The 70618-nt window shown below is 40.5% G+C and overlaps 6 protein-coding genes across 10 annotated transcripts in view; 4 read left to right on the forward strand and 2 right to left on the reverse strand.

Moving 5' to 3' along the window:
• Positions 1-971, reverse strand: part of cdhr2 (cadherin related family member 2) — an 11588-nt gene extending 10617 nt beyond the window's left edge. Inside the window, exons 1-3 of the mRNA XM_062524239.1 lie at positions 851-971; positions 285-397; positions 1-193 (exon numbers count right to left, since the gene is read on the reverse strand). The exon at positions 1-193 is cut by the window's left edge and continues 29 nt beyond it. Coding sequence (XP_062380223.1) covers positions 1-193; positions 285-397; positions 851-971 — 427 coding nt within the window. The remainder of the gene's footprint in view (positions 194-284; positions 398-850) is intronic.
• An 8228-nt stretch (positions 972-9199) lies between these two features.
• Positions 9200-18448, forward strand: rnf44 (ring finger protein 44). Of its 4 annotated transcripts, XM_062524932.1 has the most exons (12): positions 9200-9216; positions 9435-9533; positions 13961-14159; positions 14318-14552; positions 14686-14853; positions 15646-15819; positions 16101-16262; positions 16385-16500; positions 16748-16835; positions 16973-17094; positions 17197-17296; positions 17403-18448. In XM_062524932.1, the coding sequence occupies exons 3-12, from the start codon at positions 14053-14055 to the stop codon at positions 17463-17465; spliced, it is 1335 nt and encodes a 444-aa protein (XP_062380916.1). In that variant the 5' UTR covers positions 9200-9216; positions 9435-9533; positions 13961-14052; the 3' UTR covers positions 17466-18448. The 4 variants fall into 4 exon arrangements, with proteins under 4 accessions (XP_062380916.1, XP_062380915.1, XP_062380918.1 ...); XM_062524931.1 differs by lacking the exon at positions 9200-9216 and having other exon boundaries at positions 9418-9533; XM_062524934.1 differs by lacking the exon at positions 9200-9216 and having other exon boundaries at positions 9418-9533; positions 14686-14805.
• Positions 18449-24683: 6235 nt separating this feature from the next.
• Positions 24684-31383, reverse strand: faf2 (Fas associated factor family member 2). Its single transcript, XM_062524870.1, has 11 exons — positions 31260-31383; positions 29989-30057; positions 29750-29884; positions 29539-29615; positions 29181-29319; positions 28824-28909; positions 28630-28721; positions 27013-27190; positions 26250-26421; positions 25562-25705; positions 24684-25447 (listed from the first exon to the last, which is right to left on the reverse strand). Exons 1-11 carry the CDS (start codon positions 31320-31322, stop codon positions 25265-25267), a joined length of 1338 nt encoding a protein of 445 aa, XP_062380854.1. The 5' UTR covers positions 31323-31383; the 3' UTR covers positions 24684-25264.
• A 3742-nt stretch (positions 31384-35125) lies between these two features.
• On the forward strand, positions 35126-40515 carry LOC134068557 (uncharacterized). The gene is made up of 7 exons (XM_062524240.1): positions 35126-35242; positions 35780-35821; positions 36798-37091; positions 37262-37588; positions 37728-38015; positions 39961-40073; positions 40474-40515. Exons 1-7 carry the CDS (start codon positions 35173-35175, stop codon positions 40513-40515), a joined length of 1176 nt encoding a protein of 391 aa, XP_062380224.1. The 5' UTR covers positions 35126-35172.
• Positions 40516-42677: 2162 nt separating this feature from the next.
• Positions 42678-49731, forward strand: LOC134068919 (uncharacterized). The gene is made up of 12 exons (XM_062524733.1): positions 42678-42773; positions 42874-42909; positions 43019-43312; positions 43449-43751; positions 44767-44868; positions 44971-44995; positions 45673-45722; positions 45803-45845; positions 47587-47645; positions 48071-48105; positions 49038-49065; positions 49391-49731. The coding sequence occupies exons 1-12, from the start codon at positions 42698-42700 to the stop codon at positions 49474-49476; spliced, it is 1137 nt and encodes a 378-aa protein (XP_062380717.1). The 5' UTR covers positions 42678-42697; the 3' UTR covers positions 49477-49731.
• A 1394-nt stretch (positions 49732-51125) lies between these two features.
• On the forward strand, positions 51126-53622 carry LOC134069269 (uncharacterized). 2 transcript variants are annotated; one of them, XM_062525181.1, is made up of 5 exons: positions 51126-51225; positions 51693-52031; positions 52498-52536; positions 52979-53047; positions 53213-53622. In XM_062525181.1, exons 1-5 carry the CDS (start codon positions 51177-51179, stop codon positions 53368-53370), a joined length of 654 nt encoding a protein of 217 aa, XP_062381165.1. In that variant the 5' UTR covers positions 51126-51176; the 3' UTR covers positions 53371-53622. The 2 variants fall into 2 exon arrangements, with proteins under 2 accessions (XP_062381165.1, XP_062381166.1); XM_062525182.1 differs by lacking the exon at positions 52979-53047.
• Positions 53623-70618: the final 16996 nt, after the last annotated feature.

Consider the following 70618-nt stretch of genomic DNA (forward strand, 5'->3'; position numbering starts at 1 on the left):
AGCCCAACACAGGGAGTCCAACAGCTGAATTTTCATCGATATTCCCAGTGAACACAGTCTGACTCGCACAGTCATCGTCTGAGGCGCAGGTGTAGAACTTTGGCATTTCGTCATTTATATCCTCGATAGTGATCTGAAGTGTATTACTTGCAGCTGCATTCATGCCGTTCACATCTTGTTCGGTCTCCTTTGCCTAAAGTAAGAATAATTTCCAATGACTCACATGCATGGTGGTGAATGGAAAACCCATATTTGGCAAAACAGAAGAAACCTGGGGGAGATACCTCTATTTCCAGAGTGACAACTCCATCCAAATACTGCTCCCGATCTAACTCAGCAACGACAGTTATGATCCCAGAACTGGCACCGATATCGAAGAGGCCACCTACAGAGAAACCTGAGAAAGGAGGATATGGTTGAAGAACACACATCAAGAGAGAGGACCTCGACTATTCTTGTGGGTACCACCCCTCCAAGGGATGGGCAGTTAATGGGAAATGTACAGAAAACATCATATCTGACAAAAAAAAAAAAAATTGCTTTGACAAATTTGGTTTTTCAAGCCGTGGTTGGTTGTGATGACATTCCCAAGTTCTGATGTTATTTTAAAAGATGATTATTTTCGCAAATATATCAAAGTGATATTTTTGTCAAATACACACACACACACAAAAAAACAAGTTGCATTTATTACCACTAAAGTTAAGCTTGTGAAATAAGACAATTACAAAAATCTATGTTAGGTCACATTACTCAGCACTATACAGCAAGAGAACAGCTATCCCTTCAACAATACGCCGTTTTACAGGGCATGCCTGACAATGCAATGATTGAGTGACAGGTCACTCACTTTTAATGCTGTATTCTATTGGTGAGCCGACGCCTGTGTCGGGATCTCTGGCTAGCACGGTATACACCGTTGTTCCCTGGTTGGGAAGAGAAGCAGGGAGCACAGCACCATTTTCATGCATATCTCATTCATTTATTAATTCATACTCATACACATAGTCATTTATTTGTTTACTTTACTTGATTGTTCTGATTAACTTGAGTTTAATGCTTTGGCACATTCATTATCATCATTTTCATAATAAACACAGAATATTCAATCACTCACAAGAGAAGATTTTTCTGGCACAGTGGCTACATCGGGAAGATTTAAGAACACAGGGGCCAAATTTGGGACATCCTCCACGGTAATAAAGACAAAGGTTGAACTACTCTGAACGACGTGGTCACTTCCAAGAGGCCCGCCACCATCCTTGCAAATGAAAACATGAGCCACATATTAATGAGATATACAGTATTAGGCTTGAGACATTGTATGAATCTACCAGACAAAATCAAGCCACATACTGTACAGTATGTCACGGCATGAGAATGATTTTACATTATTTGTTGCATTTGTGTGTACGGAGCATTCCTGGTAGACATCCCAAAACTGAAAATGAGACAGGGCATGGTAATAGATCAAGATCATCTTCACATTTACCTCTGCTAAGACCGTTAGCTGATAAAAAGAGCTTTTATCTGTGAAGCTGAGCTCTCCCTTCAGGTTGATAATACCAGTCGTGCGCTGGATGTCAAAGAGACTTTTTCCATCAGGTGGTGAGGACTTTGGAAAAAATAAATAATTTTCTGTTATTTATTAGGCCTATTATAATGCACTTAGTAATTGTTACCAGTTTTTCTTCATACATATTGCTTACCTCAGTAAGAGAATAGCTCACAGCTGCAGCAGTTCCTGAATCAGAATCGCGTGCTGATACTTGAAAAATAGAACTGCCAGTGGGCAGTGTCTGTAGGTGGATGTAGCAAGGAAGATTTTAGAAAAGAAATCTTATCCAAAAGAAAATGTTATCTGAATGGATTTGAAGAGTTTGATTCTAAAACGGTATACAGTATATCCATTTTTAAACATTAAAAAGTCATGTTATTTAATTGTGTATTCCAGGAAATATCTATCAAATTGCAGTTGTGTTGTTTTGTTTTAGTAAAGATAAATCAAATAACAATATTCAAAAACATTTGTACTGAAATTATTTTTAAAACCAATTGTAAAAAAATATATTTGTGAAAATTCATTAAAATAGTGGATAAAGCGTTTTGGAACCAAACTTTTTTCATCCAATTTTCCATTTCCCTAAAAATGGATCAATAAAAATGGGCATGTAAAAGTAAAGTGATATAAGGGCCATCTTTATGATGTTGCAGCTTTCCGTCCCTAAACCAAGGCCACAATGAAAAAAATATGATACTGAACAAATTTAAACCTCATGCTCATTAAGCATAAACAATGTTGTGGCGATCATTCTGACACATTTGCCGTACTAATTCAGGATTCAATATTTGCTGAATATCATCTGACCTGATTGAATAAAGGCAGACAGACAGACAAACAGACAGATAAATAGGGCGACTTTGCCATTTAAGCACATTAATCAGGCTTAATAAATAGGAAAAATAACTAAATCACTATACCTCTTTAATTTTGGGGGTATATGGTAATCCTAGGAATATTGGAAAGTTATCATTGGCATCTTCTAGTATAATGCGAACATCCAATGTCACCTGAAAGTATATAAGTGCATTAAAAAGGTAAAGGAAATATCATACTGACTGGAAAATAATAATAAAAAATGATGCTAAGAGAAGACTTACTGCAGTGTTAACTGTATCTTTAACTGTTATATCAACCGACAGTACTTCTTTTGCCTACCGGGGAAACAGAAACAAAAGACACATCAATATCCAGAATTGTTTTTGTAAAGTGTATAACATCAGTGATGTTGCTATATAAAGGTTATTCAAACTAACTTCTCTGTCCAGCGGAGAATGAACTGTTACAACCCCTGTCACTGGGTCAACACGGAACAGGTAAGAATCACCACCAGGTGACAGGCCGTATGTCAGCGCATCCCCGTCAGGGTCCCTTGCAATGATTTGAAATGCTACAGCACCTGTTCAGAGATATTAGTTTTAACTCATGGACCACGTTGTATACCACTATGGACAACAGAACATACTGAAATGGCTGCAGTTAGGAACACATACCCTGAGGAATGTCCTCACGAATGCGAATGACTGCAGGAGTGTCAATTTCTGGCATGAAATTACTGTGGACTGTAGAAACACATGAAAAACATTAATTAAAAACTAGCTTGCTGGGACAAACATCTTTCTCTATCATGTCAAATTTCTGAAGATCAAGACACTAAGCTTGATTTGTTACAACCTAATAAATTCAAGCAATTCTGTAATAATAATAATAATGATAATAATAAAATTATTTGAAAGAACAACTCACCTTTGGCAGTCAAAGTCACTAGTAGGAGAAAGGATATGATTGTCACCTGACCCATTTCTGCCTGTAGTGCTGTGGACACACAACAAAACTACAACTAAAGTACACTTTTACACATATTCATTTTTTTTTTCACTTTAGTGAATCAGTTAGTTATAACATTTTAATTAGCCTAATTCACACCATGAACTGGTAAACCCCTGCAAATATTTCCGTTAAGACTTTGCTATCGTGACAAAAAGCCAAAAAAATGTCCTTTTCCTCAGGTTCCATTAATAAACAGCTGACTATAGTTTCAAATATGTTTTCAGTATTCACATCAAGCACATAAAAGCGTCAGCTAATAAAAGCACCAGCTAAACAACTAAATGTAGAATGTGAAGATAATGACAGCACAAAACCAACCAGAGAAGAGGCAGCTTTTTTCCCCTGAGAAAATAAGTGTGACTATAGAGACGTACCTGACTGCACACTCGATGCCGTTGGAACAGATGCCTTCTGTTGAATGAGAAGCTATAGGCAGAGGTAGACCTTTGCCTGGTACAGCCCTATTGATTACAGTCTCCCGGCTGTAAACGTCAAACATTAACACGATGGGAGTGCCTTGATTGAGCCTCTTCACTTTCTCATATGCGCGGAAAAGGAGCTTAACAGTGGCATGGGATCTGCTCCTAAAGCGGCGTGGCACACGGACAAGAGACTGGTCCTCTTAACGGCGCTTGTCAACTGTGGTCAGCAGCACAGTCTACACCCACCACCCACAGTAGTTGGAATATCCTGTATCGTTATTGACTAACAGTGTGTTTAAAGCATCTTGCTCCTGCAGAACTAAGTAAATGGCTGCAAAACACAAGCACATGCAAAAGCGTACACACTGACAAACAATAAAGAATTTCACCACTCTCTCTCTCTCTCTCTCTCTCCCTCTCTCTCTATTGACTGAAAAGATGAAGAGTGCTAGGCATGCTCCATTGCACCCCGTGTTGGTGCGTCCCAGGCCTCCCACTGGAGGTGGCCTCGCAGCAGGATGCCAGGGCTGTCACAGGCAGCTTACCAGAAGCAAAAGCTGAACTCCTCCCAGGACTTAATGAGCGCAGCTCTCAGTTGGCCTGACTGTCACCTCACTGAGGTGAAGGAAATGAGGCGGAGGGGCATCTCAGGCCAGACACAAATTACAACAACAACAACAACAACAACAACAACAGCAGCAGCAGCATACACAGTTTCTGTAACACCAAAATAAAACATCTACTTTCAAGTGGAATAAAGTACAAGAACCATCACAAGAACAAGACCCTAGCACCCACACAAATTAGTGAGACCACAACACAGAGAGCCAGTTAAGGCCCCTCCCACCTCTCTGGAGTCCGTTAATGAGCTCGTCATGTTGAGCCCCCGTTCCCCTCCCCCATTTGTTGCTTCCAATTACTGTGAGCCAGACAAAGGATTATCCTTTTCAGTGTAATTTAAGGCTTTGCCAAATTTGTTTGCCACCAACCAAAAACAATGCTCGGGGGGGGGGGGGGGGGGGGGGGGGTCTATTCTCCACTCGCGGCATATTAAGTCGTATTGATAGAACTAGCATCAATGCATGTTGTTAATGAAGTAGCATTATTTTTACTTTAATTAAATCTCAATAGGATGGGTAAGCTGATCTTTAAGAGGTTGACTTAAGCTCTGGAATGAAGGTGAGAATCTAGTCACACAGAAAAACACAACTTTTATGTAAAAAAAAACAAACTTTGTTTAACATCTACCCCAGAGTTTAAGAGGGTTCACCCTTCTCTAGCATAGCTTAGTGGATGCCAGCTATAGCTTAGCTGTGCATGTGGAATGTCAAAAAATTTTAAACCTCACTCCCCGATGCCTCAAGAGTGCTGCCGGCATGAAAGCTATACCTGGGCTTTTCGCTCGATGGTCAGCACGCTTGAATCCCTATCCGAGGTGCTGCTGCTCGCGAGTCAGGGCGTGTGCAAGGCTGAAATGCGCTTGTTCAACACAACGTTGGTTACATGGTGCCGTGACCCGGATCGGGAGTGAGGTTTACGGGGGTGACTGTAATGGATGTCAGCTAGCTTAGCTGTGTGTGTGGAACGTTGGTAAACCTCACTCCCTGACACTTCAAGAGTGCTGCTTAAATGAAAGCTAGCCTTCTGGGCTTTTAGCTCGATTGTCGGCTCGACTCCCGATCCGAGGTGCTTCCGTGTTGCCGTGTTACTGCAACGGCAACACGGGATACTGCAAAATATCGTTCCGATACCAAATATAGGGCCAGCATTGTCGATACCAGTACCAATTCCGATATTTGTCACCAAAAGCAGCTATATTTTATGCAGGGAAGAGCAGTGTGTCATGATTTATGACATGAATGAAACATCAATATGCCAAATGTTTATATATTTCCATCTCCATTAATGATTTTGTGATTTCCACTGTTAATAATCTACCAACATTTCAACAACGAAACATTGCAAAGCGGACAGGCAAGAAGTGAAAGGATTGGTGTTTGCATGATTGTAGACTAGTCCTTGGTGAAACAGGAGCAACATATTTTGAATGTAGACGAAATTGGAAGTGAACTGAGATTAAAGTATCTATCCCCGTCACGCTGGTATCGATCCGATACCAATACCAATGTTGGTATCGAGACTATCGATATTTGGATCAATATGCCCACCCCTAGTTCACGGGTTTGTGCAGGGCTGAACCACGCAGGATCAACACAACACAATTCACTAGAAGTGGGTTATTCTGGTTAGCCTATGGCAAGCGTATATATATATATATATATATATATATATATATATAGTGGGGAGAACATGTATTTGATACCATGCTAAAGTTGCCTAAAAAGAGGAATATAAAATCACCATTTGGCAATTGATCTTAATGTCTTAATTCAAAGAATGATTCAAAATCAAACCGCTAAGGACACCAATTTTCTTTGTGATTGAAGAATGTATCATAAATAAATAAATGTTCTTCCTTAAATGCTAGGGGGAAGGAAGTATTTGACTCCTATGTTAAATTCCCATAGGAGCAGGAGGATTTTTTTAGATGTTTTTATTTTTAAAGGTCAGTTATTGAATGGATCCAGGATATTATGGATCCTGATAAAGTTCCCTTGGCCTTTGGAATAAGAATAGCCCCACATCATCACATAATATAGACAATACTGTATATCTATGGCTAAAAAGAAGCAAATGCCTAACTCGAGCAGCCGGCTCACTTGCAGTGAATTATGCTATAGGGCGTATGAATCCTCTTATCTGACTCTGGGATACATGGAAAATAATCTGATTTCCCACAGTTGCATGTTCCTTAAACCAGTCATATTCTCTTTAGTTTTTGAGAGATGATGTGTATGGCTCATGTATAGAAGTTCCAGAAAGTAAACAGCTAGTAGTAACACTTTACTTGACGGGTTTGTTCATAACACATTCATAACAGCTGTCATGAACTGCACATGAAGCATTCATGACTGTTTCATGAGACATGACTCAACATTCATACCAACCCTTTCATGAATGTGGAAGACAAAATGGCAAAAACTTGTCAAAGTAAAAGTCCAACAATCGCAAAGCAGCATTGCTGTCTTTTTTGTTTTAGCCAATCTGATCACATCTTATACAAAGGGGAAGTCCAGTTTCCAGGAGAATTTAGTTATGTTATGTTTGTTTGTCTGTCTGTCTGATAGTAACCTCTGAAGAATAATTGTCTACACCAATGACTGTATAAATATATAAAATAGAAATGTCCAACCATTCAGAGGTCCACAGATGGTCAGTAGTTCACTTCCCAATATGATGAATACTTCACAACTCGTAAAGTGACATTTGAAGTAGACTTCATAAAATATTCATGAGATGTTTACAAACGCTGGAGAGGATTCATAATACCCTGTATCTGGATTACTAGATTGTTGGACTTTTATTTTGACAAGTTTTCGTCGTTTTGTCTTCCACATTCATGAAAGTTTTGGTATGAATGTTGAGTCATGTTTCATGAATCAGTCATGACTCATGAATGCTTCATGTGCAGTTCGTGACAGCTGTTATGAATGTGTTATGAATGAACCCGTCAAGTAAAGTGTTACCGTTAACTATAATATATAATATATGATATGTCAGAATCATCATTAAGAGCACTACGACATTACAATGCATTACTGCAACATGCCATGTCATAATGGAAGTCATAATAGAATCAATGTAACGTAACGGCTATCATACCATCTTATCATATTCGACTTTGGTTTATGAGTTACTTTTTATAATGGATACACCTTCTAAAAGGTCAAGCTGGATGGCCCTTCCAGTAACAGAAAATTATGTGATACTCTGCAATAAACATCGATTATACCTGATGGCACACAACATAACATATGAATAAACAAAAATAAAATAAAAACATTTAGCCTACCAATATACCATGAAGCATCCACAACTATAGATCATTAAACACATTTTTAAAGGAGATGTGGAGATGACTTGTCTATAAAAGTAATGAAACAAATGCAAATTGATATCATTGCATCCTTATTTTTATTGAACTGCTCACGGTGCAAAGGTTGATAATTTACACATCAACACGTTGGTCCCACATTGGGCACAGCCCTCTGATCTCTGTCCCAAACAAGTAGGCTATTGACTTGACAGAAGAAGACTATGGAAACTACTACACCCAGAGTAGGCTAGGCTATACTGGAGATGTTCTATATGCTGACTGATTATAGGCTACAGTCCAGATATCTAACAAGATCCATTGCATATTTCGGATATCTTTAAAATAAACTAGGCCTTAGGCCTACCTGGATGATCTGAAGAGATTCTGTAAGGAATGGTCTTAAATCCCACATTTTCCTTCTCCAACTTTATGAGATGTTATCAGATATGACTATCCTACCAGCTGTTTTATTGACAAAGGGATAATGTATCATTATGATGGATAGATAGATAGATAGATAGATAGATAGATAGATAGATACTTGATTGATCACCAAGGGGAAATTCAAGATTTATGTAGGCCTATTTGTGTAGGCCTAAGTGTATCATAGGGTTCAGAGTAAATCTCTTTCTTCCCTTCAAAGTGGAAATATGCCTCATATTCCTCATAAGATAGCCTATAGGCCTATTGGTAGGCTAAAAGATTATTTTTAATTCCTCTTTTTTTGTTGTTGTTGTTTTTATCGGGGGTGCCAACTGGGCACTGGGAGTGAAGACTTTCAAAATGCCTCTCAAAAATGTTTCAATATCAGCTTGCAAATAGGTGACTTTTCCCCAAAAGAACAAACCAAAACGAAATACTGTAGCACTAATTGTGTCAAATAGAACAAATAGGCTAGGCTAAGCCATATAATTTATATCCCATACATTTGTAAAACAGATCCTCGACATATGGTCTGTCTTTCGATTGATTTTCTTGTCTGACAGAAACAACTTTCCCAGGGAAATAGAAGTCATCAAGTCATCATGTCATTGTGTTAAATGTTAGCTATCAGACAATGATGGATAGTTCGTGAATAGAATTAACATTGCAAATGACCAAAGCTATGGCTAAAACCGTCTTAAAATAAATAAATAAATAAATAACGCCACCGGGTGGATCATAGGCTGGGTGGATGAATGGATGAACCTACGCTCTCCCTAAGTGTAGGCTAAACGAGGAGAAAAGCGGTCGATTGAAGAAGAAAAAATCCCGAGCATTTCTCTGTCAAATAATGGGGGAAATTTGAAGCGCATGGCGGTTTGAAATACATTTTTTCTCTCCAAGGTTTTTCTGACTACTGACCTGTCCACTTTCCAGTGATCTTGATAACCGACACATGACATTGAGGAAATCAATGGGTACCTTGTAATAACGGTATTACGGTAAAACTACATGTAATGGAGAGCGCCCTGCTTAACGTTTTGGTAAGGGGTATATTACAAAACTATTCAAACTCTGGAACAATATGAGTTGGACTTGTCTATTGTCAATGTTTAATGTAAACTTTCTATTACGGCCAATAGCTTTCTGTGGCACTATATTGTCCATAAAAGATCAAAATCACTCAGTTTTTCGATTATGCGACGATGTTTGTACCTTTTTCTGCAATAGTGGTGAAATCCACGGAATGTTCCATTTACAGGAACAGCTAAAGATAATGCTGCACCGAATATATGAAAGAGATGTGAAGGATTACAAGGAGTATTAACAGTGATTCAAATGCTTGCAAATTAACAATCAGGTAATTATTTGGACATTATTGACGTTATGAACGCTGTTCCTTTCTCAGAGCAGTTTTGGACTGCACACTTGATTTCTCGTTTTCCATGGTTGGCGTTTGCTTCTCTGTTTGTCTTTTCCCCCTAGCCTTGAGCCCCTCCTTGTTTTGCTGCTTGCTAACTAGCTATGTTGTAATGTTTACATTCAGCTTAGTGTATGGGAAACTCGCTCTTCTCTGACACTGCATATAGTTCCCCATTAGTTTATGTTAATGTCCCGTGCAGACAGACGGCCTATATGTAGGTAGGCCTAGAATTAACCACAATTTACAAACATTTTTTCTCTTCCGTCTCACCAGTGGCAGAGTATGCAACAATATTTTCTCTGCAGTGTGGCAACTGAAAAGGCCTCATTTATGATATGTAAAACCACCCAGGATTAATAGAATACTTTGCCATGCAAATAATAAAAGAAGCAGATCTATTGGGACTGAAAAAATATAATTTGCAGTCATATTTACACTTGGGTGACGGGCCTGATATGATATTCACAGGCCTAGCAGCTCTACTCAATATTACCTGTCTTCATTAACTATTTTTTAAAACCGCAGATAGGGCCCAACATGTCGTTGAGCTTGGGGCTTTCTTGAAATTGCAATAGTTTGAGTGATATTTTGTACCAAACTATATATCATCTCTTTGGCAGCTCTTCGTTTTGCTGCAAGTCTTACGTAACAGGCTAGGCTATGTCACATCTTCTCTAATGAGATGAGTTAACAGCCAAATCAGCGAGGGCATGGAATATGCGCATGTTCGGGAAATGCATCGTCTGTTCCCGGTTGTTCGCGTTGTAGCATTTAATAGAATACTTAAACTGAATGCAATATGTTAACCTTCCGTTTCTATCCTCATGCATTTCCCGTAAGTTTCTAAAATAGCGCTGAAAATGTCTCCTCGGTCAGAAAGAAGTCCAGCGTCTAGGCAAGTCTACTCAAATACAATTATTCAGAGTCGGTTATAGTTTAGTCTTTGCGTTAGCCTGTTGACCCGTCTGGTCGTTTGCTTTTGCGATTGTGAAAATGGGTTGGCCTATTATTGTTCTGAGGTGCTTTTTGTTGTGTTCCAATGAGATATGTTATATCTGTGAGAATGTAACCTATTTACCAGTTTCGATGTTAGGCCTGCCGTATGTGGAACGTGTTAACTGGAAATGGGCTTAGACCACCAGGATTCTACAGCCTGCCAGGTTCGGTGAGCCGAACCCATATGAGACTACACCACCTGAGTTAGTGCTGTTTTCCACATCGCGCATGTTCCAAGAGTCAGGCCTACACCTGGCTTTTTAGACCTGCAGACTGTTGTCTTGTCTTGAGCATAGCCCGTGCCAATGTTCAACATTGTCATGAACTTTTACATCATCACTTCAAGATGATTTTAGTCATCACACTGTAGGCTATAGAAAGGCCTAACTGCACCCAACTAATACGCTTGCTGATGGCCTAGCCAACATGCGTTCACATGAGAATAAGTAATCTCGTTCCATCTCAATTTTTGTTACACAAACATTGTGGGCGGTAACGGTTAGCTATGCCATGTTGTTGAAAGTGCAAACAAGCTGCATCGCAATTGAGCTCACATAAAGGAGCTGGCTCAAAGATAATGAAAGTATTATTGTCATGTTTATTTGTTTAATGAACACACCGTTTTTACAGCCACCCATGTGTGTTCACTCCTGATACAGGCTGATGTTATTGTCTATCCAAAGTATGGTGCCTGTTACCAAACTGATCAAATCAATATTGTTTGCGCCTCCAAGTGGTCTATGACGGAATCTTGTGTGAAATAGTTGTTTTGTAGGCTATTTAATTCGTGACGAACATTGAAAATAGCCTATATAATCAGTTAACGCTATGCGTGCATTATAGCCTACTTCTGACTGCACAATATTGCTATTAGATTATGTCAAGGAATGTAACCAACAAAATGTTAAGTAGGAGATACAGTAGCCTAGAATTCCAAAATCGGATACAATCTATCCAATGCTGTTTTTATGGCTACATGTCGAATCCGTTTGATTGGTCCTTCGAGGCACTTGCGTAGCGAGTTCAGAGACGAAGGCGTGGTGTTGTCGTAGTCAGTGTTGCCAGAGTCCGCTTATTATAAGCGACTTGGGCTTGTTTTTCGGTGAAGTCGCGGGTTGCGGTTTTGGGGGCGTGTATTTTACGTGGTCGCTTCTTTTGGGCTTGCTTCGTGTTTGTTGTTTCTGCGTAGAATCCAGGCAAAGTCTACACGTACACAAAGGGCATTTTAAACCTATGCTTCTGCGTCGACTCTACGCGGTAACTACAGGCTCCTCTAATATGACCGCCCTAGAAATTTAACGTCAGATGTTCGGGGAGGGGATGCTACTTGGGTCGCTTCTTTAGGGCTTGTTTCAAGGACCTGCTGCTTGTTTTTGCTCACGTGACCTGGCAACACTGGTCGTAGTCTACTCATCTATTCCCAACAAGACATGAAATGAAACACGCGCCAAGGAATGTTGTGAATTAAATATTTCTTAGAATGTTAAAGCAAACGGAGCAGTTACTTCGTTTAGCAAGAAACGTATCTAAAATATTAATTTGGTGCGATATGGATGGCTGTGCGATAAAGACATTTCGCAAACCATAGCAAGCAAGCCATTGTTTGTGTCTGTTGGACTTCTCCACATCAAGATCAACAAGCAACAGCTATCGTTCACATTTAGGCTTCCAATGAACTCATATCAACTCCACGATTGAAGAAACACCGGAGTATCGACTAACATTAGGTATTATTTAACTAGCAACTTAACTTGCTAATGGCAACGAGTACACAGACGACTAGCGGCTACCAAACGGCTAACACTCTAGCTAAGGTTAGTTAGCTTAGCGTTAACTAGCTGGCGTTATCATCAACATTATACCATTGCACGGTGCACTGTTTACGGTTTGCATTGATTACCGTTAGCTAAAGCTGCCTTGCCAGCTATTTTGCCACTTCTGTCGCATAACGTTAACATGCGTGCATGTGCAGTCATGTAAATTAACGTTAACGTTTGCCAGTGCTGGCCTAAGAAAGTGCATGTAACAAGACCGTTAGCGTCAGTGAATTGTAATGTCGCTAACGTTACAGTAAGTTTATCGGTACCAAGTGACTGGGGTAAATCCTTCAACGTCTGTATCCCTCATGATACCATTTAATAACTCGAGGGAATGTATGCATTTCCTGCTTGCTTAGCAAGATAGAGATTAGTGTTTGTAGTTCTAGCTTGGTAAACGTCGGCTAGCTAGCTGCTAACGCTGACGTTAAATGTAGGTTTAATTTTAACATTTACGTTATGGCCATATAATACATGCAATGCATGTTTGTCATGTGTCATCATATGTTTCTATCCACGGTCTGGATAGAAAGGAATTGTTATCTTAGCCAGTGAGCTAAAGTTGTTTGCACTTCAAACGTTACAAGTTAACGTTAGCGATATGGGTGTAAGAGATGACCTTAGAGTTTCTTCAACTATTTTTTGTTGTTGATTGCCGAATACTAACGCTTGCTTACTGCAGTTACATAGACCACATCTTTACATAACTTGGGAAGCTTTGTATGCTAAGTTGTTCGATGTTGATAGCCAATATTAGCCAGATGGCTAAGTCTTTGTTGAAGCTCACACCAACATTAGCTAGGAGAAGCTATCAGGCTAACTTAGCCGACCAGATTACAGCAGCTTAGCCAAGTAGCTTTATGTAATGTTATCTTTATATACATATTAGTCGTTTGATGGACGAAGCATTAATATTCGTCTGGTTTTCTAGAAGTATTGAAATTTGAGTGATGAATTGCAGCTAGATTGGTTATTGGACTCCATTTCATGTCGACTCTTTGTTATTGCTTTGTTTCTCCCTCTGAGCACATGGCTTTCCTTGCTTTGTTGTTAAAGTTGCAGTACTCCCACTCTGCACTGCACAGTCCTTTGTGTTTTGTCAGGGTAACCGGATAAAATGTTTTCAGTTCTCGTTGTTGAACCAAATATGCCGACAAATCGTGTGGCGAGATTTTTTAAAACTGTTTATTATCCGTGTGATTAGGTGTGCCCGTTTGGTTAATTTGCATAGCTGTGTAGGGAATTTGGGAAATACGGTGACTTAACAATGGCATACTTGTCTGGTCAAGTGTCCACTGGTTTGATGATATACATTTCTGGTGAAAACCTTTAAACTGAAAGTAATTACAGTGTAATTACAATTCTTAATGAAATAAAATGGACATTTCATTCATCCATTTCATCAAAGTTTTTTATTCAAACAAACAAACAAACAAACACCTTTTAATTACAGTACATTATGTGTATTTGAAGGGTTGTGACAAACATTGTGTTAATTTTGAGAAAGCAATTCAATTGAAGATTGTGTCAACTGTCTCTTGTTTTTATCAGAGTGAAGACAATCCAAAGCAGCACGACACAAGTGCCTCCAGCACTGAAGGTCCCCCTCTTCCTGAGTGTGACTCGTCCCCACGACGTCACAAATGCGACCATGGGAAATAGCAGTGAATAGGCGGCCACCACCTGCCCCCTTAAATCAAAGGAGGTTCCTTGGGGAGCCCTGCAACACCCCTGTTCATCTCAGGAGAAGGTGAGTAAGAGCTTTTGTGGAAGCCCACTGAAGACTTTAGCACAGAGTGCTTCGGACCTTAGAGCCCTTTCAGTCTGATGTAAATCACCTACTCCTAAGGATTTCTGGAATGGCTCTGTTCATGGCCACTAAGTCATGTATGATTTGTCCTGATGTAGCCCTCCATTACGACGACAGTGGGGTCAACGAGATCGGCCTGTACTGCACGGCTCCCTACACCAAGATGAGAACTTCCACCACTCGCTCTTCTCGCAGCAGCCGCCGCAGCAGCAGCAGCAGATTCCTTTAGATGAGTCTAGACAGTACAGCCATACCAGCGCACCGCCACGTATGCTCCACCCTGCCACGCACCCTCCTCAGCAGAGTCCCATCATGGTGGATCTTCACGAGCAGGTAGGAGGCTCTGTGGGAGCCACAGAACTAGGACAAGTCCTTGTGGCACGGCCTCCTCTGCGCAGGGGGTCAAGGTCATGTTCATTGCGTTCATTTTGTTGAAATGGTATTTTCTGTATCTCTCCTCTTCAAGATGCACCAAGGATCAGTCCCAATATCTTACACAGTTACCACGGTGACGACCCACGGTTTTCCTATCCACACCGGGCAACCTATCCCAGGGTGCAACACTCAGCAGCTCCCAGCATGCTCGGTAATGTTCAGCGGACAGCTCTCTCTGCTCTGCTGCCTTCCTCCTCCTGTGAGTTTGAAAAGGAAGAGCTGGATTGTCAGCGAAGTTTGTGTAGTGTACACCTTATGATCCCATACCACTCCAGCTTTATTCTGTGTCAGTGTTTTTGTTGTAGACAACCATCAAGCCTTCCCTTCTCTGTTGTGTTTTCTTTTGTAATGCAGATCAGATGTCATTTTGCACTCACCCAGCTTCAATTAAAGCCATTAAACTGCTTCTGTTCAGGTTCCTCCCATTAAGAGTATGTAGACACTTGTTAGCTGAGTAGCTCAGACATTTAGTCAACATTCACTTGTAGCATCTAATTGAAATGGTCCAGGTTGTGTATGCACTGAGAATTAGACGCTTAGGAGAGACTGACGGAAGAGTAGTATGTCAAAATGGTACACAAGTCGTGTTGTCTGCTTGAGCCATTGCATTTGTGCTGTCAACATATCCACTCCCTGTGTCATGTTTGTGTTAGTACATGATCAAACTGTTGACGGTGTGTGGAATGTAATTTATGTGCTCATTCAAGTAAGCATTTAAATTATCTGTAACTTTCACTTGTAAGGCGTATGGGTGAGATACCACCTTAATATTTTCTAGGGAGGAAACTGTTTAGAATGTTGTGGTCTAGTTGGTTCCAGACTAAATTGATACAAAACTGTGTAAAATGTCAAAATATGCTGACAGGACCCCAGTAGACCATTCTTGCACCACTTCAGGAAAAGTAATAGATATCTCAAGCTAAATAATGCTCTACAATTGTATCACTTATCTTCATTGTTTGTATTCCTGTGTGTTTTATGTCTTCCACAGCTAATCCAAGCATGTACAATGCAGCATTTGCCAGTGTCTTACCAAGCCTTCCCGCCACTCATCTCCAGTGAGCATTTTATACTGCATCCCTCTCCACCTGTGCCCCCACACCAGCCACCACACCTTGCTCCTCTGAGCCAGTTTGTTCCCTTGCAGCCTCAGCATCCGCGCATGGTGAGTGCCTCTTTGACTAGCCCTTTTTTGGGGGGAGTTGGAGGGCGGTCATAACTTTGGTTGAAGTTTTACATTGAAGTCAAGGATTTGTTTTGATTGAAAGATATCCTACTAAATGATCCCAGTGATTGACCAATGAGCCATGTTTGTCTATTCGGCAGTCTGATTGTATGATGCTTGTTTTATATGATGGTTGGGATATCACATAGTAGTAATAGTGAGTCTAAACCCTTCTCGAGGTCCGTTTTTAGCTATGAGCTAAAGTGTGTCTTCTTGCATAGCCTCTGCAGAGGGTAGAAAATGAAGTTGACCTAAGAGGGGACCAGCACCCATTGGGGACCTTCTCCTATCCTCCTGCACATCATCCACCAGCAATGCCTCCCTCAATGCCCCTGCAGTACCTTCCTCAAGAGCCGCTTCACCAGGAACTGCCCTTTGGAGTGGTAAGTAACCCAGACCCCTCTCCTGTTCCCAGACTGGATTATTGTAGTCGGACTGTTATTGGTTATTGTGGCATCTAATGTATTCTGGTTACATTGTGTGTCTCTGCTTTTGTTTGCTGTAGCCATATCCCCATGTCCTGCCAAGGCGTGTCAATGGACAGAGATACAGGTTACAGCAGCCTTTGCCCCCGCCACCTCCACCACCCCCCTACTACCCTGGATTCTTACCTTATTTCCTGTAAGTGCCATCCTATCTGTTCAGTTCACAATAACTTTTCATGGACCTCATTTTGGGTGTATTTTGTCCAGATGTTTAGCCAGTGTTGGTTTTTGTGTGTCCTTAAGCTTTTTGGCAATGCTTAATTCGTAATGCGCCATTTAACATGAAGGATTCAAAGATGGGCAGTTTATGAAAAGGTCAGAAAGTTCCTGTTGCTAGCCTCATGGGATTGGAAAGGTGGTTGAGGTGGATGTGTGTGTTGCAGCTCAATGCTTCCAGTGCCTCCAACTGCAGTGGGCCCAGCCATAAGTCTGGACTTGGATGTGGATGATGTAGAGATGGAGAACTATGAGGTAATGGTTTGGTTGATTTTTAAGAAGATTTTAAATCCTTATGTCCAACTTTTTTGTTTTGTTTTTAGGCATAGAAGATGATTCCTATGTTTTTGAGGTGGCCACATTGTAAAAATTGTACTTTGAATTCTTCTCAGGCATTGCTCAATTTGGCCGAGAGACTTGGCGAGGCCAAACCGCGAGGACTCACTAAAGCCGACATAGAACAGCTTCCGTCCTACCGGTTCAATCCTGAGAACCACCAATCTGAACAAACTCTGTAAGCACTGCTCTATGATGCATGATGTTCTGCGTCCTGCTTGTTGATGACCAACATTAACATAAGTATGTTTATATTACCCCCCCCCCCCCCCCCCAACAGGTGTGTTGTATGCTTTAGCGATTTTGAGTCAAGGCAGCTACTCCGAGTACTACCCTGTAACCACGAGTTTCATGCTAAGTGTGTGGACAAATGGTTAAAGGTAAGTTCCTCTGCTCTTTTGTCCATGTTGTCTTTGTTAGTCTCTCACGCATGGCCTGTCATTACTTTAGGGTGTTTGTAAATGCGTTCGTCCCTGTATGTTGCAGACCAATCGCACGTGTCCAATCTGTCGAGCCGATGCCTCTGAGGCTCACCGGGACGTCGATTGAGCCAGCTCCAAGTCCTGCATTGGAGAAACAGCACAAAAAAAAACACAGGACGAAGAAGAACAAAAAAAATCCAACAAAATGACAAAACACAACTGGAGTCTGTGACTGGGGATGACCTGCCACCTAACCTGTGCTCTCCAGCCAAACCGATACCAACATCCCTCCCCCTCCCCCACCTCAACCAATAAGCAATCTTGGATTTTGTATGGAACGTGTTTGACCTCTGCTGTGCATCGTCGTGTGAGTTTCATCAACGCTACTGCCTACTATAGCCACCAATAGTTATGGAATTTTTAATCTCTCCTTTCCCAGTTCCCTTTTTGCTTTTCTGCCCTCGTATTTTGCAGATTCCAAAGATTTAACATGTATGTGATGAGTTGCCATTTTTCTTATTTTCTTTTTTCTTTTTTTTTTTGTTAATGGAATGTTCTCTAGCTATTCTGGCTTTTTCTTCACATAAGGCGCTACTATAAGGTCAGCAGCGAGAGGCAGTTATAAGACTGGGATGAGGGGATGGTTGGATATGCAGATAGTGCAATCAGCCGAGCAGGGAAGGCTTAAACAGTTGGTTGGTTGAAGTCAATGGGCCATTCCACTGGTTCAAAAGAAACCGTTTGACCGCCATAGATGCATGTTTGTGTAGGTGATGGGCAAAGTGACTTGTTAAATAATGTACGTTTTTTGCAATAATGTATCGACAATTTCAATATCGCTATCCAATTTTTAGTTTTAAAACTTTATTTTCACCTGCGAATGCTATTGTGAAAGTATGACTTGCAGTGGTTAAACGTTCAGAATCTTTTAACGCCTGATGTACAAGGAGAAAAAAAAAAGAAGAAAAAAAAAAGATCCAATGCGAAATATGACTGCAAACGATGGACATGCACCTGGTTGGAAACCCTGACCCCTTCCCAACATTTTCCACTTGCTCACATGGACCTGAAAAGGGTTTAGGAGCTTCCCCTTATGCAGGGGGAGGCATTTGGGGGTGGGTGGGGAGGGTGGCGCGAGGTTGCGGGACAATGACATGGAGTGTTTTAACCATCGCTGCTCTGGCATCGGGCACACCCCGTCTGGCACAGACTCACGGCGTGAGGGGTGGGCGGGGGAGGGAGGGGGGGGGCTGCCAGCCTCTTGCCATTGCTCATCTGGCCTCACTGCACAAGCCACCACACCATGTCCCCACGCCCTCCACGTTCAGCCCACTCCCTCCACGGTCACAAAGCGCATGGTGCAACGCGGTGCGCCCTTCTCCCAAAACACCCACAAGCTGTCACTTCAGAAAAAAAAAGAAAGCAAAAGAAAAGAGAGGGGCCCTAGACAGCCCGGAGAGAATGCCTGGAAGAGGATTTTTGCATGGACTCCTTTTTAGACTAGCAATATTTTAATCGAGAAATTTCCAACACATGCTAACAATTAGACACCAGTAAAACAAAGAGGAAGAAGTAATCAAACTAAAAAAAAAGAGAGAAAAAAAGACAAATGCTATCTTAAAGCAGAGGGGCCCTCGAGTCTTGGATGGCATATATCTTGTCATTTGATTGCACCTCTGCATTTGTGGTAGAGCTGGGGAGTGAGAGAGAAAAAAAAAAAAGAAAAGAAGCGTTAAAGTAACATCTGACATTCAAAGCTGACACTGGAGAGGTCGACGCCCTTTTGCAGAAAGCAATATGTGCAGTGAGTGTTTGAATGGGACATTTTCTTCCTGTTTGCGGAAGACCAGGCTTTTTCCTTGTTTTGAGCCAAATATTCAATATACTCAAGATTTCAGCTCTGCCTTCTTACGACCTTGACAAGCACAAACCTATTACTAATCTTAAAAAAAAATATATATATATACTTTGTCAGTTCCACTTGTTTTAAGAGTATACAGTTTTTAAATGGTGTTATTTATTGGTTTTAACTTAGATAACATTTGAAGGACAAGGTCAGAGTACTAACATGGTATGTGTATGTGTGTGTTATATTTTGGCGACGCTGTCGGGTCTCAGGCCATGTTAATGGTGTAAAGTGATGTAAAAGGTAAAAAAAAAAAAAAGCATTGTATGCATAGCTTCAGTGTGAAAGGTTTAAAAGTTATCGTCTTGTTTTGAAGACAAAAGAATGTTTTAAAATACCCTGTTAATGTAATTGACACTTCTCCTGCGTGCCAGTTGACTGTCGGTAGTTTCCATGATCAGGAAGGGATTTAAACGGCATCCTTCAAGTTGGGTCTTACAAGTAATGCACTGTAATGTGTTCAATTCACTCTACTTAAACTTCCAAAATGGTATCCGGTTGTTGGGGATATGAAATGGGAGGGGGTGGGGGTGGGGGTGGGGGTGGGGTGTTCTTTCCGAAATTGGTCTGTGGTTACAGAACTAATATTCCTACCCGTGAAAAGCACTGAGTAGCAGATAGAGCCCATATGATGGGGGACATGAGTTGTGTGTTTCCTTTTTTCTTTATTTTTTTTTTTGCGGGGGGTGGGGGGTGGGGCGAGACAAGGACCTTGCCATGTTTTAAAACGTTTCTGGCAAATGTGTGCCAGCTAAAGAAAACAATATTAAAAAGAAGCCATTGTAATGAGTTTAACCCAGTTTTGATTACTTAATCTGATCTATATATATATCTATCTATATAAATATATATATATACACACACACACACACACATATGTTCACTGGCATATATTTTAAGTTTAAAAGAGAAATCACTCAGGGCCTCTCGGTAACTAAGAATAAGGAAAACAGTCACGTTAAAATGGGAATGATGCCATGGGGATGTATTTGAATTTTGTTGGTTGTTTTCCTCAGGCCATATGTATTTTTAATGTAATCAACAACTAATACTTAATTTTTGCTGGTAGTAGTGGATATTACACCATATAAAGACAGGCATGCTAGAGAAAAAAGAAAAGGAGATATAATGTAGAGAGAAAAGAGGCATTGTGTCACTTGCAACCAATCATCAGTGTATGTTACTCCAAACCTGTTATACATTTCCTTTCCATGTTCTTGTACTTGAACGACACATACATAGCGGTTGTTGCTCCCATTTTTGTGCCACTGTGCACACTATCCTACCTAAACCACTTCCAAGAAATATTCTAAAGGTGTTTGCATGATTTAAGAAAATTACAAAAAAAAAACCTAGAACAAGTGTGTATTTTCAGTGGAAGATATCTAGAAATGGGGCGGGGACGTATTTAATTGTGCACCATATGCATGCATGTCTGACCAGGTCCCCATCGGTTTTTGCTAGCTCTAGTTGGCTTTGGGTTAATCGGGGTTGGGGACTATCTGCTCAGCTAATTACTGCCATGCATTGTACTGCACACATTTGTAATAGAACTGAATGACTACAAGATTTTATTGCGCTAATTCTTTGTTACCAAAAAAAAAAAAAAAAGCATAAAAGAGAAAAAAAAGATTTTAAAAAAGAGAAGAAAAACAAGAACAACAATGGGAGGGGGAAAATAGAAATGGAGCTCTTCAGATTCTGGGGGATAGAGCTGGTTTGAACACATTGTTTCTTCTGTACCACATTTATGCTTACGTTTGTTGCCTCAGTGACTGAAATACACGCCTGAAAACTAGATAATCGAAAGCCATATAGTGACAAGGTGCTAGATGTTCTATTTTAGGTATGTTGCTACTTTCACTTAAGGGAATGCAATAGTCTACCATGAAGCTCATGTACTCCAAGCAGCATGCTGTGTCAACCCCACCCTTAAAAATGGTCAGCAATGGTCACCAGAGGGGTCAAAAAATGGTGGGGGGTTCCTGTTACCTTAATGTTATTTTTTTTTCCTTGTTCTTTTTTTGTTTTGTTTTCTTGTGTTCTTAGTATTGTCTTTTATTTTGCACCTCTGTTGTCAGTGCAACCTATGTAAAGGTGTCCTTATTAGAAGAAGAAGAAAAATAATCAACAACTTTTACTGCCCAGGTGATCAGATCAAGTACATCTGCCTTAAAATGATCAAGTTATGTATTGTCTGGGTGTCAGGCTTCCACCAAACTTGTTTGAGAGCAACTACTATTGCTACTACTGCTACTATTAAAAGAAAAATAGCAAAAAAAGGTCTGTTGCCCTTACCTATTGTAATGTTCAAACCCTATTGTTACACTTTAAGAAATACAATTCAACAAACTTGACCACTACAGTTTAAGGGATCTCCTTTGTTTTTGCTGTTTATGCTAAACATTGTCTTTGTTTTTAATGTCCCACTCCTTTTGGCTTTGTTTTCTTCACAAATCCCAAATTCCCTTAAGTCCTCACCAAAATCATTTAACGATATACAAAATATCAAAAGGGTTTAAAAAAAAAAAAAAAAAAAAAAAAATAGAATCTTGTAGTCTTTCTGTGATCCAATTAATAAATAATCTCACAGCTTTTGTGGTGCAAAATTGTGTTCCAATAAGCAGCTGACATATTATTTAGGATTTGTGATTTATTGATTGCTCAGTAGATGCCACTGATTGTTTACCAATGATTTTGCTGTGGTGGGATAGTGGATTGTTTACTGTTCTTATACTCCCCCTGGCCTCTAGGGGTCCTCGCCTGAACTCCAGACTACCCACCCGCCAACCAGGCCAGGGGCATGTGTTCTGTGTTAGGAAGATATTTTGCTTTGGTACTTGCACATTTACAGTTACCTCATTTTTGCCATGTTTGTATTTGGAAGAAAAAAAAATAAAAAAGCTAATATATATATTATATATAGGAAAATGGTTCTTAATGCTATAATTTTTTCATTCCATTGGAATCATATTGTTTGTAGCATTTAACATATAACTAGTTATAGTGTATTATATATACATCTGTATACTGATTGAAATTTTTAAGATTTGTACTTTTTTTAAATGAAAGTTGCTAGTTCTGCTTTACCGAGTAGTGCAATCATATTTTTTTTAATTGTTGTGGCTGATTTGAGAGGGTTGTTCACTAATAAATGTATGATGTATACCAGTACAACAATGATTACTCCTGTCTTTCTAGACCATTACTCAATAGAAATGCATTTTTATATTTTGTGGGTTTTTTTTGCTTGTTTGTTTTTCTTGTATGTGTGTGTGTGCATGTGTGTATGTGTGTGTGTGTGCGTGCGCGCGCGTTTTTCCTTTTTTCCATGAGCTGTTGGGGTGTCAGACCAACCTTGCTCAGCTCTTCATCCTTTGGACAGCATTTACTCAGTATCACGGTTCAACTTGTGCATCACTGTGAGCTATACAACTCTTAACGCGGAAATACAATCAGGATAGTTGAAATGTTGAGCAGCGAGATTTGACCACTGGAGCTTGGCTGTATTACCTTACACTGTGTTAACACCTAGTGCACGGCTCAGTAACGAGGTGCATTAAAGCCTATGTAGTATTTTAGACTGACTGGTCTTGCTTCATTTCCTGTGGTTCAGTCGTTTCTTTGTGATGCCTTTGCCCGTCTGCTTTTATGCCACCTTGAGTGCATCCTTTTGCGCCTTGCAAGACAAAGTAATAGTGATCGTTAACAAATGTGAGTATCCAATACCAGCTTTTTTGTTTTTGTTTTTGTTTTCTTACACGCTCAATAGGTATCAGTGACGTGGTGAATGAGTTGCTGTGAATTTTAGAATCGTTCCTTTCCTGTCAATATACTATTGGGAAATTTATGGATTCCACATAATTGAAGTGTTGACTACTGTGTGGCAGTCGCAAATAAATTACACATTGTAAAAAAGAAAAAGTGAAATCTCTGAATATTTTCTCTGATATTTGTAAGATTTTTGAGGGCCCGAAAGTGATACACATTGCTATATAGAAATAAGCAGACTTCAGCGCCATCTACTGGGTAAGGCCTGAAAAAGAGTTTCTGCTGACTATCCTGGTTGTGCAGTTGAAGTTCTTTAGCATCCCTGCCTGTCTTAACAGGATGCCACAGGGTGCCTCTCATGCAGGGTTTATACGTCCTCCCCCGCTCCTCGGGCCTCGATCCTCACTGATCTACATAAAGAAAGATAGAGGAAGGGATAGACTATCCCATTGTTGCCGCCCCATCATTCTTTATGTAGATCAGTGAGGATCGAGGCCCGAGGAGCAAGGGAGGACATATAAACGCTGCATGAGAGGCACCTAAAGTATCGTAGCAATGAGCACACCAAATCTCCCAAGTCAAAGCAAAGGATGTGCCATGACACAAACCGTCTAAAAAAATTAAGGACATTCATTTGACTTGAACATCTACCAGGTGCCTCTTCTACATCATAAAATCAAGACTGCACTAAGAACTGGTCTCATAGCTGACTTTCAACCAAGCATGATTTGCTTTTGATGTTAAACAGGCTTGGTGGTTGTTGGCTGCTGCAGGAAATCCCCTAGCGATTACACAATAAATTTCTCTCCTGTGTAAATCTGAAAATCTCAAATAAAGTTCAGTAATTTAGTAAACAACCCAGTTGGTATCAGTGTGGTATACCCTCAACTCAAAGATTTCAAAGGAAAAACAAAATTGTTACCTGTAGAAAGCAGCCAAACTAGACAAGAAGCTCTGTTAATCAGTCCTGTGTTGACCATCAGGCAGTTAACATACTTAACTAAGGAGTAAAAATCCCATTTTTATGAATCCCAAGGGATAGAGTGTAGTTCAACCCAAGGTTCAATAGTTTAAAAAAGGATGTAGGATATTTTAGGTGGACATCAATTTGATGTATAATTCTGGACAGTGAAAACCTTCTCCAACATTAACTTTTAATTTCAGGTTTTTATGAATGTCATGCTGTGGCATAGCATCATGAAGTCAAAGATGTGGCATTGAACTGCACTGAGAAATGCCTTCATTATTCAGTTTTTTTCCCCAGTTCCATAACTTCATTAAATGATGTGAAATAAATAATACATCCGCATTCTGCAGCTCTAAAACAAAATCGTGGACTATGTGCCCAGCCTTGAGTGGCAAATTGTCATTCATATTACTTAAAGTAATTTCTGGGTCTTAGGGAAAGGATTGGTAATGATGCAGAGTAATATCACACCTCATACTGAACTGTTAAGCATTAAGGAAGGATAAAACTAACCCTAAAATAAATATTTTAACCCATCATTTAGCATTATAGTTACATTTTATTCTTTTTCCCCCCCCACATACCTACAAAAATATTAAAACCGGCATGGCTTCAAGGTTAGCTGTGTGTCCAGCGGCAGGATGAAATGTAAACGTTACCGAAAGCTTGGACAGCAATATTATCAAACTCAAACCACCACAACATTTTAAAATGTTTAATTTATATAGTTGGAAAATTACATCTTTACATGACCGGCCCATTCAGATGGTAGAAGGGCAAAATAGGCATCTATGAATTACCACAGGCACACTATGGGCACACTTGTACTATACTATATAGACAGGGTCACATGTAAAAGCTGTGTCCCTAGTTTTTGATCTCAGTCAGTTAAGAAGTGCAAGTAGCCCATTAGTTTTCAACCCCTCAAACTGCTTTTGGTCGTTTCGTACATTATATGGTCAACTTTGCATTTAAAAAAAAAAAAAAAAGTTAAAGTATAGTGAATTTCAGGCGTGTTCTTAAATATCTTGGTATTGTATTTACAGGGCAGTTCACATTGCTCTCCTTCAACAAAAACCAAATCAGTCTGGGTGGGGTACCGGGAGGAGGGACAGTGGGCCAGGGGCTTAAATTATTTTCCAGAGGTTAATTTTAGTGATCCCTTGTGCACAATGGTCATTCGACAAAATAAAATACAAAAGAAAAAAAAAAAACCAACAAAACAAAAAAAAAAAAACAACAAAAAAAGCTTTTTTCACGAGCCAGAGAGATAAGCTAGATGTCAATCTTCCGTGAGATCTTGCACAAATAGGACTTCTGACCGACTGAGGCCGGCCTCCTTGAGCGTGGGGGGGTTGGGCTGCTCCTCCGTGGGTAGGCAGGGAAGGACTCGGCGGGGGAAGTTTGTAACTATTTGGAATTTCTCCGGGCTCTCTTTCAAAGAAAACAGGAAGTCGTGTATTACCTAATGACAAAGTGGAGAGAAACAAACAAACAAAAAATATATGATTCATCTGATTATACTGAAAGTAGAAAAAAAAAAATGTGGATTTCGAGTGGCTTCATTAATAGTGGTTACCGTTAGTGACTGGCTGAAGAGGAACCGCCTCTCTACCCGTGTGTCGTTGGGGAGTTTGAACACTATTTTAACACTGTCAGGGTCATCCAGGGCAGGCTCTGGGGGGAGACATTCAGACTTGCGCTCCTTCTCCTCCTGGAGTGTCTACAGAAGGCAAGCAGGCAACATCTTAAGTGTTAAGGGGTTCGTTAACACACACATGCTCATGCACACACGCACGCACGCACGGTCAAAATCATCAACACAGTAAACTACACGGGTCAGAAAAGTTTTGACTTCTGAAGGATGTCCATGAAATAAAAACAAGATGTTATTGGCCTCCAGAAATGACTCCTGCTAGATAATCCTACTACTATAACTGAAGAATCTATGCTTTGCCAACATTCACTTGTCAACCTAAAATATCATCCTAGTGTTTTTAGATTTACTCAATTACTTTCAAAAAATGTGTCCTGAAAAAAAAGGATATCTGACATATACAGAGCAAAGTAATCTTTTCAAGAGAATACGGAGCAAAATCATCTTTTCAGTAATAAAATAAAATCCCTTAATTGCTGAGGACCCGCAGGCCTTTTATTGTTTTTTTAAGATAGTAATAAAACGAAGAGCAGTATAACCTCCCATTATACCGGAACACGTCTTGATAAATCAAAACAAAATGAAGTGTTGTGTGGTTGGCCTCCCTCACCCGTCTCCTCCTCTCCTCTGCCAGCACGCACTGGCGAACCTTCTCCTCCTCCTGCCTCTTCTGCTCCTGCTCCTCCCTCTTCTTGCGGTCCTTCTCCTGGTCGGCTCGCAGCGAAGCCAGGTACGCCTCGTCCTGCTGTTGCCTTAGCACCTGCGTCTGGTTCCTCTCTTCCCTGAAAACACACACACACACACACAGTGAACCACATTCCTGTGCTTAACACATGGCAGGCAACATGCACAGACATCTTCCATTAGAAAAACATCAGCCCTTATCTGAAATCTGAAACCACACTCTGGGGTCATGTGATGCTAAAACATTCCTCGCCAAGTGGTCAGTGCAAGACGAGCGACCGTGTGCTACAAAAAAACCGTACTGAGATTACAGCAGCAAAAGTCATTCATTGTGCCTTTCGGAATTCAGCTACATGGTTGAGTGCAGAACTAGCCCTTTTCACGTGATGTCAGACGAAGCGTTGCTGGGTATCCTCCGGCATGTCCAGCTGCCAAATACTACAGAAGAAGAAGAAGTATTCATGGGTTTCATCAGGTCCCTTTCCACAGGTGTATTAATCAAGCACCATGCAGTCTGCATTGATAATCAAGGTGCTTGATTGTATACACCTGTGGAAAGGGACCTGATGAAACCCATGAATACTACTTCTTCCTCTTCTGTAGTATTTGGCAACTGGACATGCCGGAGGATACCCAGCAACGCTTCGTCTGACATCACGTGAAAAGGGCTAATTGACGGCCGCGTTCACCTCTCCAGGCGTTCGGACATCAGGTAGGTCTGGTTGGCCTCCATGATGAAGTTGAGCTGGTTGATGAGGTCCTCTGGTTGGATGAGGCCCTCGAGCCGGCCCACCACGGTCATCTTCCTGTCCTTGAGCATAATCATGGCCAGGAAGGGGTAGGTGTTCTCCCGCAAGGCCTGGGACACTGATGAGCGCAGACAGACACAGGAAGAGAGGTTTAGGCAGGGGATCGCACTAGCCAGCGGCGAGCGGCAGGTTTCCTATTGTTCTCTATGGTTCGGCAGCGGAGCGGTGACAACGCTGGCGTTTACACGCTAGCGTTGAGCAAACTGGGAGTTGAACTTAGTTCAACTTTGAAGCGCAACGCTCGGCTCATCACAATCAGTTTTTAGAATGTTTAGGTATTTTAACCAATCAGATCCGTCTAAGAACGTAGCAACAAAGATTGAACTTAGGAACGAGATAGAATGCTTAGATTTATTATTATGGTCTGAGCGTTGCGTTACGCTTGCCGCTGCCACTGGCTAATGTGATCCCCGCCTTACTCTTAATCATCTACACTGGGTGCCTCTCAACCTCTCTCCTCAATGCTCGGTCCTCCAGGCTCGTTCCCACTGATCTACAACTAACACTGGATAGACTATCCTATTGTTGCCGGCCGCCCCATCATTCTTTATCTAGATCAGTGGAAACGAGGATCGAGGAAGGGAGGATGTATAAAAAGACGAATGAGAGGCACCCACTGATCCACACCATCACAGTTATTCCGTTTTGAAGTTAATTTCCTTAAAGCATGCTACTGCAGGTGAAGTAGGTAGTTTCCGTTAATTAAGAACGGAATTGTGTGTAGGTTTATCACAATGACAACTATGATAATGATAAAACACTTTTGCACTTTACAAAATTGCACACTTAGTTTCAACCCCTTTGACATACTGTTGACATGTTCAATATTTCCATACTGGCAACACATATATGGCATCCCACCATATCAATCTACACAGGGGACACAGGAATGAATCTCAATTAGCAGTGAGGGGTTACCCTACAGTCACACTAGCTACAAGAGACAGCGACCACTCCACCAACTTGCCAACATTTTCGACTTTACTTTCAAACAAGGAACATCACGCTGCCTTCACTCCGATTGGCAGTCGCTTTGTCACTTAGCTCAACATTTGCATAAAATAGACTTCTTGTCTATTTTGGCCCCGCCTTGCTCGCGGCAACGGCAAGCTTGTCGCTTGTCGCTGGCATACGTCCACTCCCGTTGAAAATGAATGGCATCCTGCTGCTTTGTCGCTGTCTCTTGTAGATACAAGGGTTAGGTGCCTTGCTCAAGGGCACTTCAGCCATGGATGTGCTCAACCACTCCCCCCCGCCCACATTTTCCCTACTGGTTGGGGATCGATCCGGCAACCCTTTGGTTACCAGCCCGAAGCCCTAACCAGTAGGCCACGGCTGCCCAAATGACACAAATTCCCAAGGGTGTTTAGAGTCAAATTAATCATCTCAATGCAAAGCAGCAAAAGATAAATGCACAGACCTAAAAAACACATACATATATTATCTCCTAATCCGGCTTACTCTGGCTTTTGAGTAATATTGAAGTTACATAGTCACCTCTGTAGCCCTCCGGCTTGTTGGTGGAACACGCCCAAAAAAGCATCCTCGTATTAATGAATGTCAGGACCTCTTCTGTGCATAACGTGGAGCTGTATGGAGAAGGAGGTAGAATTAACTGAAGTACATACATAAGCCTTCAACAACACCTAACACAACGCAGCCAAAATCTACGAGTACGGTGGAAGACCTACCGACAAAACTCATCTGTGTCCTGGTGGTCTTCTCCATGTAAGTATACTAGCAAGTAACGTAGCTCCCGTTTCGCATCATTCAGTGCCTGAAGAGGGCAGACCATGAGAGAAACAAACTCTTAGCTGGATCAAACTTCTGCAACAGTGTGTGCACACATGACATTGTTACAGCAAAGTAGAGAATAAATATCAATTGATTTGAGACTTGACCGGAAAAGGAAATTGACACGTATTTCAGACATAAAGGAAATTGACATGTTCTAAACATTGCCTATTTGCAAAGGCATATCATTACACGATCCGCACCGCTGCCAACGACTAAAACCACAAATGAATACAAAATCAAGCACAATTTACCTGGCTGTATGTTCCTTGATAAAAGACAGGATGCGATCGGCCATACTTCTCTTCAAAACTATGAATAAATGCGACCACATCTCCTACTGGGTCTGTCACTCTTCCTCTGGGGTCCGGCCTGATAAAGCGCAGGGCGAACCTGGGAGAAATCACATTAGATTAGAAATCGCACCAGACTGAAGGGTCCTTAAGGCAATCCCATTTTATTCATAGTTATGTGGTTAAATTAAAAGAAATGCGGCATACTAGGATTGTCCATCTTTTATTTTTGGAAAAGGGTCATGATAAAGGATTAGAAATACTCCATAAATAGACAGTACATTAAGGTGAACATCATGTGAAGTAGCTCGAGGTTTACCTGAATATGTCCAGAAGAGTGTAATATGTAAACCTGAATGGAAGCATTATTAAGTAGTAACTCCATCCTAATAGGCCCTGCAATAATAATTTAAAAGAGACAAAAAAAGACAGTCAAAAACAAATCTCCTCTTCTAACCTTCCATTTGAAAATTAGCGATATTGCAGGAAGGTGTGCAGTTAACACCGAAAACTAAGTGCAAGATACTTACTCTGGGCTGTGGCCTTGATACAATATAGCTATACACTCTGTGGTCAGCTGTATTGACCTGTAAAGGTCTAGAGGGAGGGGGGTTGAATACGCTGGGAACTCCTTCCTGCTCATTCAGTCTGTCCTGCACGGCTGCCTGAAACACAATACCCCTCCATGGTTACTTTCAGCTCAATTCTTGGGCACATCTCTTGAAACGACCCAGCCACGCCACAGATAGCCACAGGCAGCTGTTCTCACCTCGATATTCCAATTGTGCTGTTCTAACGTGCGTCGACATTGGTCCATGGACTCCAGGCCCGTGAGGTCCTGTAAGAGAAAAACAGACGTTTTGACAGAAGTTTTCACTACAGGAGGGACCACTGAGCTAAGTGGCCTGTGTTATGAATGACTTGATAATCTGCTTTTTCACCAACTTCAGGGTGTTGACAGCTCAGAGGTCATATCTTACCAGCTAGCGAGCATAAGTTAATGTTATTTGATAATACTGACTGTGCTGACGTCTCGGCTGGCTACCGTTCAGCATTAAACTGTCGTTGTCAACTGTAGCCTGCCCTACACACTAGTTTACCCCACTCGAGCATGTAGGCTACCTTAACCCATGCAATGACTTGCATCTTGCATTGACGTGTCACCCATGAAACTCACGTTAGTGAGCTTTGCAATCATCTGATGTGTGACTTCAACCCAAAAAATGACATAACGGTAGGGATTTAATCATTGACATAGGAAACATCACCTTATGACAGTTAGGGGCCATCGGATCAAGCTAAGTTAACCGTTTGAGCCAAAGTAGAGAGGCCTCTTGGTTCTTACAGCTAGCCTCGGCTGTACGGACTAGCCTTTCAAGTAACCTTAACAGTTAACGTGATCAAAATGTTTCCCTTTACAAGAAACTGTCATTAACGTTACTAGGACAGGGAACAAGATACACTGTAGACTAAATTAGCCATCCTCCGATTAGGGATTCTCCAAAATATATTTTCACGTGTAAAACAAAAAGATGGGCGCTGTAATGCTGTTTCCTATGGATAGCATGAGGTTTTTATTTATTTATTTGATCTCCTTTCCTAATTACACTAGCTAAATAACAAGCTAGCAGTCGCCACCGTTAACGTAGCCTGTTTATCACGAGCTAGGTGCAGTGGCCTGCTGGCTTGTAATTTTCTCAAATCTCAACAATAAGTTACTCTGAGCTGCTGAACATTCAGGTAAACGGTGGTCCTGACACTCGTAGCTAGCCAGAAAGCTATTTAGATCATAGGCTAAATACCATATGACGGCAACTAACGTTAGCTTTCAGGTGTAACCACCTAGTTTGGTGGTTCACGTTAGCTAACGGAGCCACAAGCTAGTTGGCTAACTAGCTAGGTCTGTTGGTCGAAGTAAACTCGCTCACTTCTTCTCGCAGCTGGCTTATGAGATGGAAGACCAACGTATCAACTTCAACGAGAGACACGAACATATAGCCCAGGAGTCAAAATAATCGCTAAAACATATCTCCACCATACCTGAAACTGAAGGAGTTTTTCAGTCTGCGCCTGGGATAATTCCTGCTCCTCTGGCGCCGCCATCTTACCTTACCAATCCCCAACAAAACGTACTGATGTAGTCGAATGAGTTTTACAGTCACAATGAAAATAGTTGTATGCTGCCATCTATCATGTTGGAGTAAAACAACAAGTGTGATGGTAATTTTGGTGTTAAATCAACTTCAATTCAGCCTTAGTGCATTAATTGTCTTCTAAAAATACAAAATATGCTGCACAGCAGCCATGTCATCACTGGCTTTACCCACTGATCTATGAAGAACCTTTAGTTAAAAAGTTCTTATCTGATTAACGTTATGCATCAAATGACAACATTTAGGCCTGTTTAAAATTGTGCATGGTCTGTTCATAAATTATGAATAGGCATACTTGTTCACTCTTTCACTCTCTTTCTTTTCTGCTTTCCTCAGAAGGCTCCTTTGCCACTCTTCAGGATGAAATGTTTCTTCTGTCTTACTTATTTGTTTTATAGGCTACAATCAGTCCAAATAACAACAAGTCCAAGAGTTAGTATTATTGCATAAAAAAGCCTGCTGGGTCCTGATCAATGATAAATGTATCTCCATAATTGTATGTAAGATATAATAAGTCAAATATGTGTAAATTGTGTGAGTCTCACACTCAGTGTAGCTTTGGGTAGCCCTGGATCATTCTTCTCACACATCAGCCTTCTGTCTCTGTTAGGTTAGGCAAGTCTAACAAGAAGTCGCCTTTCTTACAAGAGACTAGACTTTGGTTGAACCTCAGCCCTTACACAAGAGACAGGATCTCCACGGCTACCATTGTGGCATTGGTAGGCCTACAATTTCCAAACTCCTGATGTTATATCACAAAAGAGATTCCAATGCAGGGTGTGTAGCTTGGCTGATGCTGGATGGTGCAAATTATGATATAAAGGTTATGGGATCAGATCCTCAAACCATGGCAATGTTCTAAAAGAGAAAACATAATAAGCATAAATTAGCCTGGCTAGTGGGAACACCCGGGCTAAGCAAAAATAGAATTTAGGTGACAATGTGTGGGCAGCAGAGAGGCTGCTTCCCTCTGGTGGCCAATGTGGGGTATGGCGATATGAAAACTAAAATGTAGCAGGAATCATCACATACAGTATTATGCGCGCGCACACACGCACACACACACACACACACACACACACACACACACACACACACACACACACACACACACACACACACACACACACACTGACATAACCACACATAAAGTACTTTACTCATGCACGTGTGACACAGACACATACACACAGTCATGATTTTGAGTGTCCCTTAAACCCTTGGGTGGAAGAAACTAAAAAGAAATGTGAAATCAACAACAGTGTGGCAAGGGGTGCAAAAGTTAATCTGTAAAAAGTGAAGCCCATTTTCCATGTAATTGGTGTATTGCATAGCATTTACATTTACAGTTGAACAAGTGAGAGAGGAATGGACTCCTGAAATACTGTCAGATGCTGAAACTGAAACATTAGAATTCAAATTCAAACATTCAAATGTTTTCTAAAAATATTTAATCACATCCTCGACCTTGTATCTCCACTCTGTCCAAAGGTCCCTAGATCATCAAACAAAGGGCTTCTGTGGCACAGTCAAAACTCTTTTCATCTGTCTTGGTGGAATTATTTATCTATTGCTCTTCATTAGCAATAGTTTTGGTATCTTCAAAAAGTGTCGGAAGACTAATATTTTTATCTAGAAATCAAACTAATCCAGTGGCTCTCAAAGCCACTTTGGTGGGGAATAGAGACATAACAGGTGGTGGGGCACAACAGGAGGAAGATCAAGGAAGATAATTTGATTCAAAACAAAATAGCCACACACATAGGAGTCATAAACAGAGACACATGTATGAATCAAAATAACATTTTGGTCCAGTGGACTAACACAAGAAATATAAAATGGATCCATGCGGATCACGTTACCATTTTGCTGATTTGATGGGGACAGGTGGGACTTGAACATTTCCCAACTCCAAAGTGGGGGGAATGACAGAAAAAGTTTGAGGACCACTGAACTAATTCTTCAAAGTCTCCGTTTGTAGATGTTTATGGTTGTTATGCTGCTGTTAATTCCATTACGCTTTGTACTAAACGTGGGCGCATGTGGAAGACATGCCGTTTTCTGAAAGGGTGAGTGCTGAGAACAATATTAATACATAATATAATATGACAGGGAAGTATTCATAGTTGCATTCATTTCTTTCATACATTTTCAGTTGATTGAGGTACCTCAGTCTGCGTGTGATATTTTATTAAAGAAAAAGAAATCTGTGAATGTGAATGTCAAGATCATATATACATTTAAATGTATTATTCTACAGCAGCTGCAGATAGAGAGCCTTTATTCACTGTAAAACAGGTAAAGTCAGGTCCAATTTATATTATGATATTATTGTGTTCCATGGAGTGGTCATAATTGCTGCGGTTTATTGCTGTGGTTGTTCTGAACAGCGTTTTCTGTCAACAAAGAGGTAATCACTAAAATAATTATGAAAAAATATAATTTAACAACGTTCCCCCTTTATTTACAACCTCAATGGCAACAAATGTTCTCACTATAGCAACTAAAAATATAGCCCTTTGTACATGGTCTGTTTACATTTTCAGGTGTCAATAAAATAGTGGCAGCTTCAGTGAAGAATTGAGCCACGCCTGAGCTGACTCTGTGTCTGTTCAGTGTAATTAATGGTAACTTTCAAGCTGTCTCACAGGAAGTCAGCAGTCTAAATTTATCAGTGCAGCACCTTGATGTTGTTACTACAGCATCTCACTTTTCAACCTTTACCCATCAGACTTGTGTCTCATGCACCTCAGTTGTCAGAAATTCAGTGGTTATCATGTAGACAGAAAGTCTATGTCATGTGTGCAAATGCACTAAAACTAGTAAATAATTTTTCTTTTGTATTATGTCAGTTCCTTTTGCGAAGCTCCAAAGTGGCCAGGCTAAGACGTTTCTCCCTCATTGATCCAGTAGGCTCCATGCATTTTCTAAGGGTCTAGGACCCCATACTGTATACATTGGCTTCAGAGCTCACTCATTTTGTGATTTTGTGGATACAAGTGTCTGCTAAATGAATACATGTAAATGTAAAATACAACATAGGCCTATCTGTTGATAATATACCTGTGTTGAATCAGATGAAGCTGTTGATGGGTCTAGTGAGATCTGGATGAGATATGCACTTCAGAGGCATCTCTGTAATTCAATGGACAGGTGATACACCTATGGCTATTTCCAAAAAAAGAATTCAAATGATTAGCTATGAACGTGAAGTATTCATGTTTAATCTGTGTGAACTGAACTTTGAACTAGTTCATGAGAAGTATGGACTTGCACAACACAGGCTTCTTTTGTCATTTCTACTTCTCCCACTGACTTTTTTACTCCACTCATGTAATGCAGAAAGACTTAAGAGTATTTCTTTAAATTTAGCCATACCCATCATCTTCTGCCATTTTCCTTCTTACAACAACTCTAGCATAACTTCCCTCCTCTTTAAGTGCCCTCTTAGTTCTCCCTCTGTCTTTATCAAGTCACTGACTGAGTATACAGTATATCATCTCCATGTCTCAACCCCACTTGCTCATCCTTCCTCCTCCCTCCTGTCAATATTCAGACCTAGTCACAACTCAGACTATGCCTTGACACAGCCTTGTCTTCCGAATGCAATAACTCCAAATGCAGAACCTGCCTCAGTATTGAGGTGAAACACAATTGAGCGGAAATACAACGGAAGCTAGGCCAAATGCGAGCAGCCACAATAAATGCTGTTTTTAAAAAAAGGAACACTTCAGACTTCATGACGCAAGAACTTTCGCCTGGCTCTTTCAGGTATAGCTGTTCATAGTTTAGTCTGAGTGATGGCTGGGTTACTGTCAAGAAGCTTGGTTCTCACACCTTGTGAGATATTCATTCTACTATTTATTCTCTGTAAGTAGGCTATGCTCCGGAGATATTGTTTTGAACTGTTAGCAAAACAATTGATAAATGTTATAATATGCAGCGGCATGTTCAGAAAAGAGTAGGTTATTTTCTTCTGTGATTTTTCAATGATATAATCATTTACCTAATGCTCTTCATTCTAGCAATAATTTTGGTATCTTCAAAAAGCATCCATAGACTCATCTGTTTATCTTGTATAAATCAATTTGTAGAGTTTGTACATGTTTACTGCTTTCTTCTGTTGAATTATTTATATATATTATATTAAACTCTATAATATTATATAATTCTATGAAATTATATTATAATTATAATATCTATGTCATTATAATATTTTAGTAAGGCTATATGACTTTAAGCTGTTCATTTGTTTTATTTCAATATAATGATTATCATTGTCATTGTAAGTCCCTTTGGACAAGTGCTGAGAACTGTAAATACAAACAAAAAATGACAGAGAAGTATTCATGTTAGCATCAATTCATGTTATTCATTTTTGCATTAATTCGTTTCATACATTTGCAGTTACTGTGACTGAGGAACATCCAACCGAGTCCCAGGAACTAGGTATGTGATATTTCATTACTGAAGAAAAATAAATCAGTGATATGTCAAGATCGTATTAAATAGCCTACATTTAAATGTATTATTCTACAGCAGTTGCAGAGCCTTTATTCACTTTAAAAAGGCACAGTCAGGGATGTCCGATTTATGAAATTATGTTACAATTACATAAACCAGTCTAGTTTTGTATGAACCATTATCATGTTTAAATAGTCAGTCCAACTGAGCGTTCAGTTTATGTAATTGAATCACCTAACGTATACAAAGGGAAAAGAGATAAATGAAATAGTCATGTTTCTCTTTAAAACACAATGTTATTTCATTGAACTAGCATATTATATAATGAATTAATGTAACATCATCATGTAGGTCATCATCATCAGTGGATTAGCTAAGGGCGGTGAGCCAAACACTTAATTAAAAAAGAAGTTAAAGAACGGGTAGCAGGACGTGGCTGGCAAGGACACACAAGGCCAGTGGAGATAGGTGTTTGAGGCTTTGTAGCAGTCAGCCACACTTTAGATTTTGTTTTTCGAAGTCGGTCACACGGTCATGTCTGAGGGACTCGCAGACTACTTGGGGCCGTGAAGAGAATTGACTGGAGAATAGGTATTTGTTGTATTTGAGTTTAATTATGTTGCTGGTCTGGGTCTGGGATGCCAGATACCTTCTGGAGCCTTCTGGGTCGGGTGCTTAATTGAAAGCACCCATGGAAGGTGCCTGCTTGATAGTCTCAGTGAAGTGCTTTTGAAGTCTGTACAGTTAGGGGTGATTTTGCCCACAAGGACGCTTTGTTGATGTTTTTTTTTATTATTATTATTTATTTATTTTTATGGTAAATAGGCTTGATTGCTGATTGGCCCCTGTGGGCAAAACATTAACATCTCTCCTGAGTATATCTGAAAATGTACATTTAATTTACTTCCAACTGTTGTCCACATTACAATTAAGTAAGTCCAATTGGCTTTTTTTCCCCCAGTGCTCCCTGCACGCATTTATGGATCTTCTGCTAGTTTTAAAGTGGGAGAATACTTTGAGGCAAGGTGCAGCATATTTGGATTAAAGAGAGATGACGAGAAAGTCTTTGTGTACCTTTGCAAGAATGGAGTTGGCATAGCAGTGCTTGAAAGCAAAAACATGGATGCCAGTTTCACTGTGGGAAACATCACAAAAGAGCATTCAGGAAACTACAGCTGCATGTTCTCTAGGACAAAGCACCATCCCTGTGCGGTGAGAGGCCATGGAGAAAATTTCATCTCCATCCGAGTGACTGGTACGATCCCTTCATCACTTCAGATTCATGTTTACAATTAATCATATTTGAAAACTATGCAAATATTAAATTGGTTTATGTAATATTTTACAACAAATGCGTATAAAGAACAGTTTCGGCGCTGCTAGTTGTAAAGGATTACAGACTCATTTTCTCATGTCTGTGTATAGATATCCACCCAGCAATCATAGCTGCCAAGTCCATGGAATCAGGGGCAGAAGTGGATCTCAGTTGCTCCTCTTCGGACGCTTCAGACACAAGCCTCTTTCTTGCCTACCTCTGCAGAAATCGCACCATCATAGATGTTCAAATGTGGAATTCTCAGAAGAAACAGGCTAGTTTCCATCTAAGAACCCTGCAGGGGAGTGACACGGGCAGCTACAGTTGTGTGCTGTCAGAACATCCGCTGGCTGCAACAGAGTTGGACACGTGTGGAGTGAACTCAGTGTTCCTGCGTGTGTATGGTGACAGTGTGTTCCAGTTAAATGGTCTAACCTGTGAGTGCGTACTGACTTTGTAGTATTTACAGACTCTATTGATCCATGTTTAGCTTGCTCTGTTTGGAAACAAATACCTATTTTACAGACCATTTTTGTTATTGATCATTTCCTCATGTGTGCTAATTTGTGTAAATAGCAGTGATAGCTGTTGATGAGTCCAGAGTGAGAAAAGGGTCAGACGTGCACTTCAGATGCTCCTCCACTGATGCTCCAGACGCCAGTGTCCTTCATGCTTACTTCTGCAGGAGTCAGACCATCATTGGCATGGAGATGTTTGACTCTCAGAAGAAACAGGCTAGTTTCCATCTCAGGGATGTCCAGGAAGACGACGCAGGCAGCTACAGCTGTGTGGTGTCTGATATGCTGCTTGCCGCAAAGGAGTTGGGAGCCTGTGGAAGACATGCCGTTTTCCTGGAAGTGTATGGTGAGTATTTACAGCAAAGGTAAATGTTTTATTGTTAACATATACTGCACATAGCTATACATACATACAGTATCTGTCTGTATTGCCCATACTAAATATCCATACTTATAATATATTCTGTTAATTCCACTGCATATGTATATTATATTTGTTACCCTGCAAGGCGAAACCAGTCGCTTTGGCAAAATGTACTAAATTAAGTTGTGCTCATATGAACGGCTATAAACTAAACTTTCCAGCGATATGTACAGTACAGTTCCTAGAAAGTCATTATACCCCGTTGAAATAATTACTTTTTTTGTCTTACAGCCTGAAATCAAAACCCATTTTAATTTCCAGTTTTATTTACAAATTTATCTGTAGCCTACAACATCAAAATAATGGGAAAAAAGACAACAGTTCTGAAAATGAATAAAAAATGAAAAAATAGAATTACAGAATAACAGGGTTAACAATGGGAATGACTGCTAATGTGTTGAATTGGAGTACGATATGAAGGTGTAGACTTTATACTGTCAAATTAAGCGAAAAACTTGAAATTCTACATTTTAGCCCGTACGTTTGTTTATTGTGGATTTTCTCAATATAGCATTGAGCGCAAAGCGAGTGGTTTTGTCTTGCAGGGTCACATTTATCGTATAATACTGCTACTACTACGCTGCACATATCTGTACATGTTGTTCATACTGTAAAAGTAAATTATGTGGGGCATCCAATATAACCTGACACGGAGTTCCGTTGCATATTAAACTCTTGAAGTTTATTCTTCCAATACAACTTATCTTCCAGAGCTGCTCACCTCTCAGTTACTCATATAGCCTAGGCAGAGCCTCAGTACGCGGGAACATTCCTAAACTCTCACTCTGCTTCCCCCTTCCTGTTTTTCAGTTCCTTCCCAAAATAAAAGTCCTCGCACCTTTTTAGTTCTACAATACTAGCCATATTTATAATCTGCTCTCATAAGGTTACTGCTAGTACACTGCACATACACTATATTGCCAAAAGTATTGGGTCACCTGCCTTGACCCCCATATGAACTTCAGTCACATCCTGTTCTTAATCCATAGGGTTTAATATAACGCCCTCTATAGCTATAACAGTTTCAACTCTTCGGGGAAGGCTTTCCACAAGGTTTAGGTTTAGTTTTATGAGAATTTCTGACCATTCTTCCAGAAGCGCATTTTTGAGGTCACAGTCACACACTGATGTTGGCTCTTCCTGTTCCAACATGACTTTGCACCAGTGCACAAAGCAAGGTCCATAAAGACATGTATGACAGAGTTAAGTGTGGATGAATGTGACTAGCCTGCACTGAGTCCTGACCTCAACCAAACAGAACACCTTCGGGATGAGTTAAAGCGGAGACTGAGAGCCGGTCTCCTCGTCCAACATTAGTGTGTGACTTCACAAATGTGCTTCTGAAAGTTGAAGCTGTTATAGCCTAGCTGCAAAGGGTGGACCAACGTCATATTAAGCCCTATGGATTAAGAACAGGATGTGACTGAAGTTCATATGGGGGTCAAGGCAGGTGACCCAATAATTTTGTCAATATAGTGTATTTATATTTAATTTGTATCACTGTAAACCACCTTCTGTAAACCAAATGTATACTACTGTCTACACTGCACTATACATCCTGTCCTTTATATGCACCACTTGGTAGAGCACATTGCACTTTTATGCTTTTTTTTAAACTGGATATACCGTAATTTCCATATAGCCGTGGCTTATACATTACACATTACTCATACATACAAAATTCCTTCAGCTATGCGGTTAACACAGGGGCAGTTAATATGGTATTAATGTGGTTTTGTTTCTTTATAACTTGCACAAAACACTGCTCTGCAGCTTATACACAATGAGGATAATACACAGGATATTTCTGGATCTGTTTTTGCTAAGCTGTTCTTATTTTGTCTAGCAGCTATACCTATCGTGTTAGGACCTGAGCATATTTCACGTTGGAATGAGAACTTAATTCGGATACTGTGTTCCACTGGAGTGGTCATAATTGCCGTGATTATTCTTCTGAACAGCAGATTCTGTCAACAAAGGGTGCGTTCGTAAATTCAATCTGACACTCTGAAAAATAGAATAACGCTCTGAAGTTCGAAAAAGACGAGCATTCTAACTCCCAGTGAATTTACGAACGATTATTTGTGTTTATGTTTACAATATGGACGCCACTACGGCACTTTTGAAACAGGGTTTATGTATTATTCAAAACTCAATTCCACTGATGCAAGAGCTTTCTTGACAGTGATGATGAAGAACAATGTGAGAGCAGTTATTTAAACCGTCTACATAATCTTGATGAGCAACGCTTGTAATGTCAAGTTGGAAACGTTCTTCTAGCACTAGCACTAAAATGCTAACCTGTTAACGTTACGTAGGTAACTAGATTCGTTACTAGCTGACTGATGTGACGTCACACTCTGCTACTCTGTCCTTTCAGCTGGAGTGCCCAGAGTACGCTCTGGGCGCTCCGAGAGTGTGACGCTCTGAATAAACGAACGATAATTCCATCCACACTCTGAATTTACGAACGGTTAAAAAAGTTTCAGAGTGTGCTCGGAGCGCTCGGAGTGCAATTTACGAACGCACCCAAAGAGGTAATCAGAGCAAAAACAAAGTTCCTTCAACAACATTCTATCCACAACCTCAATGTCAACCAGTGATCCAAATTGGTTCCTCATGTTCTGTTTACATATTCAGGTGTTGGTGTAGGAGTGACTGAGACTAACTCTGCTGTGTGCATTCCCATGGTATCCCAGACAGCTTCAGTGAAGAATGAGCCACACCATACTCAACAAGACATTTAATCTGAGTCATGTGATGAGTATGGAGCATGTATTTGTGTCCTAGTTTTAAATAACTCATTTAAACAGCTATGTTCGCACATTTATGTTAATTTTCACATAGGCTACTGCTCTTAACCAGCTTTGTTTTGTAATACTGTGCCAAAAAAATTACACATTTATATATTCACACACACACACACACACACACACACACACACACACACACAGGAAGTCTAAGTGGTCACAGCGGTCTAAATGTATTGGTGTAGCACCTTGAGGTTGCTACTGTATCTATCTCATCATCTAACCTATAACCAGACTCTGCATGGTCTCAAGCACCTCAGCTCTAGGTGCCAGAAACTCAGTGGTTCTAATTTCGCAAGTCTGTTTCATGTGAGTCAATGTATGAAAAAATATAGTAAATCATTTTTATTTTGTTTGTGTTACTTGTCAGTTCCTTTTGTGAAGCTCCAAAGTGGTCAGGCAGTAGAGACATTTCTCCCTCATTCAAGCAATAGGCTACATTCATTTTGCAAGGGTCTACAGTAGGTCCCCCAGCTACATTGGCTTCAGTGAGCTGGATTCTCCTTTACCCATGACCAATGGTGAAGAGTTTCCATTGCTGGACCCAACAGCTAATATAAAGCAGCCAGGCAGTTGCAGCGCTACACTCTGGGGGCATGAACACGGGGGCTCACAAACATGCCCCCAATGTGTGTTGCTGTAGCTGCTGCAGCAACTGGAGTTATGGAAAACTCAGCACTTGGTGACTTTGAGAAACGGAGATCTATGTAAAAAAAAAAGCACTGGATTTCTTCTTTAATAATGCCCCCCCTTTAATAATTTGTATTAGTAGGAGAACAATTGACATATGATTTTGGAATTATTAACACAGGGTAATGCAGTCTGGAATGGAGAAGTTTATCTGTGGGAGCCTTTCCACACTAGCCTGGGTGTTCCCATACTGCCTTGCGCGGTGATTTCTTTCACGCTGCTAAGGCAGTCTGGAAACTAACGCCCACATTTTCGCCGGATGTTGGCGACCAATCACAGAACAGGGGAGAAAGCAAGACCATGATGAGCAATGCACAGACGCATTTGATAGACAGCCATGGCACCCAATGAATGGATCTGGGCATTTTTTCAAATACGAGAAAATTAACGTCTGGTTGCCAGACCACGTCTCATTTGAGAAGTGGTAGGCGCTAGCCAGGCTATTTCCATACAGGACCCGAGATGTCTTGGCTCGCGCCCCACCTGGCATGTCTCAGCGCCCCACTAGTACAAGTTGGAGTCTATCTAGTTACCATTAATTGCCAATAACTTTCAACTTTGAATGTTACTGTATAGGCTAAACCACATTTATCATTATATATTTGTTTTGTCAAATCCACCCTCTTACTAACATGTTTGTTGTGTTACAGTAATAGGATGTAAAAAGAAACATGTTTTTATTACCAGTGCTTTTGTGAAGTTTGGATCCATGCAATGCTACCATCGTTCAAGTTCAAGTTGTTTATGTACTACTAATAGGAAGGGGGGGGGGGGGGTGGGGAATGGGGTGTTGGTGTGGTGGGAGTGTAATGGGGTGTGTAGTGGAGGTGGGTGTACCTGTGTGTGTGGAGGAGGTATGTTGTTGGGTGGGGGTGGGGGGGATTTGTGTTCTTGTAGTGCCAACCAAACGTTAATTCAGTTGGAGGTAGTCATTGACATAAGCGTCACCACTGCTAAACACAATGGTTCTATACACATAATACTAGAGCATAATAAAGCACGAGGCACTCGCTGCTCTCATCAGCAGTTCAAGTTGACAGACTCGCTGTCTGACAGACAAGACAGGAAGTGGATAGAAGTGCTCACACAGACCAACCTTTGCCCATGTGTTCATCAAGCTTGAGAGCCAGCAATTCAGATACCAAAAACAACATGATGAACGCCATCCTCTCTATCCTGTGTGAGTTCTTAAGTAAACTAAAACATACCTGTTGATAGTATATGAGCGTTTTGAGTAAGTGTGTTGTATCTGATTCATCTTTGTCTCAATGTGTCTGCAGTCTTTTTAACATCTAAGGTGTCAAGTCTGAGTGAAGGTACAGTAAGTGATGAATGTTCAGTTCCATGAACCTTGTGCAGTCATTCTTCTAGAGTGGCATGTCTTCATGCACCAAATTGTATTTTTTTTCATGTATTCTTACACAGCTGTGGAGCCAGCGAGGGTTTATGGATCTTCAGCTGTTAAAAAGGGGGACAATCTCGTAGTGAAGTGCAGCACGTTTGGATCGAACCCAGCTGGCGGTCGTGTGTTTGTGTACCTTTGCAAGAACGGAGTTGGTGTTGAAGTGATGGAGAGCAAATTGGTGGACACCAGTTTCACGGTGGAAAAGGTCACAAAGGAGCATTCGGGAAACTACAGTTGTGTGTTCTCCAGAACAAAACACCATCTCAGCCATGTGAAAGGAGAAGGACACAATACTATTTCTGTCAAGGTGATTGGTAAGTGTCTGCATTTACTACTGATTATACATATGATCATGTCATTTTGTCATAGCCTGTGCTAATTGAGAGCAATGGCACTTCATTGATGGACATTTTGACTAGGCTACTATCCTGTCTGTCAATCTTTCTGCAGATAGTCTTTACCCTGCGAACATAGCTGTTGATGAGTCCAGAGTGAGAAAAGGGTCAGACGTGCGCTTTAGATGCTCCTCCACTGATGCTCCAGACGCCAGCGTCCTTCATGCTTACTTCTGCAGGAGTCAGACCATCGTTGACATTGAGATGTTTGACTCTCAGAAGAAACAGGCTAGTTTCCATCTCAGGAATGTCCAGGAAGACGACGCAGGCAGCTACTGCTGTGTGGTGTCTGACAGGCTGCTTGCTGAAAAGGAGTTGGAAGCCTGTGGAAACACGAGTGTTTCTCTCACAGTGTATGGTAGGAATGGCCAATACACTGACACATTTAGTGTAGGTTAGTTATACACAGTGTCACTGCTCCCACTACACGCAAGAAATAATAGCTTTAGTCAAGAAATAATAGCTTTACTGAAAAAAGTGTTTCTCTCTTCCTCAATAATGTTTACAATGTCAAAATGCTGTAACACCATGTTACATGCAAGGATGACATTTTTGGGGGTGTTCTCTCAATCTCCACCACATAGCAGATCTAACTTTACTTACTACATAAGAGTGCAGAGGACAAAGAGGGTGGCAGATTCCAGCTGGCTTGTCATTGTGTATCACCTATTTGATATAAAAAAACAAAGATTAAGCTACAGGAGGTTGTGATTTGCGAGGTTAACCGGTTCCCTTTACTGATCATTTTTAAACTCAGATTGGTGAGAGGGCTCTTTAACATAAGCTGCAATCAATGTGATTTGGAGCATGGACAACAATATAAAGACTAGTAGAATAAATTGGCGAGTCTTCGATAATTAGTTTTACATGAAGCACATGATATGCTGTGCCGACTGAAACACAGATACTTTCAGATATCTAAGCAATGAAGGCTGCTTATAGCAACTTAATATTGTGCATATTATTGTTAATATTGTGCTGTCAATGTAACTCAAACAAACAAGGCTTGTATTGTAAACAAGAGCAACAATGCACCATTTATAAGTCAAATAGCTTTCCTTCAGAAATGAATGTTTAAAAACACACAGTAATGATTTGTAAATTGTAGGTCTTTTATTTTGCTTTAGGTGTTGATTCATCACAATCATCTAAAGAAGTTTTTTTCTCGTCTAGGGCACCACAATGGCCAGCGGCGGCACTGGTTATGCATGATTAATAACTGATCACTGTGTCATTTTGCCAAGATTTTCTGGATGCCACTTGACTGTGTCAATGATTGTATCTCTCCCTCTCTCTCTCTCTCTCTCTCTCTGTGTGTGTGTGTGTGTGTGTGTGTGTGTGTGTGTGTGTGTGTGTGTGTGTTTGTTTTGTAGAAGATCCTCCCTCTGCTTTTAGTGAAGTGATGCTACCAGGAGTGTATGTATCACTGTCCCTGGCATGTCTGCTGTTGCTATTCCTGCTGGCCTGGAACCTGGGTAATACCACTTACCGTTCAACACGCCATATCTGAAGTCAAATAAGGGTTTAGAGAATGTTCATATTAACACTTGCATTTCTGTCCTGCTGTGTGTGAACAGGGAAATGGAAATGGCCATGTAGGAGGTAAGAAATATCTGTCTCAGAGGTAAGAAATATCTGTCTCTTATCTGGAAATAAATCCTCAAATTATGCACAGTATTGTGAACTTGTAAATTGTAAATGTATGTTAATAAGGACTGTTTGTCAGTGCTCTAGTCAATGCCATCTCAACTTGTCACCACTGAGTTGTGCAGACTTTTCCTCAAGATGGCAGCGACCAAAAGATGAGTTATTTAATCAATAAACTTCCCTTCTTAACGTGAAGAGAAGAGGACTGGCACATTCTCATCTCACTGAGTCACATTTTTCAAGACCAGCCAGTCCATAAACAAATGACCAGTTTTGTTATTTATGTATTAACAAATTGGGTTTTGTTATTTTGGTGCTTTTCCATTACCCTCCCAGATACTCAAATACATACTGTACATAAGAGCACAGAAAAAGTGTAACAGTCATTACATGTGTCCTTCAAAGGAACATCATGTGGCTCTGTATTTGTCGATTCATTGTCATTGAGCTCAACAGCCAATAACATTACACCTTGGTCCTGAATCAGTTTTTGATTGGTATAATTTGATTGGATTATAATTGCAGAGTGCCCCTCTAACTGTTCCCCTCCAATAGGCCTACTTTGATTCATATGAATGAATTCTGACACAAGCACTTTTTCCGTCTTTGAAATGTTATGTGATATGCCCCAGACACCCTCAGGTATCAGGTAACCAGGATGGAGTAGTCACAATGTATACAGGTACGCATCTTGGCTTGTGTTTACCTTGGTGTATTTTTGCACTGTCCTTTGTTGATAATCTCTGTTTTATATTAATGTAGCTGTCTTCGAGGGAAATCAAGACACAGATGAAGCTGAAAACATGTAGGTCCCTGTTGTTTTTCAGAAATCTTCTTAGTCACCATTGCCACTACATTCTTCTAATTTGTAACTGTCACGGTTTGGGGTTTGGTTTTTGGGTTTTGGGTTTTGGGTTTTGGTTTTTGTACTTTTAGTTTGTAGCGTCTTGTGTCTTCCTGTTTGCTTTGTTTACTTCCTGTCTCCTGTTCCATGCAGGGGGTCAGGATTTGGAGGGTTAGCTTCAGCCAGTTAGCATGTCATTTGGCCGCCGACATCTTTGAAAAAATGGCGTTCCATGGTTGTACCATATCCGGCACCAGCGCATGCACGAGACAGCTCATGCACGAGCTGTCTCAGCTCATGCACGAGTTTCGATTTCGGCACGAGCGTCCTCGCGCGTCCATGTTGATAACGCATTCTAGAAGACATAAATAAAATGACTGACGACTAGGATTAAGTTACCGATACTTGATGCCTGTGGATTATCATTATACCAGGCTTTGTGAATAAAAGAAAAAAGCAAATGTCGTTCTAATAGGTTACTATTATTTGCATTAGACTATGTATGCGTTGGCAAGGTATGATAAGACATTCTAGGAAATGCGAAGAAATTCTCTAACTAAACCCAATTATTAACCTACTCGCTGTCGTGTAGGCTAGGCTATGAAAACTATTTTAAAACGCTCAGCTGCAGACCTGTAGCCTAGTTCATAACAAGGCAGCGTTGGGGGTCACAGCCTACAGTAGATAACGGCAAAAGTTTCCGACAGTGACAGCAGACTTAAAATGCATGCTGCTCGAAACATAACACATGGATGCGCGCTTCTACCGGTAAGCCTATAATATGCGTTGGCTTCATTTCGTCTGTCTACAAATGTAGGTTTAAACTGCAAATTCACACTGGGTGCAGCACAAATAGCATATCTGGTATCCACACGTTTCTTACATCCCATGTCTACTTATTAAGAGTCATTTTCGTCGGGTAGACAGCCTATTGCGCACATAACGGCTACAGTCAGTTCAAAGCATTTACTGTGGGGATCATATTTATGTGTGCTAAGTGAATTCTTGCTCAATATTGACTCGCCATGTTTATTATATCATGACATATGAATATCACATTATAGGATTTCGAGACAAGGGGCAAACTTCTCCACCACCATCCCAACTCAAATAATTAAATACATTTGCGCCTGTAACGATAGGAGCGCGTTCACGAACACCTTCTCTCACTCTCCAATCTTCATCAAGGATGTACCTATGTTGTCTCGTTGTAACGTGGAACCTAATTGGCTCATTCTAGCTGGTGACGGAAATGGACACCCATGGAACGCCATTTTCTCAAAGATGGCTGCGGCCAATTTCAAACTTTTTTGGCTGAAGTAGCTAGCCTAGCATCGGCCATTGAAATGAATGGGGGCGGGACTTAGTCCCTCTCTCCAGTTCTTATAATACCTCCATGGTTCCATGTGCTCCTTAGTTTACCCTCCATGTGCTTTGGTTTGTTCTTGTCTCCGCCCCTCACCTGTGTCCAATCATTAGTCCCTTGTTAAGTTCACCTGTGTCTTGTTACCCCTGGTTAGTCATGTATTTAAGGTCTTGGTTTTGTGATTTTCTTTGCTTCGTCATTGTGTTATGTTAGTGCATGTCATGGTTGTTCTGTCTATGTTTCAAGTAAAGTCTAGTTTGAGTACGTTTCGAGTCCTGCCTTGCATTTTGGGTCTTAGTTCCGTTGCAACCCTGACGGTAACCTTTTTTTTTTCAGGACCCACAATGAGTTCTCTGACTTCTCTGATGACGAGAGCAGTGACAGAGGAGATACAGGTGATCTCTCACACACTCACACTCACACACAAACAAGGGCGTGGAAAAGAAACTTCTGACCTGATCTACTTTTTATGTCAGTACTGTATGTGGTCTATTGGTTCTGCTACTGTCTTCATGTGTAAAACTGCACCCTGAGCATTCAAAATACACCCAGAACTGTTCATGGTATTTCTGTTTGTTGCTGATGTACCGTCCTTTTCAACCAAAAGTATTGTGACTGACTTTGTGTCTCTAAAAATACACTGCAGAGTGCAAACTACAAAGAAGGCTAGTTTTTTTGCATATGCCATAGCATAGTTAAATGTAGGCGTATAAAGATGTCAGTTAATGACTGGTGACAGATGATTGAAAACTGTTGGGGAAAACAAATGTTATTTAATCAATCAACGTGTTAATACGTTTCTTGTACCCACATCAAACAGAGGATGTCACATACCAGGAAACTGAGGATAACACGGTGAGCCGTACATTAACATGCACTATATGCATCTTGGACATAATTATGTAGGAGATTCATTCAGGTCCATCTGCACAACAGTATGTCTCTGATCCGGTTTTCATTCATGTCTTATTGCAGCATGTATTGACAGTAACTGAATATTGATCTATTGACATCAGTGATAACAAACGTTAGTAATCAACTTCTGTACAAGTTGAAGTGAGAGAGAGACCTTTTCAGTTACCGTATCTATAGTTACCACTGAGAGTTTGATGTCATATGGTGAAGGGAAATGCGTAGAGAATACAGAACATGTATTTTTGGGCTGGGTAACAGTCACCACCTACTTTTCGACCACACTACTTTTTTTAATCTCACCTACACTCTGTCTCAAACCGACTACTTCCGTGTGTACACTTTCGTGCAGCACCCTATGTGCCCTGTGTGCTTACTGGCATAGTGTGCACATTTTAACAGAATAGTGTCGTCTCTTATCAAACGCTAACCTCCGTGCACTTCACAGAAATGACGATCGTAACATTTAAATATGGTTTTATTGGTGTCCTCAATTCCACCGTGACATGGTCATACAGTACGGTGTCAAAACATGAACAGCTTATGTTGTAACTTGCTTGTACCTCTGTAAAGTGTGTTTTCCACCGCTTCAGATTTCTCTACCGCGATTTCTACGAGTTTGAAAATACTCCCTCCCCTTCCGTTATTTAGCCAAGATGGCGTCCGTTGAGGGCAAGAAGCGTCCAGCGTTCCACACTCAACTTTTTGACTGGTATTTTAAGTGCAGAAGTGCGCGGTTTGAGACAGTGCTACTGTATATCTCGGGGATCGAACCGGCAACCCCGGCAACCCTCCGGTCACAAGTCCGAAACCCTAACCAGTAGGCCACGGCTGCTCCAACCCTAACCTTTTGAACTCTCATCTGTCCTTCACAGGGGCAGGAACATGCTGACGCGTGGCCAGGTCAGTGAGGGTCTCTCCATTGTGGCCTAAGATTGTTTGTACCTACATTAATTTCCCGCATAGAAGCCGTATTGTAGCCTATACAGTGTTTTTTGCAAGTTAAAAGAAACAAAACCATATTAACACCATATCACTGTAACTACCCCCAGTATTAACCTCATAGCTGAAGAAATGTTGCAAAATCAATGTATAAGCCGCGGCTAATTGTCGGGAAATAGTATCACAGTAGTGATCATCAGATTGCGTCGGTATAGGAGTGTACATAGATACTCTAATAAAATCTCATAACATTTTCTGTGTGTGTTGGTCACCTCCCTGACTCCAGGTCCTGATGGAGCAAGAGTGTCACCAGCCCCAGAGGTTATCTATGCAACACCACTGAGGAGCAAGAAACCTTGTCATGTGGATTAAAATTCATTCATTTAGTCTGCAAAAGCATTTTTTTTTTTTAATAGATGATGAAGGTCTACAAAATAAGGAGCAGTATAATGGAATGGCTCTGTGTATGAGATGTGTTATATAAATAACAGACTCTTGCCTTTTTTGCCTTTTTGGGTTCTGTATGATGCAGAAGCAGCCAGTCTGTACAACACTGCCACCCAGTGGCGGTAGTGGGAAGTGCAAGCTTTTTTCATGACATGAAATAAACAACTAGGGTACCTAAAGTATGCTCATTTTGTATGTATTATTTGAATTATTTATCTGTTATTTTATGAATTGCCAACATGTACTTGGGGACTGGGCAATTTGTCAGGATAGAAGGGAAAATGGATGCTGCCAAGTACACACAAATTCTTGAGGGAAACCTGCGTCCCTGCTAAACAGCTGAAGATGGGCAGGTCATTCGCCTTCCAACTCGACAATGATCCTAAACATACTGCCAAAAGAACAAAGCAGTGGCTTAAGGATAGGAAGGTTATTCTAGTTTTTCTTTTTTTTTAAATAAATTTTCAGAACTCTTTTCAGATAATGTTTTCAGAACATTATTTTGTTGGACAGCTAAATTTGTAAATAAAACTGGAAAAAGATGGGTTTTGATTTCAGGCTGTAAGACAAAAAAGTGACTATTTCAAAGGGGTATGAAGACTTTCTATAGGCACTGTACTTCCCGAAACCCAAAAATTGCCACAATGCCACAGAGGATGATGAAATGTTTATCGTATGTTAATGTCAAGAGCCCGCATCAACTAAGCTTATAACCAGTCATTTGTGATTTGCTCCCCCATGGCAAAAAATGAAAATGCAATATAATATTGCTTTAATCGATAATAGAGAACCAGCCCAACTGTTGAGGTGAACAGGGAGCAGGCAACGCATAATACCTCCCTTCACCAGGCTTAATTTTAGAGTAACAGCGTCATGCCATGTAATTAAACTGTTATAAGGCCTCGTGGTTATAGGACAGGATTAAATAGCCCAAAAAGGAGTTGCACATACCGGTATAGATAATTCATCTTTATGTAAAATTAGCATTAGGACCCGAGTCTGGATTAGGGTTATGTACTGTAGGTACAGTTTGCAAATTCTTATACATTTTGTTCAACTTTGAGCGTATGTTCCTGTGGGATGTACTACCCTCGCAGAGCACCTACCCATGTTATCAATGTCCCCACTTAGCTCTTGGCATCAGTTGGTTCAATCACAAATGTGAAGCCACACACATATCACAGACTAAAGGCACCACAGGAAACTAGAGAGGCAATGGACACGCTTTAGTCACAAGTATTTCTGTCATGGTTGTGGTGTTCTAGGTTTTTTTTGTAGGAAAAACAGTGCGCTGTCTAAATTTGACTCCATGCGTCTCTCAGTAGGCTCTTAGCAACCACTGCCCTGATGGTTGCCGAGCAGCTCTATTAGGTTATAGCAGGCCTTCTCAACCGCACTGGTCATGACAGTCACGACCACCATAAATGTCAGACATACTGCACCACACACACAAACACAAGAAACACGTTCAATAGGAACTTGCAATTGCACTAGGTATGTTTTAAGGAACTGAAAGCCATATGAAAGCCCCCCCTCCCCTCCAGTCTGCAAACCTGTATCTTTTAGATACTGTGGCTACTGCGAAGCGAAGCAAAGGCACATTTCTGAACTCCCCTTCAGATGAGATGCGACTTGCTCTTGTGTTATTCCTTGTGTTTACTTGCACTGTTCCCGGTAAGTTTGACCGAAAACCAAAGCTGATAGCAATAGTTCATGAAATGTCTGATCGATACTTGATCCTGAAACTCTTAACATTCATTTTTTATTAGTTTTTTTTGGCACCATGCCATTTGGTGTGTGGCATTGTAATGAGGAGGCTTTGTATGGCTTTTGTTTAAGCAATATAACTAGAGTGGGGTTGGTAAAGGACATTTGTTTTTTTATATATATATTATTCATAAATCAAATTAAATCCAAAATGGTCCCACCGCATCACTCCACACCTCGGACTTTTGCACGCGAAAAAAAAAAGAAAATGTCTGAGGTCACATATGGGCACGAGGCTGCATTGCAAATTTAATTTCTCATGTAATATGCCTAATTGATGTGCATTAGGGTTAGACTCCCTGCAAATGTGTCCAGCTATGGTGATATAACACACGTGATATAACACCAGTGTATTATCATACTTGGTTTCACAGGAATGGAGCTGAATTGCAATGCCACTTATGAGACTATATGTTATGGGGCCCTGGAACAGCCTTTGTGTCTGCATCTGTCAGGAGTCGGTGGATATGAGTATGTTTTGAAGAAGGAGGATGATAAGAATGGAACCAGTATCTTTCGTCTTAAGAGAGGCAAGATTAACTTCTACAGTCAGCACTCATCTACCCGACAGAGATGGTACTTCTATGCTAACAACGCGACCTTGATAATAAACCCTGCAAAGAGAGAGGACTCAGGAGTGTACAGAATGCATGGGACTAAAGAGATCACAGGGGAACGACTGGAGGCCTACACACTGCAAATAATAATTATGGGTAAATTATTTCTGGACCATTTGATTCAACAAATGATCATAAACAATGCACTTTTGACTAATCAAAAACCTTCTTTGGTATGCGAACACCTGTTAAAAGTGTTAACATGAGCTATTAGCAGGTATTGGCAGTCTTTAGGAGGTTATAAAGTCGAAATACCACTCACATTAAAGTGAGAATAGTTCAATAAACATATTAAAATTAGTTAGATTTATTTTGTAGATTACTAGAATTTCTAAATATATCAGTTAATTACTACAGGTAGTCATTTTGCTGTGTTATGTGGTTGGTTATGTCTTATCTTATTATATTATAAAGCATTATTGTACTTATAGCAGCATCACCATGGCATAAAATGGTATTAAGTCTGGTTAGGTGCAGATGGAAGATTATCAGTATTGAGGAACTGTCCCAGAAATCATAAGCAAATAATCACTTCTGTGTTGGAAAATCCCCTCAAAAACAGGTGCCAGCGACAAATCTGAAGACCAGTATTCCAGCCAAGGTGAGAAAAATATTAACTGAACTAACTTATCTAAACAGAATTCTTCATTTCCTACAGATCCTATAGCACATCACGTCTGCATGGTATCCAATTCAAGACTTACAGTATATTGCATCAATTTGTTTAACAAATAAAAACTTGTTTCCCCTTTACTTTGTTAGTGTAGAGAATCTTCATGTGTGCACATCATGTGTGTTAATGCGCAACAAGTCAGGTCAGATCAGCTTGTGTCAAAGATATGGAGCTCAGAAGGTCATTTTTCACCATTAAATACCAATTGCCATTCATTTTTGTAAGGCACACAGCACATACTTCTATTAATTGATGAGTTGAATTTGTGCAATAATCTACTGTACTGGCTATATGCAAGATAAAATTATTAGTCTACATGATGCTGGTGTCAAGAACTGGTTTCATAACTAATGAGGTGTCCTCAACATAGAAACTACAAACTCAGCCTCAGGAATAGGATTCCAGCCCCCAACCCAAATCCCAGTTGAAGGAGAGGGAGGTAAGCAGTACAATCCATAAATAAAGGATTTAGGGATAATAATTATTTGATTTATTTTCTAGGCTGCAGAGCAGCTTCTATTTTTTTCCGGGGTTGGGGGGTCTTTCATGGGGCCCAAGATATCTGCCGTGCCCCTGCTTATGTGTGTTCTTATTTTGCATGCAGGTATCTCCCCTGTCTTCATGAGCGTGTGGCTGGTCGAGATCATCATTCTCATCGCCCTGCTAGGTTGGAGTTACTACGACACTAGAAATAGGAAACCACCACAGTCAGGTCACAGCATGTTATGTTCAGCATCGAAAGATCAGCTTGAAAACAGTTAGGTCAACTGTGCTACACTGTGTTTAAATCTAAATTAAATTTTGATCTCTGTATAAAGTAATTTACTACATTAAGTTACATTTATTCAAACATATTACACTGCAATTTTAGGAGCAAATTGTTGTTATTCAGCAACTTTTAAACAGTTGAATTATTCAACACACATTTAGCAGAATTCATTGTCACTTTATATGATGTTAGATATTATTTATTCTTGGTGTATGGTTCAACTTCAACTTAACTCTGCTTCATTTGCATGGTATATAGGATTGTTCACTTTGCTTGCTTGTTTGTTTGACTGATTGATTGTTGTTAAGTTCAGCCGAAAAAATAAAAACATAAATAGTCTGACATGTGTTGTGCTTGACTGTGTGACAAGAAATGGTTGTTGTAAGAGTGAGTCATGTTTATTTTCAACACATCAACTTAACCTCTGCTGACATCACTTACTGGGTGTGAGTTTGACAGGGTACTGTATGTTGCCGACAGTGCATGTAAACCGTGGCCAGAGCGAAGTCAGATGCACAAAGGGCAGAGTCAGGCAGAAGTTAATTAATAAAAGATAGAATGATCAGAATTTAACACTGGTTGTATGTGGTTGGTTTATGCCGTTGTACTGTGTAACAAAAATATTGTTCCAAAAACCGGAGTAACTTCCTGCAAACAAACACAAAAATACAGAAATGTGAGCATTTTCACATGAGTTCCCAGATAGCAAAACTGCACTGGGACGGAACTGGGCCACATGTACCACAACATTCGGCACGGATCTTTATAATGGACCTGATCTGGCGTCCAAACGCACATCGGTCCAAAATTGTTTTGGATCTGTTTGACGGATTTGCGGCAGATATGAACTTGCACTCGTCCAGGTCCGTCCCAGATAGCAAAACACACCTACCACGACATCCGGCACGGATCTGAATAGTGGACCTGATCCGCCGTCCAAACGCACATCGGTCCAAAATTGTTTTGGATCCGTTTAACTGATCTGGTGGCAATAAGGGCTGAGACTGCTCCCAACAAACAAGATAACGTCCCGGCGATGATTCAGAGCTTTTTGAAAAACGTATTTTGTCACTGCGACGTAAAAAGAGGAAAAATCAAAATTCACCCATCTCCCTGTTCACCGTTTAGCATTTGCGCCATGGAGATTACCCAAGTCAATCTGTCACGAGCGTGTGGCGTTAGGATACTATTTATGTGAGTGAGACAGCTGTCAACGTTGGTAAGCAATTGGCATACAGTAATGATTTGCAATTAAGCCTACGTCTAGTATTTTATTTCACACATTTATTTAGCTTACCTGTGTGTGCGGCTTGGAGATTGATGATCACGTCCAAATGATTAAATTCTAGAAGAGTTAGCTGGGTATTTATACCCGGTTAGGTCTAATACTTTCACGACTACGGTGTAGGCCTATTTCCCCCCTAATAAATTACTAAGTCAATGGTCATATCTGGTAATGTTGTTGTTCAAAACATCAGTGGAGTAGGTTAGCCTATAAGCTAAAATATCCCAACCACATTGTTTAAAAATTCAAAACTAATATTTGCAATGCATGCTGGGAAGCAAACAAAGCAAACAAACAAGCAAACAAAGTAGGCCTACACAAAATATAATTAAAGTTATCAGAGAATGTCTAGGTTATATTTTATATCTAAACCATGAGGTTTATAAAGTCATAAAATTGTTATAAGCATCCTTAATTCTTCTGCAAAGTTTTTTATAGTGGTGACCAGTTGGGGATGTGAATGTCTGCTTAAAGTCATATGTGATATGGGACCTGCATTGCAGATCCGTACCACACACAAGAAGCAGACCCGTACCACACATAAGAGGCGGAACCGCATTGCAGATCCGTACCACACATAATAGGGCTCGGGCACACGACTTGCATTCTAGGAATATTGCCGCCATGTTGGTAGCGCACTGAACGTGATGTCCATTCATTCAGATGCAGAAGACAAGAAGCAGAAATATAGTATTAGTTGTGCTGTGCCCGCAAAGTTTTCACGTCATGATCCCGAGCCCTATAAGCGGACCCGTACCACACATAAGAGGCGGAACTGTATTGCAGATCCGTACCACACACAGTAAGCGAACCCGTACAGGTCCGCTTCTTGTGTGTCGTACGGATCTGCAATACGGGTCCGCTTATTGTGTGTGGTACGGGTCTGCTTCTTGTGTGTGGCAGAGCCATAGAGAGAGCAGAGAGAGTTGCGACACGCTTTGATGTCGCCGCCACGCGATCAAAAGTTCCAAAAAACCTGCGCTGAATGGCTGAATTCCAGGAGGGTGGGATGTAGCTACTTCTAGATGCTGGAAGGTGTAATAATTTAACTCATTAACTACTGACCAAGAGATTGGCTGTAAATAGTTCCAAAAGTCCCATAACGAGGAAATAGCCTGGAAAAAGCACTGCCATTTTTTCCTACGGAGGTCTATGGGAGTGTCGCCACTCTGTTTTATCTACCGCTCTGGTGTGTGGTATACGGATCTGCAATTCATGGGTTTCATCAGGTCCCTTTCCACAGGTGTATAAAATGAAGCACCTTGATTATCAATGCAGACTGCATGGTGATTGATACACCTGTGCTAAGGGACCTGATGAAACCCATGAATACGGGTCTGCCTCTTGTGTGTGGTACGGGTCTGCTTCTTGTGTGTGGTACGGATCTGCAATACGGGTCCTTTTATTGTGTGTGTGTGGCACGGGTCCTCTTATTCTGTGTTGTACGGATCTGCAATACGGGTCCGCTTATTGTGTGTGGGCCACATCTGGCCCACAGTCAGATACCGTAGGTCCGCTACATACGGATCTAAAGGCTTTCATGCGGATCCGGCCCAAAGGAAATTGCTATCTGGGTTATCAGTGGTGTTATGTTGTGGGTTAACTTGAGTGAACTGTATAGGAAAGATAATACTGTCTCTTCTGTTACTACCCTCTCTGTCCCTGGCAGGCTGTGCTACAGTGGAGCCTTCACTTGGCTGGAGACAGCAGAGTGCTTGATTGCCAATTAAACCACGCCTGTGCGGAATGGGCTTTTCTTTCTCTCTCGACCCAGACACACAAATAGGCTCATGCTCACGACATACATTCATTCATGCACACACTCACTATCGCATACATTCCCTTTCACTACACAATAATCTTCACTCACTATGATTTTCCCGCCTTCAAGACTGGATTCATGCATTGTCCTTTTCATTGTACAATATTTTGACTCGCTTTGTGTATGTGTTGCATGGATTTCACATTTCTTCATTGTAAACTTTAGCACTAACTATGTTAGTTATCTTGATGCTGAAATATTACATTTTAAAGCTGCAGTTGGCAAGTCTGGTACATCAAGATGTAGGGTCTGGGAACTCACCATAGGCAGTAGGCCTCAATCGGAGGGGTGGGAAAAAACGGCTACAACCAATCATCTTCTTGTTTTGAAGTCGAATGGGTAATTCACGTTTAACGGTCACAGGCCAGTTAGCTGACTTCGCAGAGAGTCTGGCCTCGATCTATTGGTAAACGTGTATATTCTGGTTGGTGGACAGCCCTGTGCCCTGCTAACAGCCCTGTGCTTATTGGGCTAGAAGAACCGTTAGCTGTGTATTTTTTCTAAACTAACAGGCTCTAGGTGGTTAGTTTTTCTTCTCTGAAACCGGCTGATTTATGTTGTTCTATCTGAGCGTACTATCTGTTTCAGTAAATACGATCACAAATATCTTGCCAACTGCAGCTTTAATAGTGCTGAATGTAAATTCAGCAGGCTAAAATAGCTTAAAGATTGTCAAATGAACCGTATATTTGACACTATTGTTCCTTTTTTCAAATACCTGTTTCCGTTTAAATAATAAAAATTGTGCACTTATGTTCAACAGCAAACAGTTTTTTTCAAACAGCAAACAGCAAACAGTTTTTTTTAATAAAAAAAAAGGATACAAAAATGTGCACAGTATATGTGAGGGATGGTGGTTTGTGGCAGCATTATGTTTCAATTACCCTAGGGCATTTATTTCTACTTATTAATAATGCATTGACAATTATTCAACATTTTGACATATGTGGATACTATCACATTTCCCTGATTGCGAAGTTATCCAGAAAGCTGATTTTTGCATCATATTAACATTTTGAAAAGTTTGATATTAATTGTGACTCCCTATCATGTCTTTGACATGTATTAGAAATCAGCTTTTTGATAATTAAATTGACAACCAGATTTATTTTCTCCTGAAGCATCTCAATCATCTGGATCATTTTGATAATGTGGCCATGAATAAACCCCACTAGCTGCCCATAATACCCCATAGCTTAAAGGCATACCATGCAGTTTCAGGTATTTTTTTGCCACTGCAGAGCTCTCCCTACAGTCGTCATATATGTTTTATTCATATTCATATTTGTGTATTTCACCTCTCCTTTTAGTAATATGCACTCCAAAGTGCTGTGACATACCTGGAATTCCTTTATCAAACATTCCATGGCTAGTAGAAGCATTTTAGCTTATAGAACTGTGCCATATTCACCAAAAATACTATTGATTCACGGTTTGGTAGTTCATCTCGAAAAAGTAACATAATTAGCTCTACACCAGCAGCGGCACATTCATGTTGGTGCCGGTGTCCGCAACACTTAAATAGCCGACCAGGCGTTCAGAACTGCGTTGGTGTAATTATCTCAGTTAGTGCTACATTTTGCAAGATTGAGTGGATCAACATTTTGAATGTGTACAACTCTAATACCCCTCCCTCACTACCACCGAGCACCCTCCCATCGAGTCTGTGCACAAATTGTGATTGACAGTCAGATCTGCCAATGATCATATAGCCCTGCGCTTATTGCACTAGAAGAACTGGGAGCGGTGGATCTTTGCAAAACAAATAATGGACTGTAGGTGGAGACAGAAGTGCAGGGATTTTTCTAAAACCAGCTGATTTGATATTCTGTCAGAGCTGTTGGTTTCAGTGAATATGATCACAGAAAGACATCTTATAAAACAGCAGCTTTAAAACAGAGGGAATGCAGTTTTATATACTGTAAAAAGACCAGCCAGGCTGGCATGCGTGCGACAGAGGAAAAGTGCTTTAGTGTTGCTTTAAATTGAATAGGGCCATAATGTTTTTTGAAGGGGGCAGAGATGATTTGAAGGGAGCAAAGCCCCCTCGTGATCCCAGGTAGATACATGACCTTTTCTCTGTACATGCAATAACACAATCACACACCATTACCCATACTGTAGCTTAGCATTTCACCGAACCACAATTTCCCATCATGTCTGAGCTTCAAGACCTCTTACTGCTGGTCAACCATCGGTATGGGAATATAGATGTGAACTTAATATGACCTGATCTTAAAGTTACTGTAGCATGTGTCATTTACAACATCCTCTCACCCAGATTAGAGGGGCAGAGTAGTGGCTAAGGAGTTAGCATGGAAGTAGCCTGAAAGGTTGTGGGTTCAATTCCTGGCTTCTATCATTGTCCCTTGAGCAAGACACTTAACCCTGAGTTGCTCTGGGGAAAATTCCCCTTGCAACATAATTGACATGTATGTAAGTTGCTTTGGATAAAAGCATCTATTAACACTAGAAACGCCAAGCGCCGGTCATTTGACTGCTGAGACGTATTACTTGGTTTGACCTAGATACCAAGAAGTGCCGGTGTGCCATGGTATCTGGTGATCAGTTCAGATTGTGATATTTGCATAAAATTAGTGAATATTCAACAAGTCCCTCCCTACTTGTTAACAGCGCTCTGCTCTGCCTCCACCCCTCGAGTGCTGGAGATTCACATTTTCAGGAAGCGAAGTGAGCGAGATAATTGGGAATAAAGATCTTGCCAAAAACATGCGGACATCACCGATTCATGCAGGTGTGCTTAACCCTTAAGCCATCGAGCACCCAGTACCGGGATTTACTGTACTTTCCCCCATACAGTAAATTCATATCATTATCCACACAAGATGCTCTAGAAAAAGGAATTGTTCAAGTAAAACAACAAGGTTTTGTTGGGTTTCGAACATGAGTCTCGCGTGGGCAAAATGTTCTCCGAACTGCATCTTTACCACTGCACTAAGGTAAACATTGCACAGCAATGAGCTAGTGTAGCTTATTATACTGCAATCATGACGTCCATGTTAAGTGTGATGGCTCATGACATGAGCAAACACAGGAATGCAAGCCTTAAATAATACAGATTTATGTCATACAGTAACAACAAACGGCCATGACCTCATTTCAGACGTTGTTCATTTTGAGGGACAGAAACACGTTATCTAATATGCAAAAAATATGAAGATCACTTTGGGCCTCAAACTGCTCATTAAAACGTCAATATTAATTGCAACTGCACACCCTTACTCAATTGCACCACAACTCTTCTGAAACCACATTAGGGTTTGTCTTAAATAACCTATGGTCTTCCCAATAAATGAATGTTAGCTATGTTATGTTGTGACAATGTTTGTCAGCCGATCAATATTAGGCTACTACATTCTACATTAACAATAGCCTACATCTGAAGAATGTTTTGCAACAGACTATAGGCTACGAGCATAGCTTTTTAAAAATCTGTTTGCTGAGATAAGCATGTGACATTCTGTGAGATGACCCACAATTTAACAATGATAGATGATCACATTTTTGCCTTACTTGTTCATTTTACCCCCAAAATGGAATAAAGTGGTAGGGATCATGCCTGTTTGATAGTAGGCTTCGAGTTGAAGCAAAGATGAACCTACACTGTTTGGAGACTTGCATGCCCATGTTAAATTGTGATATCACCAGTTAACATAGGTGTATATTTCTCACATATGTTAACCTGTGTTAAAGGAACCGTATGTAGGAAATGTATTTCAATTAATCATAAAATGGCCCTGATATGTCACTAGACATTTAGAAATCATGCTAATTTCAAATACTTATATCACTGACAACAGTAGTCCGGCCAAGATATTTTCATTTAAAAGTGAAGTTGCAGCCCTCAACTGATGTTGATGTTATGTTGTGTTTTGGTTTGATGCGCCGCCCTACACTTATCTACGAATCACGAAGTCAGTAGTATTTCGCCATCAGGGTTGCCAGCTATGCTAGTTACCACCATAGACAGCTGCAGCTACAAACATGTTGGATAAAAAATGTCTAACGTTATGGAAACTAAAAGACCTTGTAGTGAATCCGAAATACGTCTAAATAAAACAAGGATTTAGGAGATTGAGACGGCTGAAAACGGAGAAGAATTTGAAGACAGACGTCAGTGTTGTTAATTTGCTCCTGGACAGGTAAAGATTCATCAGTTTGGCTAACTTACTTGTAGGCTACTGTAAATGGACATTTTAAATAGTCTATTCATGACAGTTGAACAATATGCAAGTTCGTGCAAAGTATGTTGGCCATAGCCTATGGAGGAGGTGGGTCATTGAATTGAAAAGGTAGGCTAAGGAATTGTTTGGGAAATAAAAGCAGCTAGTAGTCATTGCTAACTTTAGCAATGCATTATCAGAGTTCGTTTCTCTGTTTTTATGCTGAGGAAAACAGCACTTGCCATTGAAAGCTAGCAGCCTACTGTACGTTCCTGCTGCAGCTAGCTGGCAACCGTGACTCAGAGGGGAGGGGGAGGCGATTCACCGCTCTACAGTATTTTGAAAGTAATTGCAGTACTCGTTTTGGCCAAAATCCTACATACGGTTCCTTTAACTTTGATTAAAAGCCAAATAAATTCATGAAATTCACCCCAATCCTTAAGCAGCTAGTGGTGTAGGGGTGTATACAGCTAGTGGTCTGATGTTTTTGTCCAGGACATCCAAGGTTCGAACCCAGCCATCTAGGCTAGGCTATATTGTTTCATATCATTTTTTGCTATTCGCACAGCATGTGTCGTATTTGTGTGATTATTAATGCTTAGATGCATGTATTAGACATACACTGGTGATGCTTTCAGCGATGGGCTATCCATTATTTTCTATCACTTGCAAGCATTTTGTAAAAATGCGAACTCTAAGGGGCGGAGGCAGAGCAGAATGTGTTTAAGAAGTAGGCAGGGCCTTGTTGAATATCCACTGATTTTATGCAAATATCACCAGTTAACATACAAACCAGTTAAACTGGAACACCAGGCTGCGGTCTTTTGACCGCAGTGATTAAAATATATATATATATTTTTTTCACTCGATTAAATTCCAGGACCCTACGTTCACGACCTTTCCTAAATAGGCCTGTTTTATCACCCAGTATTTTTACATGATCAAAAGCACACCGGTACAAGCTAGTTTATTTTGCTCTTCTTGTGTGACAACACTGTAGTCTCATGTTTGGTCATGTTTTTTTCAGACTGCTCTTCTCTTTTCTCACAGCAGATGTCGCAAGAACTCACTCGTATAAGTTTCCTGTCAGTCAGGCATGACAATAATATTTTACCGCTTTAAGTAGTTCACACCAGCACGTCGCTTCTAGGACGTCAAAGCGGTCATATGACCGGGGCGCGGCGCTTCTAGGTATGATTGGGTCAGAACGGCACGGCGTTTCTAGTGTTAAATATATAGCCTAAAATAAATGTATCACTGTTTTGCCCCCGCCATCTGCTGTGCACAACCTTCTAAATCCTAACATTCCATAGAATACAAACTCCTGATTGGCCATGTTACCACCTTAACTAGTTAGGCTGATAAGCAAAGCAATTGTGCATTTTATGACTAAAGCATGAAAGTTTCACCATATAATCTTGACCCCCTAAGCTTTAATTTCAGACGTGGAGGCACTTCAGATCTGACCTCTGGGGCTAGATATTGGCTGTACAATATAAACATCTTTGAGGAGTAAAATATTTTTACAAGTCATTCCAGAATTCTAATGTGAAGATCTAGAACTTACATTGACTGCCATTCAAACGGGTAGCTTGAGTTGATTATGACAGTGTCATATGGAACCTTTAATTGGCAACATTCTAATCACCTGCAAATGTGATTTCTTTTTTCACCTTTATAGGCCTATACTGCTATTATGCCTATAGATACAGTAGGGAGCATATGTATTGAACCCATGCTAATGTTGACTAAAAAGAGGAATATAAAATCATTTAACAATTGATCTTAATGCCTTAATTAAAAAAATGAGTAAAAATCAAAACGCTAAGGACACCAATTTTCTTTGATTTATTTAAGATACATTCTTCAATCACAATGTTCTTCCTTAAATACAGGGGGCATAAGTATTTGACCCCTATGTTAAATCTATCAGCCTGTCCGCAACAAAAACAAAACCATGCATGGAAGTTGTCTGGGAATACTGAATGTAGGGGTGAGCTAACTCTCTGTTTCATTTGGCCCTTGGTTAAAATATAATGTAGGCTATTGTATTTTGCAGAGATGTAAAGAAGTAGAAATACTAGTACTCAAGTATGAATGCGGAGTGTCTGTACTTTAATTGAGTTTTTGTTTGTTTTTTCCTACTTTTACTTTTACTTCACTTCATTCTTTAAATTAAATGTAGGCCTATACTTTGTTGTGTTTATATTGCTGCTGAAACATGGTAATTTCCCCTTGGGGATGAATAAAGTATATCTATCTATCTATCTATCTATCTATCTATCTATCTATCTATCTATCTATCTACTTGTCATCAGCAGCAAGTATAAAGTACTGTAGGCTAAAATAGTGTGCAAATGAAAAAAAAACAAGTGACCCTAAGATTTTAAGACCTGATGTCACCATGGGACACGGCAATGAATTAAGATAGTGACAGTGTTAAGGCCCAGCAAATATAGCTAAGACATAGCACACCAAGTCCTGGTGTAAGGAGCTGAATTAAATTAAATGCTTTCTCCACTTTTGTTTACACTTTCAAATAAGATGGAAATAGGAACATTTCTATCTTTTTGAACTTCTGCACAAAGTTAAAGGAATACATGTTCAACATTCAATGATTGGACAATTCGTTACAAGGCATAGTGATAGGTAAAGACTTATTTTTATAAGCATAAAATACTTATTTGGGAACTGAAATAAAATTGATATTGTGGATTTGCATACATTTGGATGGATTGTTTATGTATTATTTTGTATTGCAGTCAGTTAATGTCCAGACAACACCTGAACATCCAATCAGCATTGATTATTTACCTAAATACTTCAAGGAACAGGCCTACAGGCACTTGAACACCTGTCTGAGAGGGGACTGCCTTTACAGGCATGCTGAAGATGAAGGAAATCTGTCTGGACCTCAGAAAGAAAATCATTGAGGCCTATAATATGGAAAAAGGCTATACTGTAATTTCTAGATGCTTCACAGTCTGTAGAACAGCCGTGCAAGCCATCATTACACAGAACAAAGAGTTCCAAGTTTGTTTATAACAAACCTAAGTGTGGATGAAAATGCTAAATATCTCAATCTATAGAGAGTAAAAATCATCAGGGATGTTAGCAAGCATCCCCGCACATCTGCCAAAATGATAGTTGCAGACCTTGAGACCTCTGGGGTTAAAGTCTTGAGGAAGACAGTAGCGAGAAAAAAAACATTACTCCGAAAGGGGCACTTCAAAGTCAGACTGAACTTTGCCCATTCATATTTAAAAGCTAAAAAATTAGTTTTGGAAAAATGTTCGTTGATCTAATGAGATTAAACTGGAGCTGTTTGGGCACATGGATGTTGCCTATGTTTGGCGAAAAAAGGGAAGGCCCACAGTGAAGCATGGTGGTGGGAGCATTATGTTCTGGGCCTGTTTTGCTGTCTCAGGCACAGGGAGACTTGTTTGGGTGCATAGGATCATGAAAAAGAAAGATTATGTTGACCTTTTGAGGGATCACATCAAGACGTCTGCTCTTAGGCTTAGATCGCCACCAGGTCCTTGAGCATGATAATAACCCAAAGCATAGTGAAAAGTGGTCTAAAACGCCCTAAAGGATACCAAAATCAAGGTGCTGGAATAGTCTACACAAAGACCAGACCTCAACCCCATTGAGAATCTGTGGCACGTGCTTAAAGCAAGAGTCCATACAAGAAAACCATGCAGTTTGGACGAGTTGGAGCTAAAGAGTGCTTACTGTAAGAGATATGTGCCAACCTAGTAAAAGACTATTCAAAGAAGTTGTTGTCAGTTGAAGCAAAGAAAGGCTACACTGACTATTAATGGTCTGGTGCTGCCTTTAGATGTTCCATTGACACATACCACTTATCTAAGCATTGTTGCAGGAAACAAGATGGACATGGACAGCAAACATGGTTTGAGGAAGGAACATTATTCATCAAATAAATATACAAATATGTTCACTTCAGGGTTAGGCCTATTGAAAAAAAACATTGAGCTTGACAAATTATATGATGTGCAATTTCTAGACTTCGTTGTCTGATGATCAATTCTGGTGATCAAAGATTTCCTTTTCACATTATCAAGCCAAACTATTGGTCTGAACAGTTCATTAATTATGTTATATATTGGGTCATTGTAATCCTTGACCATGAAAACATGGGGGTAGCTCAAGAGATGTGACACAAAGTACTGTATTAAGGTTATGGTGAAAAGCAAAATGGCTGCCACGGCCACCAGGAGGGATGGATGATGTTGTTTATGGTAGCTATCATGGTAAGCCTTGATCATCAAAACATAGGGGTAGACATAATCCTATCTATTATCATGTTTTGTTCATTGAGAACAAAATGGCAATGCTGAGACAAATACTTGTGCTTTTTGAAAGGGGTTCCCTATTAAATTGATTTATCTATTCTACTATCTATCTATCTATCTATCTATCTATCTATACGCATAATAGCAGTATTAGGCCTAAAGGTGAAAAAAGAAATCACATTTGCAGGTGATTAGAATGTTGCCAATTAAAGGTTCCATATGACACTGTCATAATCAACTCAAGCTACCCGTTTGAATGGCAGCAGAGCCATATAAAGAGAGAGTTGCGACAACTCGGGTACAGAAAATTCGGTTTGTGACGTGGTTCGTGTAACTTAAAGTAGTTCAAATAGTTCCCGGAAGCGATTTTGACTGTTCGTTAGAATCATAAAATAACCGTCTTTTACTATCTGTTAACGAGTGTTCGATCCTAACTTCCGGGAACTATTGTTGAGAAAATATGGAACATTAGCGTCAATGGAGTTGTCGCAACTCTCTCTTTATATGGCTCTGAATGGCAGTCAATGTAAGTTCTAGATCTTCACATTAGAATTCTGGAATGACTTGTAAAAATATTTTACTCCTCAAAGATGTTTATATTGTACAGCAAATATCTAGCCCCAGAGGTCAGATCTGAAGTGCCTCCACGTCTGAAATTAAAGCTTAGGGGGTCAAGATTATATGGTGAAACTTTCATGCTTTAGTCATAAAATGCACAATACTTTTTATAATGTGAGCTTAACCGCTCCACTAAACTAGTTCAAGACAGAGACACATATAGAAAGACTGCAGTGGGACAACCAGGGGCTGCCATGCTATTTTTACCATAGAGGTTACCATAGAACAAACAGCATCCTTTCAGCACGTTTCTTACAGAAATATCCCCGCACACAGTCACAGTGCAACTCTTTGATGTCATACTGTACTCTGGTGTGTCAACAAGTGGGGATGTGGTAAAAGTATGTCATTCTCACAGCAAGCAAAATGGCTTCTCTCGTTGTTGTGATAGGTAAGTTTTCGTTTCCAAAATACTTTTTTAGTTATTTAGACACTCTGATGTGACACATTGTTTACTGTGTGTCATTGTTTCATATCATCAGTGTTTAGGATATTCAGATGTTGTGTGCCTTATTTACGCTATGTCTTATCATTTTGTGTCCATGCTTCTAGTGCTGCTGGTTGCACAGACCACCATGTTGAATGCAGGTAAGAGAGTCAGTCTATGAATGTGAGTGAGACTAGACAAAAAGTCAAACCATGCCACTAACCAAAATGTACAACGGCATTTACAGTTTATACTTTTTACAACAAGATTAGTGTTGATTCCCAGTCAAATTGCATGTCTAGACTAAATACAGAACAAAGGTAAACAGATGTGTACAATCTGAAATTGTTGTTCACTTAAAGGTGCTGTTATACACCCAGCATTTATATCTGCATCAACAACTTTGGTGAAAGAAGGAGACAGTGTGACATTGAAATGCTCTATATCTGATGCTAAGATATCAGAGTATCCTCAGAACATGTACCTGTGTAAGGATGGGGTTGGTATCCGCATGCACGCGCTGTTTCAGGAAAAATTCACATCATTTGCTGTGGATAACTTCACCAGCATGGACTTTGGAGAATACACTTGTGCCCACTCCGCTAAAAAAATGCCACTCAAAGACGTACACACAACAGGAAAGAACTCTGTTGTCTTTACATTTCATGGTAAAGAAAAGTTTCTTTGAAGTCATTGTTTCACCTAACTTAAAGGATGTAGACAGATGCAAGTACACTGTTTACAAAATATTTTACCTGCAACAGAAATTCACATAATTTGAGTAATAGACATGAATTAGACAAGCACCCAAAATAATAATTATTAGAATAATTTGAACAATAATTTTCTTTTGACAGATTCAGGATTCCATCCTGTCCACCCTGCAACCATTTTTGCTGAAAACACTTTGTTAACTGAGGGAAGTATTCTGCAGCTCCAGTGTCAGATCACTGCACGTGAATATCGTAAAAATCTTGTTTTCCACCTGTACAAAAATGGCGTTGGCATCCCTGTTACACCAGAGAGGCAAAGCAACAACACTCATGCGGTCTTCATGATCAGAAACATCACAACACGAGACTCTGGCAACTACAGCTGTGTGCTTATTGAGGAGAACACGCCCATGGAGGTGACGGTAGAGGGAGTGAACTTCATTCACATCAAAGGTGAGTCCATTCAGCCCTTGTTCTGTGCTCAAAAACAGTTGTGAAATATAGCCGCAAGCGGCGATGCAGGCCCTCGCACCTGCGGTCCGGACCCGTGACATTCCGGAATCTAACTAAGCCACACCCTAGGCCAGAGCTCGATCTCTCACTAGCGGCAGCAATAACACACAAGCCCACCAAATTTGGTTCATTTTCATGAATGTATGTGTCAACCAAAACAGACAATGTGCTAGGTGGCGCTACAGAGTCCCTAAGCCACACCCTAGGCTAGAGCTCTTCCCCTGACTAGCGGTAGCAATAACACACATGCCCACCAAAATTTGGCTCATTTTCATGAATGTATACGTCAACCACAACAGACAACGCACTAGGTGGCACTGTAGAGTCCCTAAGCCACACCCTAGGCCAGAGCTCTAGAGATAGCAATAACACACAATCCCATCAAATTTGGTTTATTTTCGTGAATGTATGTGTTAAACACAACAGAAACCGCGCTAGGTGGCGCTATAGAGTCCCTGAGCCTGTCTTTGAGTAGCGTTACCAATTCCACATATATCTGCCAAATTTCAAGAGTTTTAGAGCATGCCAAGTTGGTGAAAAACGGCCAAACATGACCTGTAAGAGGATTCCACGATAATAATAATAATCTGAGCAGAAGCAATAGGGCCTTGCACCAGTAGCGTAGCATAGTTGCGCAAGGCCCCGGTGCAAGTCTGGCGCTGGATTCCTGTATATCTCAAGACACACACCGACCGACCACAGAGGGAAAGAACGCACGCACGGTCATTATTACATGGACAGCGACTATTTGCGTAACTTGCACACAGCCTACGATCAAAAACAGAATGCATACAAATTCATCCAACTGAACACACCACGTTCCCTTGCAGCACAACAATGGCCTCATCAAAGAACACACTGAGGACGGCTTGACGCCGAAACGCGTTTGTTTTATAGGCATGGTGCTACAATAAAGTATAAGATAATTAGCTAGTGAGTGCGGTTCTTTTGCACATTGGAATACGATATTTAACTCGCACCCGAAGAAGGAGATATCTTGGAGTTTGAGCGCGCCTCTCTCTGCAAACTCATCAAAGAACAAACAGACACATAAATTATGGCACAGCGGCCATTTAACTAACCTGTTCGCCGATCAGTTGCCGTATAAGCAAAAACCCTTGGACTCACCCGTCGTCAGAAGTGTAGGCCTACTTTGCGTGTCTTCTGCTCAGCAAACTCGTTCACTATTGTGGTGAAATCCAATTTCCTCGCCCTGTCATTTTCGATGGAGAGTATGGCCAATCCACTCAGTCGCTCCTGACCCATGGCACTCCTCAGATTTGTCTTTATTAATTTGCTGACTTTCCACGACTTTAGTAAGAGTAGTAGCCTATACCTGTTTACATTTGCTAGCATGTGCAGCAGCCTATGATCAGAGATGACGTAAAAATGTTATGACTGGACAAACAGATTTCCCAGCAGGCCATGTTACAACATCTTGTAAGTTGACGATAAAATAATCATTAATGGTATTAGTTGTATTGATTAATTTTGATTCTAACATTGAAATGTCATTAGTAAAATCAAAATGATATGGAAAGTAGGAGAAAATACAAGAATTGGGGTATGGATAGGTGCCACCATGAGACCAAGTTGTAGGAGATAGTGAAGGATTTAAATAGCAATCAGTTCGCCGATTTGAATATATAGGAAGAGGCGTCATTTCTGACAATAGTTGACTTTCTGTCGCAAAATTAGGAGGCGCGGGGCTAATTCCGAAATGCAAAGGGCCCTGCGAAGCTCAGGGGCCCCGGTGTGTTGCACCGGCTGCACCGTCGCACGCTACGCCCCTGCCTTGCACCTACGGTGCAGCCGCTGCTTCAGCGGCCGCACCTCGGGGCTCGGGCCCTAATCATCAGATCCGGTTCAGTGTAGCCGTTCATCAAACAGATGTTTAATATTTATTAACCGACAAAGGAAAGTTAACATTTACCCTGAACCTAACTGTAAGTTAATGTTCTAACCACATGTTAAACTAATTGTAAACTTGAGAATGTTTTATATTCCCAGAGATATGTACGGGATAATGGACGACACGCCGTGCGGTTAGTCAAAGTTAATGCACGTTCTAGACGGTGATACGGCCCGACGCAAAGAACGTGCATTATTATTTTCCTATAAACGCACGGCGCGTCGTTGATTATCCCTTACATATATTCTAAATTGAAATGAAGATCCAATCAGCCAGTCACAGTGAAAAGAGCTCTCTCTGGCTGAACACTTTGCCTTTACTTATATAAATTGTTATTTTACACATTGATCTATTGTTGGTCTCTTGAGATGTCCGGATACTTAATCCATGCAGAGCTCTCTACTAACTGGTTGCCATGACATATAGGCATAAGTAGATTTAAAATGGATAGTCTGGGTCCTTGATCATGATTTGATGAATTGTCCATGCTCTCTTGATACCACTGTGAAACCTAGCGCATCCCCTTCACGTCCCTGGGTTCACTTAGCCTATCCACCTCCATGACCTGTGTCCATAATTATGCTAGTTAACATCACATCAAAACAGACCTAGCAGTGGCCCAGCATGGCCTTAACAGCGTAGCCTTAGACTAGAACACAAATGTCACAATGTTTGATGCTCTACCTATGTGAGTCTCAGTAGAATACATAACCTGTAGATTGTACACAACATGATTATTATGCTAAAACCAATAGTTTTTTAATGCCTTTTTTCCATTTTTTTTCTTTTCTTTTTAATGTTAGTGTTATCAGCTGAGGATTTGAATGTGGGGGACTGTGGTAAGTACAAACAAATCCCATTTCTGATTTTTTTTCATTGCAAAAATGGTAACGTTATGGGAGACTAGATACAGGTTTTTTTTTGTAAAAAAACTTCCATTGTAATATATGCCACATATGCCTTGACTATTCGCACAATTAATTCACAAAGCATTTTGATGCTAAAAGTAGCACCCAAGATAAGCTTAGATGATGCAACACTGCAGTAGCAAGTTTTGGATAGTGTTTGAATTGATCTCACCAGTGTGTAAGACAACAGTGTATGTTTTTTGAGGTTTTGAATGATGTCCGAGGCAAAGTTTTTTCATTTGAATTTTGGTTTTGAGTGAAGAGCTTAGTTCTGACCTGAAAGTAGGACATTTTGGAAGTATACTGTATAGATTTGTGTTTTGGTACCCTGGTGCAATTAGAAGTGAATGCTTTTTGTACCCCGGTGCACACAGCAATGTGTTCTATTCAGAGCTGCCAACTTTTCAAAAAACCTTGGAGTGAGATTCTGTCGGGGGTGACCAAAAGTTTGTTCCGCACGCGTCACGATACCAAAATTATTGTTTCGATCCGGATACTAAGTCAAGAGTTGTGATTTCGATACTAAAACTATTTTAGTGTAGG

The sequence above is a fragment of the Sardina pilchardus genome, chromosome 21, assembly GCF_963854185.1.
Source record: "Sardina pilchardus chromosome 21, fSarPil1.1, whole genome shotgun sequence".
NCBI lineage: Eukaryota > Metazoa > Chordata > Actinopteri > Clupeiformes > Clupeidae > Sardina > Sardina pilchardus.

What these genes read in the sequence shown, in the direction of transcription:
- LOC134068557 (XM_062524240.1), top strand. Translation starts at nt 35,173, where the DNA reads ATGGCTGGGTTACTGTCAAGAAGCTTGGTTCTCACACCTTGTGAGATA. An exon ending in CATTCTACTATTTATTCTCT is followed by an intron (nt 35,243 to 35,779) that starts GTAAGTAGGCTA and finishes ATACATTTGCAG; the next exon opens with TTACTGTGACTGAGGAACAT. An exon ending in GCAGATTCTGTCAACAAAGG is followed by an intron (nt 40,074 to 40,473) that starts GTGCGTTCGTAA and finishes CTGTCCTTTCAG; the next exon opens with CTGGAGTGCCCAGAGTACGC.
- LOC134069269 (XM_062525181.1), top strand. Translation starts at nt 51,177, where the DNA reads ATGCGACTTGCTCTTGTGTTATTCCTTGTGTTTACTTGCACTGTTCCC. An exon ending in AGACCAGTATTCCAGCCAAG is followed by an intron (nt 52,537 to 52,978) that starts GTGAGAAAAATA and finishes TCCTCAACATAG; the next exon opens with AAACTACAAACTCAGCCTCA. An exon ending in CCCAGTTGAAGGAGAGGGAG is followed by an intron (nt 53,048 to 53,212) that starts GTAAGCAGTACA and finishes TTTTGCATGCAG; the next exon opens with GTATCTCCCCTGTCTTCATG.
- faf2 (XM_062524870.1), bottom strand. Translation starts at nt 31,322, where the DNA reads ATGGCGGCGCCAGAGGAGCAGGAATTATCCCAGGCGCAGACTGAAAAA. An exon ending in TATCAAGGCCACAGCCCAGA is followed by an intron (nt 29,616 to 29,749) that starts GTAAGTATCTTG and finishes TTATTATTGCAG; the next exon opens with GGCCTATTAGGATGGAGTTA. An exon ending in CAGAGGAGAGGAGGAGACGG is followed by an intron (nt 25,706 to 26,249) that starts GTGAGGGAGGCC and finishes TGCCTTCTGTAG; the next exon opens with ACACTCCAGGAGGAGAAGGA.
- LOC134068919 (XM_062524733.1), top strand. Translation starts at nt 42,698, where the DNA reads ATGTGTTCATCAAGCTTGAGAGCCAGCAATTCAGATACCAAAAACAAC. An exon ending in CAGTGACAGAGGAGATACAG is followed by an intron (nt 47,646 to 48,070) that starts GTGATCTCTCAC and finishes CACATCAAACAG; the next exon opens with AGGATGTCACATACCAGGAA. An exon ending in ACATGCTGACGCGTGGCCAG is followed by an intron (nt 49,066 to 49,390) that starts GTCAGTGAGGGT and finishes CCCTGACTCCAG; the next exon opens with GTCCTGATGGAGCAAGAGTG.
- rnf44 (XM_062524932.1), top strand. Translation starts at nt 14,053, where the DNA reads ATGCGACCATGGGAAATAGCAGTGAATAGGCGGCCACCACCTGCCCCC. An exon ending in CCTGTTCATCTCAGGAGAAG is followed by an intron (nt 14,160 to 14,317) that starts GTGAGTAAGAGC and finishes GTCCTGATGTAG; the next exon opens with CCCTCCATTACGACGACAGT. An exon ending in TAGAGATGGAGAACTATGAG is followed by an intron (nt 16,836 to 16,972) that starts GTAATGGTTTGG and finishes AATTCTTCTCAG; the next exon opens with GCATTGCTCAATTTGGCCGA.